The sequence below is a fragment of the Salvelinus alpinus genome, chromosome 22 (genome assembly GCF_045679555.1).
Source record: "Salvelinus alpinus chromosome 22, SLU_Salpinus.1, whole genome shotgun sequence".
NCBI classification, from domain to species: Eukaryota; Metazoa; Chordata; class Actinopteri; order Salmoniformes; family Salmonidae; genus Salvelinus; species Salvelinus alpinus.
In genome coordinates, this window is record NC_092107.1 from 47,331,534 (window position 1) to 47,402,966 (window position 71,433).

Sequence of the window (71,433 nt, forward strand, 5' to 3'; positions counted from 1 at the left end):
TCAGTAGCTGTAGTAACCTTACACTTTCAAAACATAGGGTAGCCTGCACATTCAGGGTGTGTGTTCAGGAGCTAGCCTGGCAGGCTGCCCTTCTAAACACACACACACACACACACACACACACACACACACACACACACACACACACACACACACACACACACACACACACACACACACACACACACACACACACACACACACACACACATAGAGACCCCCCGAAAGGTCACAGAACCCCCCCCAAAAAAAATATTCCTAATCCTTCAGCACCCCTCTATCTCTCTAATAGAGATGGTCTATCCTGTGCAGGGGTTAAGGTTCAAAGTTCGTCTACTGCTCTTTCCACCCCTAGAATCCTCAACGCTCCATGTCCCGGTCCAACTATTTCACGGTATTGTGACAAATAAAGTTTGATTTGATTTGATTTCTGATGTGCTGTTCCTTCTTTTTCCGTAGTGTATTTCTGTATTGTTTTAGTGATTCACCATAGTAAAAGTGTTCAGGTTTTCTGGGTCTCTATGTTTTTGGTGGATAAGTTTCTGAATTTCTTTCTTAGGTTTTTTTCATTCTTTATCAAAACATTTGTTGTTGTTGTTAATTTTCTAAGGTTGTCTGCTTGAAATTTTTAGATTTCGTAGGGAAGCTGAGAAGTAAAATATACTGTTTAGGTTTTCTACTGCCAAGTTTACACCTTCATTATTACAGTGAAACATTTTGTCCAGGAAATTGTCTAGGACTTTTGTTGCATTTGTTGTTGCCTAATAGTTTTTTGGTAGATTTCCACACTATTTTCCTTCATATTATTCAGTTCCGTTGGCTTGGATAACTCATGATTGAGTATTGCTCTGTTCAAGTAGAGTGTGATTTTGCTGTGATCCGATAGGGGTGTCAGTGGACTGACTGAACGCTCTGAGACTCTGGGTTGAGGTCAGTGATAAAGTAGTCTACAGTACTACAGTACTACTGCCAAGAGATGAGCTATAAGTGTATCTACCATAGGAGTCCCCTCGAAGCCAACCATTGACTATGTACATACCCAGCGTCCGACAGCACTGCAGGAGTTGTGACCCGTTTTTGTTGGTTATATTGTCGTAGTTGTGTCTAGGGGGGCATATGGGGAGGGAATACTTTCACCTCCAGGTAGGTGTTTGTCCCACTGTGTGCTGAAGGTGTCGGGTTCTTGTCCAGTTCTGGCATTTAGGTCGCCACAGACTAGTACATGTCCCTGAGCCTGGAAATTGGAGAATGGAGAAGCTGTCATCGTTAAAGTATTAGGATTCTATTGGGGGAATATACAGTCGGAAGTTTACATACACCTTAGCCAAATACATTTAAACTCAGTTTTTCACAATTCCTGACATTTAATCCTAGTCTTAGGTCAGTTAGGATCACCACTTTATTTTAGGAATGTGAAATGTCAGAATAATAGTAGAGAGAACGATTTATTTCGGCTTTTATTTCTTTCATCACATTCCCAGTGGGTCCCAGTGGGTCAGAAGTTTACATACACTCAATTAGTATTTGGTAGCATTGCCTTTAAATTGTTTAACTTGGGTCAAACGTTTTGGGTAGCCTTCCACAGCTTCCCACAATAAGTTGAGTGAATTTTGGCCCATTCCTCCTGACAGAGCTGGTGTAACTGAGTCAGGTTTGTAGGCCTCCTTGCTCGCACACGCTTTTTCAGTTCTGCCCACAAATTGTCTTCAGGATTGAGGTCAGGGCTTTGTGATGGCCACTCCAATACCTTGACTTTGTTGTCCTTAAGCCATTTTGCCACAACTTGGGAAGTATACTTGAGGTCATTGTCCGTTTGGAAGACCCATTTGCGACCGAGCTTTAACTTCCTGACTGATGTCTTGAGATGTTGCTTTAATATATCCACATAATTTTCCTGCCTCATGATGCCATCTATTTTGTGAAGTGCACCAGTCCCTCCTGCAGCAGAGCACCCCCACAACATGATGCTGCCACCCCCGTGCTTCATGGTTAGGATGGTGTTCTTCAGCTTGCAAGCCTCCCTCTTTTTCCTCCAAACATAACGATGGTCATTATGGCCAAACAGTTCTATTTTTGTTTCATCAGACCAGAGGACATTTCTCCAAAAAGTACGATCTTTGTCCCCATGTGCAGTTGCAAACCGTAGTCTGGCTTTTTAATGGCGGTTTTGGAGCAGTGGCTTCTTCCTTGCTTAGTGACCTTTCAGGTTATGTCGATATAGGACTCGTTTGACTGTGGATATAGATACTTTTGTACCTGTTTCCTCCAGCATCTTCACAAGGTCCTTTGCTGTTGTTCTGGGATTGATTTGCACTTTTCGCACCAATGTACGTTCATCTCTAGGAGACAGAACGTGTCTCCTTCCTGAGCGGTGTAATGGCTGCGTGGTCCCATGGTGTTTATACTTGTGTACTATTGTTTGTACAGATGAACGTGGTACCTTCAGGGATTTGGAAATTGCTCCCAAGGATGAACCAGACTTGTGGAGGTCTACAATTTCTTGGCTGATTTCTTCTGATTTTCCCATGATGTCAAGTAAAGAGGCACTGAGTTTGAAGGTAGGCCTTGAAATACATCCACAGGTACACCTCCAATTGACTCAAATTATTTCAATTAGCCTATCAGAAGCTTGCAAAGCCATGACAGCATTTTCTGGAATTTTCCCAGCAGTTTAAAGGCACAGTCAACTTAGTGTATGTAAACTTCTGACCCACTGGAATTGTGATACAGTGAATTATAAGTGAAATAATCTGTCTGTAAACAATTGTTGGAAAAATGACTTGTGTCATGAACAAAGTAGATCTCCTCACCGACTTGCCAAAAGTATAGTTTGTTAACAAGAAATTTGTGTAGTGGTTGAAAAACGAGTTTTAATGACTCCAACCTAAGTGTATGTAAACGTAATACTTCAACTGTATGTAGCACACATTAGGACATGTTTCTCTGTTGAGATAACTTACTTATTCATTTCTAGCAAGATGTAAAATGTTCCAGTTTTTTTTTATTTAACAGAGTGAGTTAGGTCTGCTCTCTCTCTCTCTCTCTCTCTCTCTCTCTGTCTCTCTATCTGACCTAAGGAAAATACTTTCACGTCTCCTCTCTCTCTCTTTATTAATTCAAGGACTTTATTGGCATGGGAAACATATGTTAACATTGCCAAAGCAAGTGATGTAGATAATAAACAAAAGTGAAATAAACAATAAAAATGAACAGTAAACATAACACTCACAACAGTTCCAACAGAATGTCATATTATGTATATACAGTGTTGTAACGATGTACAAATAGTTAAAGTACAAAAGGGAAAATAAATAAACATAAATATGGGTTGTTTATACAATGGTGTTTGTTCTGTACTGGTTGCCCTTTTCTTGTGGCAACAGGTCACACATCTTGCTGCTGTGATGGCACACTGTGGTATTTCACCCAATAGATATTGGAGTTGATCAAAATCGGGTTTGTTAATTCTTTGTGGATCTGTGTAATCTGAGGGAAATATGTGTCTCTAATATGGTCATACATTTGTCAAGAGGTTAGGAAGTGCAGCTCAGTTTCAACTTCATTTTGTGGGCAGTGTCTTCTCCTACGGCGGCCTTTCTCAATAGCTTATGCTCACTGAGTCTGTACATAGTCAAGGCTTTCCTTATGTTTGGGTCAGTCACAGTGGTCAGGTATTCTGCCACTGTTTACTCTTTGTTTAGGGCCAAATAGTATTCTAGTTTTCTCTGTTTTTTGTTAATTCTTTCCAACGTGTCAAGTAATTATCTGTCACGTTCCTGACCTGTTTTCTTTTGTCTTGTATTTATTTAGTTGGTCAGGGCGTGAGTTGGGTGGGTTTGTCTATGTGTGATTTTCTATGTTGGGATGTTTGTTTTCGGCTGGGTATGATTCTCAGAGGCAGCTGTCAATCGTTGTCCCTGATTGAGAATCATACTTAGGCAGCCTGGGTTTCACGTGTGTTTGGTGGGTGTTTGTTCCTGTGTCAGTGTTTGTGCCACACAGGACTGTTTCAGTTTTGTCACGTTTGTTGGTTGTTTTGTATTTTGAAGTGTTTGTTGACTTTCATTAAATAATGAACACTAACCACTCTGCGTTTTGGTCCTCTCCGTCTGTCAGCGAGGACAGCCGTTACATTATCTTTTTGTTTTCTCATGATTTGTTTGGGTCTAATTGTGTTGCTTTCTCTCTCTCTCTCTCCTAAAGAAAACAGACACAGACCGGGTATCCCCCTCTCTCTCTATCTCTCGCTCTGTCTCTTTTTCGCTCTGTCCTAAGGAAAGTACTTTCACATCCCCCTCTCTCTCTCTCTCTCTCTCTCCCTCCTAAGGAAAACAGATACAGACTGGGTATCCTCCTCGGCTGTGGGAGAACATACTACCTCTTTCTACCTGTTATTTTTTCCTTAACTCGTTTTATAGTTTTTATTTACATTGACTAATGAACTGCATTGTTGCTGGAGTATTGTTGATGGAGAATTGTCGAGGGAGAATTGTCGAGGGAGAATTGTCGAGGGAGTATTGTTGAGGGAGTATTGTTGAGGGAGTATTGCTGAGGGAGAATTGTCAAGGGCGAATTGTTGAGGGAGTATTGTTGAGGGAGAATTGTTGAGGGAGAATTGTTGAGGGAGGATTGTTGAGGGAGGATTGTTGAGGGAGAATAAGAGTGCTCTCACACATATCAGAATATACTGGAGATAAGTGCTCTCACACAGAATATACATAACATGTCCCATTACATCTCATGCCTAATGTATATTTGCTATCTTCTCTGGGTAAAGTTGAAGATAAGTAGGCTACCATTTCAGTCTTAGGGGAGTGAAGACTGAAGACGGGCAGGAAATAGTGGTTTTGTGAGTGTGTGTGTGTGCGTGTGTGCGTGTGAAGAAGTCCCCACAAGAATAGTGAACAAACAAACATTTGATGTTAGAATTAGTTTTAGGGTTAGGAAAAATAGGATTTTGAATGGGACTGAATTGTGTCCCCACAAGTTTAGCTGTACAAGACCGTGTGTACGGCATTCAAACATGGAGATTATTTTCGAATGAATATGACAAAAGTGTATTTTTAAACTAACCAAGACTGAATGTGTAATATCCTGGGCTCCACAGTGCATAACAGACCATTACATCTGGTGGCAGCCTTTCATTAGGATTAAAACTTTAATAGATGGAACTTTTCCAAATACACCATTCACTGTTCTGAAGGAGATTATGTCATGTCTGAGAGCCCTAACATTATGACCAGCGGGGAAGTACAGTTATGACCAGCGGGGAAGTACAGTTATGTAACTGGCACAATACATTACCCGAAAGACAGAAACATTGACTCAAGTATATCTCTTTAGGCAAGCATTTGCTCCTAGTAACAAGCCCTGTCTCAATTTCACCTTGTTTCGCCATTGTAATTCATGGACTGGAGGGATATGTAAATATTTGAAACATGAATATTGTAATGTGGAATTGTGATGTCATAAAGAACCAGAAGCAGACATTCCAGAGTCATGAGGTCATAATAGGGTGTTATTGGTATGACGTCACGGCGCTCCTTAAATCTGCCAATCTGTGATGTCGTACAGCCGCAGAGTTAAGAGGACATACAGATTTGTGAGGCCAGTGGGACAGTGATGTTTCCTTAAAGGTCTGTCTCATAAGACATCATTTTGCCATGTGTTTTTGTTATCCTTGGTCTGGTCCAGCCAATGATAAGGGGTGCTTAAAAATTGAAATAACTTGTTGAATAAACATCTTGTCACGATCATCTTCTTGTGAGAGATTGGACCAAGGCGCAGCGTGTGCAAAATACATCTCTTTATTGTGGAAGAGAGAAAAACACGAAAACGAACACTATACACAAACTAACAAAACAACAAACGACCGTGAAGCTAAATAACGTAAGTGCACAGACAAGCAACAAACGTTCAACATAGACAATTACCCACAAACACATGATGCCCATGGCTGCCTTAAATATGGCTCCCAATTAGAGACAATAAACCACAGCTGTCTCTAATTGAGAACCAATCTAGGCAGCCATCGACATACAAACACCTAGACAAGACATTTCCCCATTAAACCTACAAACCCCTAGACAACCCAAAACACATACTTCCCCATGTCACACCCTGACCTAACTAAAATAATAATGAAAACAAAGATAACTAAGGCCAGGGTGTGACATAACCCCCCCCTTAAGGTGCGAACTCCGGGCGCACCAGCATAAAGTCTAGGGGAGGGTCTGGGTGGGCGTCTGTCCACGGTGGCGACTCTGGCACTGGTCGTGGTCCCCACCCCACCATAGTCACTACCCGCTTTCGTAGCCTCCTCCAAATGACCACCCTCCAACTTAACCCCACTGGATTAAGGGGCAGCACCGGACTAAGGGGCAGCACCGGACTAAGGGGCAGCACCGGACTAAGGGGCAGCACCGGACTAAGGGGCAGCACCGGACTAAGGGGCAGCACCGGACTAAGGGGCAGCACCAGGATAAGGGGCAGCACCAGGATAAGGGGCAGCTCCGGACTGAGGGACAGCACCGGACTGGCTGGCGGATCCTGGCTGGATGGCTCCGGCGGATCCTGGCTGGATGGCTCTGGCGGATCCTGGCTGGACGGCTCTGGCGGATCCTGGCTGGGCTGCTCATGGCTGGCTGACGGATCTGGCTGCTCATGGCTGGCTGACGGAGCTGGCTGCTCATGGCTGGCTGACGGATCTGGCTGCTCATGGCTGGCTGACGGATCTGGCTGCTCATGGCTGGCTGACGGATCTGGCTGCTCATGGCTGGCTGACGGATCTGGCTGCTCATGGCTGGCTGACGGATCTGGCTGCTCATGGCTGGCTGACGGATCTGGCTGATCCTGGCTGGCTGACGGATCTGGCTGATCCTGGCTGGATGACGGATTTGGCTGATCCTGGCTGGCGGAAGGCTCTGGCTGATCCTGTCTGGCGGAAGGCTCTGGCTGATCCTGTCTGGCGGAAGGCTCTGGCTGATCCTGTCTGGCGGAAGGCTCTGGCTGATCCTGTCTGGCGGAAGGCTCTGGCTGATCCTGTCTGGCGGAAGGCTCTGGCTGATCCTGTCTGGCGGAAGGCTCTGGCTGCTCCTGTCTGGCGGTAGGCTCTAGCGGCTCCTGTCTGGCAGACGGCTCTGAAGGCAAATGGCAGACGGGCGGCTTTGCAGGCTCAGTACAGACGGGCGGCTTTGAAGACTCATGGCAGACGGACAGTTCAGACGCCGTTGGGCAGACGGGCAGTACAGGCGCCGTTGGGCAGACAGGCAGTTCAGGCGCCGTTGGGCAGACGGGCAGTTCAGGCGCCGTTGGGCAGACGGGCAGTTCAGGCGCCGTTGGGCAGACGGGCAGTTCAGGCGCCGTTGGGCAGACGGCAGACTCTGGCCGGCTGAGACGCACTGTAGGCCTGGTGCGTGGTGCCGGAACTGGAGGTACCGGGCTAAGGACACGCACCTTCAGGCTAGTGCGGGGAGAAGGAACAGGGCATGCTGGACCCTGGGGACGCACATTAGGCCTAGTGCGTGGTGCCGGAACTGGTGGTACCGGGCTGAGGACACGCATCTCAGGGCTAGTGCGGGGAGCAGCAACAGGACGCACAGGACTCTGGGGACACACAGGAGGCTTGGTGCGTGGTGTTGGCACTGGTGGTAAAGGGCTGGAGACACGCACCATAGAGCTAGTGCGTGGAGGAGGCACAGGGCTCTGAAGACGCACAGGAAGCCTGGTGCGTGGTGTAGGCACTGGTGGTACTGGGCTGGAGCGGGGAGGTGGCGCCGGAAATACCGGACCGTGCAGGCGTACTGGCTCCCTTGAGCACTGAGCCTGTCCAACCTTACCTGGTTGTATGCTCCCCGTCGCCCGACCAGTGCGGGGAGGTGGAATAACCCGCACCGGGCTATGTAGGCGAACCGGGGACACCATGCGTAAGGCTGGTGCCACGTAAACCGGCCCGAGGAGACGCACTGGTGGCCAGATACGTTGGACCAGCTTCATGACATCCGGCTCAACACTCAATCTAGCCCGGCCGATACGTGGAGCTGGAATGTACCGAACCGGGCTATGCACGCGTACAGGAGACACCATGCGCTCTACTGCGTAACACGGTGTCTGCCCGTACTTTCGCTCTCCACGGTAAGTACAGGGAGTAGGCGCAGGTCTCCTACCTGACTTCGCCACACTCCCTTTAAGGCCCCCCCCAAGAAATGTTTGGGTTGTACTCACGGGCTTCCAGCCTTGCTTCCGTGCTGCCTCCTCATATCGCCTCCTCTCGGCTTTAGCTGCCTCCAGCTCTTCACGAGGGAGGCGATATTCTCCCGGTTGTGCCCAAGGTCCCTTACCATCCAGTATCTCCTCCCATGTCCATGCATCCTGTGTAGGTGGGTCCTGTTGCCGCTTGACACGCCGCTTGGTCCTAGATTGGTGGGTAATTCTGTCACGATCGTCTTCTTGTGAGAGATTGGACCAAGGCGCAGCGTGTGCAAAATACATCTCTTTATTGTGGAAGAGAGAAAAACACGAAAACGAACACTATACACAAACTAACAAAACAACAAAACAACAAACGACCGTGAAGCTAAATAACGTAAGTGCACAGACACGCAACAAACGTTCAACATAGACAATTACCCACAAACACATGATGCCCATGGCTGCCTTAAATATGGCTCCCAATTAGAGACAATAAACCACAGCTGTCTCTAATTGAGAACCAATCTAGGCAGCCATCGACATACAAACACCTAGACAAGACATTTCCCCATTAAACCTACAAACCCCTAGACAACCCAAAACACATACTTCCCCATGTCACACCCTGACCTAACTAAAATAATAATGAAAACAAAGATAACTAAGGCCAGGGTGTGACACATCTAAAATAAAGATAAATGAAATATGGTAACGAAAACCATTCATTGTGTTCGGCATAGTAAAACACCCACACACACGCACTTGCATATGCCCAGCATGGAAACACAAATAAGGCGACTAAACAGCATTGACCATGACTAAACATACCTATATATTGATGGTCAGATTGTGCAACAGGAGAACATTCATGGGAGGATGTTGCTGTTGTGCTGTCGCGTCTACGACAGGAAACAGAAAGCAGAAGAGAGGGAGAAAGTCCCACGTGTACTCGTCAGACCAGATTGACAGATATTTAAGTAGAGAGAGGTGGATTTTCATTCATTTCACTGTCTTGAAGAAGCCCTGCATCTCAAGCAGACTGTCGAACGATTCCAATCTGCTGAGAGAGAAGAAGTCTGTCTGAATCTTCCCCTGGGGAGGGAAGCATCAGGTGGGTTCACTCAGACACATGACACAGAATTACTCAGCATCTGTCAACAGGACATGAACAAAATGGTGAACATGTCAGACAGGGAATAAGATATTAAACCTCTTATGTCATTTTGAAAGTTCAATATTGAAGCTTTGTTAATTGTAATGGCTTCATGACTGTACATGGTTAAAGTTCATCTACAGGTGCATTTTGTTAGTGTATTACATTTTTTATTCAATTAAAACAGCTTTTTTTGTATGGGAGGGCAGTTCTATTGTCTCTAAGCCAGTCATCCTGACAGTAAGCTGACTGTAGTAATGGATGAAGTTAGGAAGAACAAAGTACTGTGCAGCTTTCACCTATTCTGTTTTGCTCTACACAGCACAGCCCTCAACATGGACAGCACAACACAATTGGCCCTGACCCCTGTCAATAACAACTTCACCAACAGCAACTGTTCCCGTGACAACGTGCTGAAGACGGTGGTGTTTCCTGTTCTCTACTCCCTCCTCTTCCTGTTGGGCCTGTTGCTCAATGGCCTGGCAGTGTGGGTGTTCTTCAGCATCCCCAGCCGCTCCCACTTCATCATCTACCTCAAGAACATTGTGGTGGCCGACGTCCTCATGACCCTCACCTTCCCCTTCAAGGTGCAGTTATAATGATAATAATGATAATAATTATAATGATAATAATGATAATGATAATAATTGTAATGCTAATAATGCTAATAATTATAATGATAATAATGATAATAACGATAATGATATTAATGATAATATTGATAATAGTGATAACAATGATAATAATGATAACGATAATAATGATAATGATAATAATGACAATGATAATGATAATAATGACAATGATAATGATAATAATGATACTCATGGCAATAATGATAATATTGATAATAATGCTATTAATGATAATATTGATCATATTGATAATAATGATAATGATGATAATGATAATATTGATACTAATGATAATAATTATAATATTGATAATATTGATAATAATGAAAATAATAATGATAATATTGATACTAATGATAATATTGACAATATTGATAATAATGATAATAATTTTAATCATATTGAAAGTAATGATAATGATAATATTGATAATAATGATAGTAGTGATAATAAAGATAATATGAATAAAGTATATAACAAAAACAATGGAAAGTATTGATACGTTCTAAAGATAATAATTATAATATTGATACAACTATTTAAAAACTATATATTTTTTAAATGCAATTAAATCACTGCCTTTAATAAAAACACTAAAGATGTGTTTTTCCTTCAGGTGCTGTCTGACTCCAACATGGCGTCCGTGGGTCTGCGTGTCTTCGTCTGCCGTGTCTCCTCTGTGCTCTTCTATCTCACCATGTACATCAGCATCCTCTTCTTCGGCCTCATCAGCATCGACCGCTGCAAGAAGACCCTCCAGCCCTTCAAGGTGACCAACATGGCCCGTCTGGCCCGCAGGAAGCTGCTCTCTGTGGTTATCTGGGCATCCCTGCTGACCCTCTCCCTGCCCAACATGATCCTGACCAGCCGCAGCCCCACCTCGGCCTACTTCAAGTGCAGTGATCTTAAGACGGCGGCTGGGCTGCACTGGCATGAGGTGGTCAACTATGTGTGCCAGATTATCTTCTGGGGGACCCTGGTGACAGTGATAGTGTGTTACACCCTCATCACCAAAGAGCTGTACAGTTCATACGCCCGCACCAGGGCTTGCCGTTCTAGCGGAGCCATACACAACGCTGGTACTGATGGGGGTCATGTTGAAGGGCAGTGCCAGTCCCGGAGGAAGAGCGTGAGTTCAAACGTCTTCCTGGTGCTGGCCGTGTTCTTTGTGTGCTTCGTGCCGTTTCACTTCTCCCGCGTGCCGTACACCCTGAGCCAGACAAGGGTACACCTGTTTGACTGCAACTTCAAGCTGTTCTTCTTCCAGCTGAAGGAGAGTACACTCTGGCTGTCCTCCCTCAACTCCCTCCTGGACCCTCTCATCTACTTCTTCCTGTGTAAGTCCTTCAGAACCACCCTGTTCAAGACCCTTCGTCTCCCACCTGGGACCTGCAGCTGGCTCACTGGGAGTGGGTCCGGCCCCAACACAGGGGAGGATCAGACCACAGCACAGGAGACTCCCCTTGTAGACAAATCTATCTGTATTTAGGTAACTAAAACTCTATGTTCTATCTATGTATTGTGAAGATCTGATGAATGTTTCACAGAGGATCATACTGCCCTCTCCTGGAAGGTTGACTAAACTGAACTGTGTGTTGATTAAAATGCCTGGGCAATGGGAACAATCAATGTAAACTTCCAATGAGAAAAAATATTTTAGCCAGTGATGATTATGACAATATGCAGAGCAGGTGTTCCAGTACAGCAATAGCTCTATGTTTGTTACACCAGTCTGTTACGGCAGTCTGTTACGCCAGTCTGTTACGGCAGTCTGTTACACCAGTCTGTTACGCCAGTTTGTTACGCCAGTCTGTTATGGCAGTCTGTAACACCAGTCTGTTACGGCAGTCTGTTACGCCAGTCTGTTACGCCAGTCTGTTACGCTAGTTTGTTACGCCAGTTTGTTACGCCAGTCTGTTACGCTAGTTTGTTACGCCAGTTTGTTACGCCAGTCTGTTACGCCAGTTTGTTACGCCAGTCTGTTACGCCAGTCTGTAACACCAGTTTGTTACGCCAGTCTGTTACGCCAGTTTGTTACGCCAGTCTGTAACACCAGTCTGTTACGCCAGTCTGTAACACCAGTTTGTTACGCCAGTCTGTAACACCAGTGTGTTACATCAGTCTGTAACACCAGTCTGTTACGCCAGTCTGTAACACCAGCGTGTTACGCCGGTCTGTAACACCAGTCTGTAACAGTTAGTAGAATGTTATAACACCCACTAAATTTCATCATAGCCTCATGCCAAGGAATGCACCTCAGGTCTCCCTGTCTTTCTCATAACAGCTTAGTTCCCCTACACTGGCATTCTGCTTTGACTTCATCGTTGTTTTGGCTTAGGAACTGAAATATGAGACATACGTACTGCCCCTGTAATTATGTGTAACCGTGGCACAGTGCTTATGCCTGTAATGTACAGGACAGCGTCAGCAAAACGTTCAAAACTGCATAAAATGGTGACATCTGAATGTTTGTTTTCTCTTCTATTTAAACACTCTTCAGGATTGGTGGGTTCCCCCGCGGGACGGTTGAGCTAACGTAGGCTAATGCGATTAGCATGAGATTGTAAGTAACAAGAACGTTTCCCAGGACATTAGACATATCTGATATTAGCAGAAAGCTTAAGGATCCGCCCCTTTTTTCCAATTTCGCCTAAAATGACATACCCAAATCTAACTGCCTGTAAACTCAGGCCCTGAAAGCAAGGATATGCATATTCTTGGTACCATTTGAAAGGAAACACTTTGAAGTTTGTGGAAATGTGAAAGGAATGTAGGAGAATATAACACAACAGATCTGGTAAAAGATAATACAAAGAAATCTGTTACGCGTGTGTATGAACTGTATAGCTCTTTGGTGATGAGGGCCTCAATAGGCCGTTGGGGTCACCACGAGTCAGAACAGCTTCAATGCACCTCGGCATAGATTCTGCAAGTGTCTGCGACACCGTTCTTCCACAAGGGATTCTATAATTTGGTGTTTTGTTGATGATGGTTGAAAACGCCGCTCCAGAATCTTCCATAAGTGTTCAATTGGGTTGGGATCTGGTGACTTAGACGGCCATGGCATATGGTTTAAAAAAGTTTTCATGCTCATCAAACCATTCAGTGACCACTCGTTCCCTACGGATGATGGCATTTGTCATCCTATTGCGTCATACCCATGTTAGCCAAAATAATTGCCAAAATAATGGACCTGCCCAGCATGATTGGATACTAATTGCTTAATTAACTCAGGAACCACACCTGTGTGGAACCACCGGCTTTTAATATCATTTGTATCCCTCATGTACTTAAGTGTTTCAATCATTTAGGCAGTTACCTGTAGATTAGTATAAAAGAGAAAATGTGCAACAAACATTTATATATATTTTATTTTTATTTTTTGGGTGTGTGTCAATTTCTACCAGCACACCCAACCAAACAATTGTCCAACCAACAACAAAAATTGTCCACCCCATCTGGCATTTGCCAAAATTGCCAGATGTCCAATCCGCCCCTGCAGCAACAGGCTACACCCTCTCACCTCCCCATAGACCATCTGTTAATAGGTTGTATAACGTCTGTCTGACGTACAGAACAACTAGCTTTCAGTTAATCGTCTAAATCAGGAGATTTATCCCTTAGTATCGTATTGATGTGTTTGAAGAATGGTTTATATACATGGATCATTTAAAGAACCAGGCTCATCAAATAGGTACTAGTGCTCTGGTGAGCTGCACAGGGAGATTCCCATCTTCCATTTCTCGCACCCCTCTCCATGCAAGCCTGTTGTGGGAAGACCGGTTCAAATGTCTCCGGGTGCTCATAGACGCTGGGGCCAACGAGAGTTTTATGGCGGCTACCCTGATGTCAAAGCTGGGAATCCCCACACAACCCCTCTCCATTCCCAAGGACGTCAGAGCGTTGGATGGGCGCTCTATTGGCAGAGTCACCCACACTATGTGTCCCATTAACCTGGGAGTGTCGGGTAATCACAGCAAGTCTATGCAGTTTCTGCCCATCGAATCCCCTCATGCACCTGTGATTTTGGGGTTTTCCTGGCTCCAGAAGCACGAACCTCTGATCGACTGGGCTACAGGTTCTATCCTGGGTTGGAGCCTGTTTTGCCATGCGCATTGCCTGAAGTCGGCACTGCCTGCTCCGGGACGTCTTCCTGCGGGCTTGGGAAAAGTTCCAGACCTCTCCGCCGTTCCCGCGGAGTACCAGGAACTCCGGGAGGTTTTCAGCAAGACTCGTGTCATTTCGCTACCTCCGCATAAGCCCTATAACTGTGCCATCAACCTTCTCCTGGGCACTACACCACCTCGGGTGCGGCTTTATTCCCTGTCTGGGCCGGAGACTAAGCCGATGGATACGTATATTGAGGACTCCCTGGCTGCAGGGGGTATCCGTCCTTCTGCCTCCCCCATCCGTGTATCGACCACCGGAGCCTGAATGACATCACAGTTAAAAAAAGTTACCCGCTTCCACTCATGGCCTCGGCTTTCGAGCCTCTCCAGGGGGCCTACCATCTTCTCCAAGTTGGACCTCCGGAATGCCTCCCATCTGGTACGGATACAGGAACGGGATGCTGGTACGGATACGGGAACGGGATGAGTGGAAGAGCGTCTTTAACACGGCTAGCGGGCACTACGTATATATATCGCCCTGGTAAACTACGTTCTCCGGGACATATTGAATCGGTTCGTATTCGTCTATCTTGATGGCATCCTTGTGTTTCCCACTCGGCTCAAGAACATGTCCTCCATGTCAGACATGTCCTCCAGCATCTTCTGGAGAAACCAGCTTGTTCGTCGAAGCGTAAAAATGTGAATTCCATCGCTCCACCATCTCCTTCCTTGGGTACATCATAGCTGCAGGCAACATACAGATGGATCCTGAAAAGTGAGGGCGGTGATGGATTGGCCGCCTCCAGAATCCTGGGACCTAGAGAACCGGGTCCTTGAGGCGCAATGCGGGGCCCGGCTAACCGGATGTTTGTCCCGGACTCTGCCCGTTCCTCGGTTCTGGAATGGGCTCATTCCTCTTGACTGGCCTGCCATCCTGGCTCCCGTCAGACCCTGGCGTTTGTACGACAATGTTTTTGGTGGCCTACCTTGGATCCTGACGTCTCCGCGTTCGTCGCCGCCTGCACCATGTGTGCCCAGAATAAGACTCCTTAGCAAGCCTTGGTGGCCTCCTTCAACCACTTCCCGTCCCTCACTTCCCTGGTAACATATATCCCTGAACTTTGTCACAGGTCTCCACCCGTCTGATGGCAACATGGTTATCCTTACCGTGGTGGACCGGTTTTCCAAAGCCGCTCATTTCATTCCTCTCACCAAGCTACCCTCAGCCAAGGAGACGACCCAGCTCATGGTGCAGCACGTCTCCCGGATCCATGGACTTCCGGTGGACACAGTCTCCGACCGGGGTCCTCAGTTCTCGTCCCATTACTGGAAGACGTTCTGCATGCTCATTGGGTCGTCGGCCAGCCTGTCCTCCGTGTTCCATGCTCAGTCTAACGGCCAGTCAGGGAGCGAGCCAATCAGGACCTGGAGACGACTCTTCGCTGCCTGGTCTCCACCAATCCCACCACCTGGAGTCAGCAGCTCGTGTAGGTAGAATACACCCGCAACACCCTCCCTTGCTCAGCCACTGGTCTCTCGCCTTTTGAGTGCTCCCTGGGATATCAGCTCCTGCTCTTCCCGGAGCGGCTCTTCCTCTGCCCAGATGTTTGTCCGCCACTGTCGCCTTACCTGGAAGAGAGCCCAGTTGGCTCTTCTCAAGAACACCTCCAGGTATCAATGACATGCCGACCGCCACCGGACCCTGGCTCCCCGTTATCGTCTCAGGCAGAGGGTATGGCTGTCCACTCAGGATCTGCCCCTCTGGGTAGAGTCCCATAAACTGTCCCCCCGTTTAATTGTCCCTTGCCCCTCTGCTGTTCATCTTCTGTTGCCCCCTACCCTCCATAAACATCCCACCTTTCATGTGTCTAGGATTAAACCTATGTCTCACAGCCTTTTGTCTCATGTTTCCAGGCCCACCCCTCTTCCCCGTCTCATCGACGGCCAACCGGCGTACACGGTGAAACGCCTCCTGAAGGTTTGGCCACGGGGCAGGGGATTCCAGTACCTGGTTGACTGGGAGGGTTATGGCCCGGAGGAGAGGTGCTGGGTCCCCGCTAGGAACATCCTGGACCCAGCCCTCATCGCTGCGTTCCATCGTTGGCACCCCGGTTAACCAGGTATGCGCCCAGGTAGGACACCAGGTGGCGCCCCTAGAGGGCTCTCAAACCCTGATCTGTTTCACCTGTCTTTGTGCTCGTCTCCACCCCCATCCAGGTGTCGCCCATCTGCCCCATTATCCCCTGTGTATTTATACCTGTGTGCTCTGTTTGTCTGTTGCCAGTTCGTCTTGTCTTGTCAGGTCGTACCAGTGTTCTTTCCCGTCTTCCTGTTCCTCAAGTTCTGTTTCCTAGTTTTTCTCGGTTCTGACCATTCTGCCCTGACCATGAACCCGAGCCTGCCTGCCGTCCTGTACCTGCCTGACTCTGGCCTGATCACGAACCTCTGCCTGTCCTCGACCTGCCCTTTGCCTGCCCCGTGTTTATAATAAATTATCTGAGAACTGTACTATCCGCCTCCGGTGTCTGCATCTGGGTCATATCCTGAGTCGTGATAACATAGACATAATATGACATTTGAAATGTCTTTGTTCTTTTGGAACTTCTTTGAGTGTAATGTTTACTGTTCATTTTTATTGCTTATTTCGCTTTTGTTTATTATATACTTCACTTGCTATGGCAATGTTAACATATGTTTCCCATGCCAATAAAGTCCTTAAATTGAAATTTAGTTCCTTGGCATCCTCACATCTAATCTGATCAGGTCTGATCTTTTGAAGAAGCAAAAACAGCAACTTCCCCATGAGAATAATACAAACATACATAACCTCCCTAACATGCTGAATCCAGGGGACTGTTGGGAGAAATACTATTCCACCATTTAAAGACACACTATTCATGACAACAACAATTCTCTAACGTCATACGGCTCAGTTTTCAGAGCGTGGCTCTTGCAACATCAGGATTCTGGGTTTGATTCCGGGATCATATAAAATGTACACTACCCTTCAAAAGTTTGGGGTCACTTAGAAATGTCCTTGTTTTTGAAAGAAAAACACATTTTTTGTCCGTTAAAATAACATAAAATTGATCAGAAATACAGTGTAGACATTGTTAATGTTGTAAATTACTATTGTAGCTGGAAACGGCTGATTTTTAATGGAATATCTACATAGGCGTACAGAGGCCCATTATCGGCAACCATCACTCCTGTGTTCCAATGGCACGTTGTGTTAGCTAATCCAAGTTTATCATTTTAAAAGGCTAATTGATTATTAGAAAACCCTTTTGCAATTATGTTAGCACAGCTGCAAACTGTTGTTCTGATTAAAGAAGCAATAAAACTGTCCTTCTTTCGACTAGTTGAGTATCTGGAGCATCAGCATTTGTGGGTTTGATTACAGGCTCAAAATGGCCAGAAACAAAAACCTTTCTTCTGAAACTCGTCAGTTTATTCTTGTTCTGAGAAATGAAGGCTATTCCATGTGAGAAATTGCCAAGAAACTGAAGATCTCGTACAACGCTGTGTACTACTCCCTTCACCGAACAGCGCAAACTGGCTCTAACCAGAATAGACAGAGGTTAAGGCAGCAGCTACTCTTCCTGGGGTCTAGCAAAATTAAGGCAGTTATATATATATTTTTTAACATTACAATACATTCACAACAGATTTCACAACATATTAAGGTATGGTGAAAGCTGAAGATACTGATAACTAACACTGTGCGTTAGCTCTATTTGACCTCTTGTCCATCTCCAGGAAGTGTATGAGGTGACATAGAAAATACATTGCAGTAACGTATCTCACATGTAAGCAGAGACATTGTAGTGACTTTGCTCCATGCAAAGACAGTCTTTCACAACTTCACCGGTGAGTTTCCTTACTTCATTTATTTATATTAACACATCCTCTACTCTTTTTGTCTTAAATAATATTTTCACTGTTTTGAATTGGAAGAATGTAAATTCACTAGCTATTCTCTCATGACAAAGAATGTATGCAAATATAACAAATCTGACAAAAGCATGCCTTTGACACAGAAAGAATACGTTGTGGATTCTTTTCAGACATTTTTCTTATGAATCACAATCATAAGACTTGTGTGCTATCAATTGTATTTTGCAATAACCATAGACTATCAATTCACACAATGAAAATGAACCATATTGTGATGTCAAATAATATATTGTGGAATAAAAATAATAACATTAAATGGGGAAATCTGTGAATGGTACATCCATGTTTTGACTTATAACCCTCAAACCACGGACTGGGGCATACTTTTGATCAAATGTGGTTTATTAAATTCTTCAAAATGTTCATGATATTGTCAATCAACTTGTTCTAAACAAATCGAAATCATTGTTTAACGTTTCTGTATCGATATGGACTTAAAGTCCTCTGGGTCATTTTGACCCTGGACAAAACAGCTAATTTGATAAATAGGACCTTAATTTGTTCTAGGTTTCTCGGAAAACATAATAACCAGTTATCCGCACCACCAGAGGGTGGAGGGGATGTGTATCACTGATGTTGACAAGATAGACAGATACAGTGCATTCGGAAAGCATTCAGACGCCTTGACGATTTCCACATTTTGTTACATTACAGCCTTATTCTAAAATGGATTCAATAGTTTTTGTCCCCTCATAAATCTACACACAATACCCCATAATGACAAAACAAAAACAGGTTTTTATTAACAACTGAAATATCACATTTACATAAGTATTCAGAAACTTTGCTGTGAGACTCAACATTGAGCTGTTTCCATTGATCATCCGTGAGATGTTTCTACAACGTGATTGGAGTCCACCGGTGGTAAATTCAAGCGCCTTGATGAAACCGACTCTCATGAGGACCGCCACAGGAAAGGAAGACCCAGAGTTACCTCTGCTGCAGAGGATACGTTCGTTAGATTTACCAGACTCAGAAATTTCAGCTCAAATAAATACTTAGTAACAGACACATCTCAACATCAACTGTTCAGAAGAGACTGCGTGAATCAGGCCTTCATGGTCGAATTGCTGCAAAGAAACCACTACTAAAGGACACCAATAAGAAGAAGAGACTTGGTTGGGCCAAGAAACAAATTTGAGATTTTTGGTTCTAACCTCTGTGTCTTTGTGAGATGCAGAGTAGGTGAATGGATGATCTCCGCATGTGTGGTTCCCACCGTGAAGCATGGAGGAGGAGGTGTGATGGTGTAGGGGTGCTTTGCTGGCGACACTGTCTGTGATTTATTTAGAATTCAAGGCACACTTAACCAGCATGGCTACCACAGCATTCTGCAGCGATAGGCCATCCAATCTTGTTTGCGCTTAGTGAGACTATCATTTGTTTTTCAACAGGACAATAACCCAAAACACCTCCAGGCTGTGTAAGGGCTATTTGACCAAGAAAGAGAGTGCTGCATCAGATGACCTGTCCTCCACAATCACCCGACCTCAACCCAATTGAGATGGTTTGGGATGAGCTGGACTGCAGAGGGAAGGAAAAGCAGCCAACAAGTGCTCAGCAAATGTGGGAACTCCTTCAAGACTGTTGGAAAAGCATTCCAGGTGAAGATGGTTGAGAGAACGCCAAGAATGTGCAAAGCTGTCATCATGGCAAAGGGTGACTATTTGAATAAAACTGCACATTATAAGAAGAAGAAAAAATCATATTTTAATTTACTGAATATGCAAATTAATTGTCATTTTGCTGAAATAACACTCTGTTTTTTATTTATTTTTATATAACATTAATTACATGTATATGTTTTGATGAGAAATCATTTGATATGTTGCTCTGAGTATTGCTTTTTTCAATAGTTTCTTTTTGGGGTCTAAATGACCCCAGTTGGTAATCCATGTCAAATATGTTGGTCGTTTGAGGGTTAAATTAATGATATATAGACAATTCTCCATTGAACATATTTTGAAGACGCAGTTTTTTTTACAATTACATGGTTTACAAATGAAACAAGCTTATATTTGGGTTCCGATGGGATATGACAGTTGAAATAAGCACAGGAAGCGTTTAAATTCTTAAATTATATTCATCAAGAAACAATGACTGCATTGAATTAATTAAAATTTAAAAAATGTATGTACCGATCTCAGATTTCCCCTTTAAATGTAGAAATACATTTTTATTTGAAACATTTTTCTTGCTATCCATATTTTTCAGATTCCTCAAATCTAGTAGCCACAATGGCATCACTTTCCCCTCCACTGGACTGTGGCTTTAATGAAGACACCATAAATATGACTATAACAAGTCTCTACTTCCTGTCGTTCATCCTGGTCCTCATCATCAATGGGGTAGCAGTCTGGGTCTGCAGGCACCTTCGCTCAACGTCCACCTTCATGGTGTATCTGAAGAACCTTCTGGCCGCTGACCTTCTCATGACCCTGACCATCCCTCTCAACGCAGCCAATATCCTGCCCAGTGCTCCTCTGGCTCTGAAGGCCTTTGCCTGTCGCTACTCTGATGTTATTTTCTACCTCTTTATGTACATGAGCCTCATTCTATTGGGCCTCATCAGTCTGGATCGCTTCTTCAAGATCATCCGGCCCTGTGGCAGGTTGTTGGGTCAGAACCTGGTCTTTGGCAAAGTGCTGTCTGCCTCCATCTGGGTGGTGCTGTTGGCCACTGATGTCATTCCAACCATGATCCTGACCAATCAGGATCCCACCAACAAGACTAATGAATCCTGTGTGGAAATGAAGAGCGAAGCAGGACACGGCGGCGTGGGTTATATTCAACAGCTCAATCTTCTGGGTGGTGTGTGTTCTTATTTGTTTCTGCTACATATGCAAGGAAGGAAGGTTTTTCAATCATACAGGAAATCAGGAAGCAGCAATGACGAGGGGAGGCATAAGACCAACGTGTGCGGGTGTTTTTGGTTCTGGTGGTTTTCTTGCTGTGTATTTGGCCTCTATACGCATCCGCTACACCCAGCTTCAGGTTACCCAAACAACCAGGCTACCTTACGGATCTCTAAAAATATCACCTTGTGGATGTCAGCCATGAACGTCTGTCTGGACCCTCTCATCTACTTCTTCCTGTGTAAGTCCTTCAGAACCACCCTGTTCAAGACGCTCCGTCTCCCACCTGGGACCTGCAGCTGGCTCACTGGGAGAGGGTCCGGCCCCAACACAGGGGAGGATCAGACCACAGCACAGGAGACTCCCCTTGTAGACAAATCTATCTGTATTTAGGTAACTAAAACTCTATGTTCTATCTATGTATTGTGAAGATCTGATGAATGTTTCACAGAAGATCATACTGCCCTCTCCTGGAAGGTTAACTAAACTGAACTGTGTGTTGATTAAAATGCCTGGGAGGAAGAGTGTGAGTTCAAACGTCTTCCTGGTGCTGGCCGTGTGCTTTGTGTGCTTCGTGCCGTTTCACTTCTCCCGCGTGCCGTACACCCTGAGCCAGACAAGGGTACACCTGTTTGACTGCAACCTCAAGCTGTTCTTCTTCCAGCTGAAGGAGAGTACACTCTGGCTGTCCTCCCTCAACTCCCTCCTGGACCCTCTCATCTACTTCTTCCTGTGTAAGTCCTTCAGAACCACCCTGTTCAAGACCCTTCGTCTCCCACCTGGGACCTGCAGCTGGCTCACTGGGAGAGGGTCCGGCCCCAACACAGCGGCGGATCAGAACCAAACACAGGAGACTCCCATGGGAGACTCAAATCAAATCAATTCAAATGTTATTTGTCACATGCGCCGAATACAACAGGTGTAGACCTTACAGTGAAATGCTTACTTACAAGCCCTTAACCAACAATGAAGTTTTAAGAAAATACCCCAAAAATTCAAAATAAATGTAAGAGATAAGAATAACAAATAATTAAAGAGCAGCAGTAAATAACAATAGCGGGGTTATGTACAGGGGGCACCGGTGTCGAGGTAATTGAGGTAATATGTACATGTAGGTAGAGTTATTAAAGTGCCTATGCGTAGATAATAACAGAGAGTAGCAGCAGCGTTCCGGGGGGCGGGGGGGGCAATGCAAATAGTCTGGGTATCCATTTGATTCGCTATTCAGGAGTCTTATGGCTTGGGTGTAGCAGCTATTTAGGAGCCTCTTGGACCTAGACTTGGCGCTCCGGGTACCGCTTGCCATTTTGTGGGGAGCAATCTCAGTTCTGATGTTCAGAAGCTGGTTTCGGCACATAAGAGATGGTAGCAGCAACATTACAATATGTACAAAACAAGTTACGAACAACGGTGTCAGGATTTGGCCAGGATTGTTCAGGTTTTTGGTCACTAGATGCCCCCATTGCGCCTTTTTTGAACCTTTTGTTTTTCCCTTGTTCTAATTATTATTTCCACCTGTGTGTCATTTCCTTGTAGGTATTTAATCCCTTTGTGTTCCTCAGTTCTTTGCGCTGTGTTTGTATGTTAGCACCCAGCCCCAGCCATGCGGTGAACATATATTTCTCTTGTTGGATTTTCCAGAGGTTCTCTGGTTTTGTTCTTGTTTGTTTTTGATTAGTCTTTTGAGGTTTGTTTTTTCCCTGCTGTTCTTACCACTTTGTGGATTTTCTTTGTATTTTGGAGGATATCCATTTTTTCTCTTGGCTTTACTTTTGACGTTGTGGATTTATATTTTTGCCTGAAGATCTTTTACCTTGATTAAACCACCGTCTCTAGTACTGCTGTGTCTGCCTCATCTTCTGGGTTCTGCCGACTATTAGTGACTGTTTCTCACACCGGGTCCTGACAAACGGAATACTTTTTTTTATTTTTTTTAAAGCACGGTTGGTTAATAAGAGCCGATTAGACTCCTGTGCCTGTATAGAAAATAAAAACTCTTCTGAACTATCTACTTTATGTTGTGTGATGTTCTGTTTCACCAAGTATCATACTGGCCCCTGGTGGAAGGTTAAACTATCCTACTAGTTATATTAGAGGGTTTGGGTTATTACACTAGGTGTGATGTACTATCCTACTAGTATTATTAGAAATGAATCCACTAGGTGTGATGTACTATCCTACTAGTATTATTAGAAATGAATCCACTAGGTGTGATGTACTATCCTACTAGTTATATTAGAAATGAATCCACTAGGTGTGATGTACTATCCTACTAGTATTATTAGAAATGAATCCACTAGGTGTGATGTACTATCCTACTAGTATTATTAGAAATGAATCCACTAGGTGTGATGTACTATCCTACTAGTTATATTAGAAATGAATCCACTAGGTGTGATGTACTATCCTACTAGTATTATTAGAAATGAATCCACTAGGTGTGATGTACTATCCTACTAGTATTATTAGAAATGAATCCACTAGGTGTGATGTACTATCCTACTAGTTATATTAGAAATGAATCCACTAGGTGTGATGTACTATCATACTAGTATTATTAGAAATGAATCCACTAGGTGTGATGTACTATCCTACTAGTATTATTAGAAATGAATCCACTAGGTGTGATGTACTATCCTACTAGTATTATTAGAAATGAATCCACTAGGTGTGATGTACTATCCTACTAGTTATATTAGAAATGAATCCACTAGGTGTGATGTACTATCCTACTAGTATTATTAGAAATGAATCCACTAGGTGTGATGTACTATCCTACTAGTATTATTAGAAATGAATCCACTAGGTGTGATGTACTATCCTACTAGTATTATTAGAAATGAATCCACTAGGTGTGATGTACTATCCTACTAGTTATATTAGAAATGAATCCACTAGGTGTGATGTACTATCCTACTAGTATTATTAGAAATGAATCCACTAGGTGTGATGTACTATCCTACTAGTATTATTAGAAATGAATCCACTAGGTGTGATGTACTATCCTACTAGTTATATTAGAAATGAATCCACTAGGTGTGATGTACTATCCTACTAGTATTATTAGAAATGAATCCACTAGGTGTGATGTACTATCCTACTAGTATTATTAGAAATGAATCCACTAGGTGTGATGTACTATCCTACTAGTTATATTAGAAATGAATCCACTAGGTGTGATGTACTATCCTACTAGTATTATTAGAAATGAATCCACTAGGTGTGATGTACTATCCTACTAGTATTATTAGAAATGAATCCACTAGGTGTGATGTACTATCCTACTAGTTATATTAGAAATGAATCCACTAGGTGTGATGTACTATCCTACTAGTATTATTAGAAATGAATCCACTAGGTGTGATGTACTATCCTACTAGTATTATTAGAAATGAATCCACTAGGTGTGATGTACTATCCTACTAGTTATATTAGAAATGAATCCACTAGGTGTGATGTACTATCCTACTAGTATTATTAGAAATGAATCCACTAGGTGTGATGTACTATCCTACTAGTTATATTAGAAATGAATCCACTAGGTGTGATGTACTATCCTACTAGTATTATTAGAAATGAATCCACTAGGTGTGATGTACTATCCTACTAGTATTATTAGAAATGAATCCACTAGGTGTGATGTACTATCCTACTAGTATTATTAGAAATGAATCCACTAGGTGTGATGTACTATCCTACTAGTATTATTAGAAATGAATCCACTAGGTGTGATGTACTATCCTACTAGTTATATTAGAAATGAATCCACTAGGTGTGATGTACTATCCTACTAGTATTATTAGAAATGAATCCACTAGGTGTGATGTACTATCCTACTAGTATTATTAGAAATGAATCCACTAGGTGTGATGTACTATCCTACTAGTATTATTAGAAATGAATCCACTAGGTGTGATGTACTATCCTACTAGTATTATTAGAAATGAATCCACTAGGTGTGATGTACTATCCTACTAGTATTATTAGAAATGAATCCACTAGGTGTGATGTACTATCCTACTAGTATTATTAGAAATGAATCCACTAGGTGTGATGTACTATCCTACTAGTATTATTAGAAATGAATCCACTAGGTGTGATGTACTATCCTACTAGTATTATTAGAAATGAATCCACTAGGTGTGATGTACTATCCTACTAGTATTATTAGAAATGAATCCACTAGGTGTGATGTACTATCCTACTAGTATTATTAGAAATGAATCCACTAGGTGTGATGTACTATCCTACTAGTTATATTAGAAATGAATCCACTAGGTGTGATGTACTATCCTACTAGTTATATTAGAAATGAATCCACTAGGTGTGATGTACTATCCTACTAGTTATATTAGAAATGAATCCACTAGGTGTGATGTACTATCCTACTAGTTATATTAGAAATGAATCCACTAGGTGTGATGTACTATCCTACTAGTTATATTAGAAATGAATCCACTAGGTGTGATGTACTATCCTACTAGTTATATTAGAAATGAATCCACTAGGTGTGATGTACTATCCTACTAGTATTATTAGAAATGAATCCACTAGGTGTGATGTACTATCCTACTAGTTATATTAGAAATGAATCCACTAGGTGTGATGTACTATCCTACTAGTATTATTAGAAATGAATCCACTAGGTGTCCACTAGAGCCAGCAGCATACCACCCTGCATACCACTGTTGGCTTGCTTCTGAAGCTAAGCAGGGTCGGTCCTGGTCAGTCCCTGGATGGGAGACCAGATGCTGCTGGAAGTGGTGTTGGAGGGCCAGTAGGAGGCACTCTTTCCTCTGGTCTGAAAAATATCCCAATGCCCCAGGGCAGTGATTGGGGACACTGCCCTGTGTAGGGTGCAGTCTTTCGGATGGGACGTTAAACGGGTGTCCTGACTCTCTGAGGTCATTAAAGATCCCATGGCACTTATCGTAAGAGTAGGGGTGTTAACCCCGGTGTCCTGGCTAAATTCCCAATCTGGCCCTCAAACCATCATGGTCACCTAATAATCCCCAGTTTATAATTGGCTCATTCATCCCCCTCCTCTCCCCTGTAACTATTCCCCAGGTCGTTGCTGCAAATGAGAACGTGTTCTCAGTCAACTTACCTGGTAAAATAAAATAAATAAATAAATAAAATAGTTATGATGTACTATCCTACTAGTTATATGTACTATCCTACTAGTTATGATGTACTATCCTACTAGTTATATGTACTATCCTACTAGTTATATGTACTATCCTACTAGTTATGATGTACTATCCTACTAGTTATATGTACTATCCTACTAGTTATATGTACTATCCTACTAGTTATGATGTACTATCCTACTAGTTATGATGTACTATCCTACTAGTTATGATGTACTATCCTACTAGTTATGATGTACTATCCTACTAGTTATGATGTACTATCCTACTAGTTATATGTATACTATCCTACTAGTTATATGTACTATCCTACTAGTTATGATGTACTATCCTACTAGTTATATGTACTATCCTACTAGTTATATGTACTATCCTACTAGTTATGATGTACTATCCTACTAGTTATATGTACTATCCTACTAGTTATATGTACTATCCTACTAGTTATGATGTACTATCCTACTAGTTATGATGTACTATCCTACTAGTTATGATGTACTATCCTACTAGTTATGATGTACTATCCTACTAGTTATATGTACTATCCTACTAGTTATGATGTACTATCCTACTAGTTATATGTATACTATCCTACTAGTTATATGTATACTATCCTACTAGTTATGATGTACTATCCTACTAGTTATGATGTACTATCCTACTAGTTATATGTATACTATGGATTTGCTCATAGAAATAGTGTTGTACCACATAAAAAAAGGGGTTAAATATGTGTCAAAAAAAATCTAATAAAATTAACTCCTTGAGCTTTCTTCTATCTCCTAGAAAAAGGACAGACACTTCATCACCTTGTTCCTTCAGATTGATGTTTTCTTCTTTATGAGTGTTATTCAGTGCGTTTCTACGGGCTATAGCAGTAAAGTCCAAATTCAATATTTAATCTAATAATTTTTTAGATATTTGTTTTGATACCTACAGGGGTCCTAAAATTCTAAATCAAATAGCTAAATGATCCATGGTGTGACCGTCTTAAAACAATTCCACATGTCACCGTAGCAACCCCCTTGTTGAGGTTAGAGCTCTCCCATCTTCCAGTCACTCTTAGTTGCAGGTTATGAGGATGTTGTGGTCAGATGGCCCCCATGCTAACTATTAGCTTTCCAGTGTTTTCCATATTGTATTATTATGCTGTATTGTTTTTTGTGTGTTGGTAAGTTGAATTCACAAAATGAATTTCCATGTAAATGGATAATAAAGTATATCGTATTGTGGTGGCAGAATTTAGGGTGGAGCTGTTGTAAATTCTCAATGGGGAATATGTTCTGTGTTGGACTGTGATGTCCTGCCTTTCATAGACTCCTGGTATGTTTGCACCCTAAAACACAAGGCCATTGTGTTCTGGAACAGTTGTCAACTTATAGAATAACTGTTGTGTAACCAAAAGGGTTGTATTATCACCTCCCACTGTATAAGGGACATGGAACCATTTACTCTTTGAGTTATTCCCTGTGAAATCATTGGCAAATCTCCCCTGCAGCTGCGTGTACTCAAGACTTTTCAATTATACAATTAAATAGTCTCTACATTAATCTTTGGATCTAATTTTCCACAACAGTATTGTATACAACAAAAAAAAATTTAACATAGCAATAAAGGAATAACATGGTCCTATTAGGTTAAAGATATATTTTTGGTTGGCAGATTAGTCTACAGTATGTCAAAACGAGACTATCTGGGTTAAAATAATGCTGTGCAAATGATACACTGCATTAGAGACTCACAATAACGTAACCGTACGGTGGTGTAGTGCTGTTGCTTCAGCGGCACTCTATTTCCCTTTTCATCTGTCCGGACACGTAAAACCTTCTTGGGTCATTTCAGGGAAGGTCAAGGTGTGAGCTTTAGGACGTTAGGAGGTTAGGAGTTTAGGAGGTTAAGTGGTTAGGAGGTTAGGGGGTTATGAGGTTAGGAGGTTGGGAGGTCGGGAGGTCGGGAGGTTAGGGGTTAGGAGGTTAGGCGGTTAGGAGGTTAGGAGGTTAGGGGTTTAGGAGGTTAGGAGGTTAGGAGGTTAGGTGGTTAGGAGGTTAGGAGGTTAGGAGGTTAGGGGTTTAGGCGGTTAGGAGGTTAGGAGGTTAGGAGGTTAGGAGGTTAGGAGGTTAGGAGGTTAGGGGTTTAGGAGGTTAGGAGGTTAGGAGGTTAGGAGGTTAGGAGGTTAGGAGGTTAGGTGGTTAGGAGGTTAGGGGTTTAGGAGGTTAGGAGGTTAGGTGGTTAGGGGTTTAGGTGGTAAGGAGGTTAGGAGGTTAGGGGTTTAGGAGGTTAGGAGGTTAGGTGGTTAGGGGTTTAGGAGATTAGGAGGTTAGGGGTTTAGGAGGTTAGGAGGTTAGGGGTTTAGGAGGTCAGGAGGTTAGGAGGTTAGGAGGTTAGGGGTTAGGAGGTTAGGAGGTTAGGAGGTTAGGGGTTAGGAGGTTAGGGGTTAGGAGGTTAGGAGGTTAGGAGGTTAGGGGTTTAGGAGATTAGGAGGTTAGGAGGTTAGGATTTTAGGCGGTTAGGTGGTTAGGAGGTTCACACCTTGATTTTACAGTGGTAGAGCACTACACCACCGTACAGTCAGACCACTGATTGTCTTCTTGGGGGGACGGCAGGTAGCCTAGTGGGTAGTGCGTTGGGCCAGTGACCGAAAGGTTGCCCAGCTGACAAGGTAAAAATCTGTCATTTAACCCACTGTTCCGTGGATGTCGATTATGGCAGTCCCCCACACCTCTGTGATTCAGAGGGGTTGGGTTCAACACAGAAGACACATTTCAGTTGAATACATTCAGTTTTACAACTTCCTAGGTGTCTCCCTTCAGGTTGCTAGGTGAGTAAATGTATCAGTGGATAAAAGTCTCTCCTTTCTCTGAGCTGTTTTATGGTTCACTATAAGCTAAGCTTCCTTCCCTTGGTTCACTATAGGCTAAGCTTCCTTCCCTGGTTCACTATAGGCTAAGCTTCCTTCCCTGGTTCACTATAGGCTAAGCTTCCTTCCCTTGGGACTATAGGCTAAGCTTCCTTCTCTTGGTTCACTATAGGCTAAGCTTCCTTCCCTTGGTTCACTATAGGCTAAGCTTCCTTCCCTTGGTTCACTATAGGCTAAGCTTCCTTCTCTTGGTTCACTATAGGCTAAGCTTCCTTCCCTGGTTCACTATAGGATAAGCTTCCTTCCCTTGGTTGACTATAGGCTAAGCTTCCTTCCCTTGGTTCACTATAAGCTAAGCTTCCTTCCCTGGTTCACTATAGGCTAAGCTTCTTTCCCTTGGTTCACAATAGGCTAAGCTTCCTTCCCTTGGTTGACTATAGGCTAAGCTTCCTTCCCTTGGTTCACTATAGGCTAAGCTTCTTTCCCTTGGTTCACAATAGGCTAAGCTTCCTTCCCCTGGTTCACTATAGGCTAAGCTTCCTTCCCTTGGTTCACTATAGGCTAAGCTTCCTTCCCTTGGTTCACTATAGGCTACGCATGTTTCCCTTGGTTCCCTATAGGCTAAGCTTCCTTCCCTTGGTTCACTATAGGCTAAGCTTCCTTATTTTGGTTCACTATAAGCTAAGCTTCTTTCCCTTGATTTCCTATAGGCTAAGCTTCTTTCCCTTGGTTCACTATAGGCTAAGCTTCCTTCCCTGGTTCACTATAGGCTAAGCTTCCTTCCCTGGTTCACTATAGGCTAAGCTTCCTTCCCTGGTTCACTATAGGCTAAGCTTCCTTCCCTGGTTCACTATAGGCTAAGCTTCCTTCCCTTGGTTCACTATAGGCTAAGCTTCCTTCCCTTGGTTGACTATAGGCTAAGCTTCCTTCCCTTGGTTCACTATAGGCTAAGCTTCTTTCCCTTGGTTCACAATAGGCTAAGCTTCCTTCCCTTGGTTCACTATAGGCTACGCTTCCTTCCCTTGGTTCACTATAGGCTACGCATGTTTCCCTTGGTTCCCTATAGGCTAAGCTTCCTTCCCTTGGTTCACTATAGGCTAAGCTTCCTTCCATTGGTTCACTATAAGCTAAGCTTCCTTCCCTTGGTTCACTATAGGCTAATGCTAACAAAAGAAAACCAAAACAATGCATCGACTAATGCAAATCAGTTCAATCCTGTGAAATCATGTTAAATCATGTTAAATCATGTTAAATTATATTAAATCATGTTAAATTATGTTAAATTCTCAGTGTCTTTATTTTGCATGTTTTCATATAGACCTAGGAGAGCCCTTGAAAAAGTTTATCATTTGGCAGACAATGGATTAGACTGAGATATTTCAAAACAATGGATTATACTGAGATATTTCAAAACAATGGATTATACTGAGATATTTCAAAACAATGGATTATACTGAGATATTTCAAAACAATGGATTATACTGAGATATTTCAATACATTTTCCTCTCCCTTCTTTCAGATTCTGCAATGACACCTAACCAGACACCTAACCTGACAACCCCACTCTTCTTTTGGACTGTGGTCCTTTCAACCATTGTGACCTAGATGTGGTTAACTGACTTGCCTAGTTAAATAAAGGATACATTTAAAAAAATAAAAATCCAACCTCATCTGTTGGGTTATGAGAGTTCGCTTGTCGCTACTCCGGTATTATCTTCTACACTAGAATCCCTCTCCTGGGCCTCATCAGTCTGGATCACTTCTTCAAGATCATCAGGCCCTGTGGCAAGTTGTTGGGTCAGAACCTGGTCTTCAGTAAAGTGCTGTCTGCCTTGGTGTGGGTGACGCTGTTTGGAGTCACTGCTCTCCCTTCCATGATCCTGACTGATACTGTGCCAGTGATACTATGATACTGACTGATTACATTACATTTACATTTAAGTCATTTAGCAGACGCTCTTATCCAGAGCGACCTACAAATTGGTGCATTCACCTTATGATATCCAGTGGAACAACCACTTTACAATAGTGCATCTAACTCTTTTAAGGGGGGGGGGGGGTTAGAAGGATTACTTTATCCTATCCTACTGTGATACTGACTGATACTGTGCCAGTGATACTGTGATACTGACTGATACTGTGCCAGTGATACTGACTGATACTGTGCCAGTGATCCTGACTGATACTGTGCCAGTGATACTGTGATACTGACTGATACTGTGCCAGTGATACTGTGATACTGACTGATACTGTGCCAGTGATACTGTGATACTGACTGATACTGTGCCAGTGATACTGTGATACTGACTGATACTGTGCCAGTGATACTGTGATACTGACTGATACTGTGCCAGCAACGAGATGGTTACTTCCTGTATGTCCACGATGAACCCAGCTGGGGTCAGACTTCACACAGGTGTGGTTGTGTTCATAGATGTTCTGGGCCGTGAGCATACTGGTTGTAGTTTGCTACATGTGTATCACCAACAAGGTCCTCCAGTCCTTCAGAAACTCTGGCAGCAACAACAGCCAGGGCAAGCAAAAGACCAAGTTCCGTGTCTTCCTGGTTCTGGTCGTGTTCTCTGTGTGCTTTATTCCGCTCCCACACCGTGCAGATCCCATACACCTTTCAGCAGACCAACGATGACAAGGCCTGTTCTCAAGTCTCCATCAAGATCGCTAAAAAGGTGACGCTGTGGCTGTCCACCACCAACATCTGCCTGGACCCACTCGTCTACTCCTCTTGCTGTGCAGGGAGTTCAGAGAGAAACGGATGGGAATGTTGAATCGAGGAGGGACACCTGCATAAATAACATCAGGCACCACAGAGTACAGCTCAACATAGACAGGGAGGAGTAGAAAGAACAATTAGACAGGACATTCATTTGGACATTTCTCTAATTGAGACAAAAACATATTGTAGGCTAAATAGGGGATTTGAAAAAAACTTCCTGAGGAAAACTTAACATCTTTATCTTAAATTAGTTTTATTTTGTTCTAAACTTGTTTAAATGTTTCCACCCATCTTTGACAGAGAGACAGTTTGAGGGAAGCCGTTTTAGTGATGAAAAAATGTTTTTACTATGTCTTCCGAGTATACTTCTCGCCAATGTCCAGTCTCTAGACAACAAGGTGGATGGAATTAGGGCAAGGGTTGCCTTCCAGAGAGACATCAGAGATTCTAACATTCTCTGTTTCACGGAAACATGGCTCTCTCGGGATATGTCGTCGGAGTCGGTACAGCCACCCGGTTTCATCATACGCCACGCCGACAGAAATAAACACCTCTCTGGGAAGAAGAAGGGCGGGGGGTGTATGCTTCATGATTAACGACTCATGGTGTAATCATAACAACATACAGGAACTCAAGTCGTTCTGTTCACCTCACCTAGACTTCCTTACAATCAAATGTCGACCATATTATCTCCCAAGAGAATTCCCGTCAGTTATCGTCACAGATGTGTATATACCGCCTCAAGCTGATAGCACGACAACCATCAAGGAACTTCACTAGACTCTATGTAAACTGGAAACTATATATCCTGAGGCTGCATTTATTGTAGCTGGGGATTTTAACAAAGAAACATTTGAGAACTAGGCTACCTAAATTCTATCAGCATATTGATTGCAGAACCCGCGCGAGTAATACACTGGACCATTGCTACTCTAACTTCCGCGATGCATACAAGGCCCTCCCCTGCCCTCCCTTCGGCAAATCCGACCACGAGTCCATTTTGCTTCTACCGTCCTATAGGCAGAAACTCAAACAGGATGTACCCGTGACTAGAACCATTCAACGCTGGTCTGACATATCGGAATCCATGTTTAAAGATTGTTTTGATTACGCGGACTGGTAAATGTTCCGGGCAGCCTCAGAGAATAACATCGACCTATACGCTGACTCTGTGACTGAGTTAATCAGGAAGTGTACAGGAGATGTCGTACCCACTGTGACTATTAAAACCTACCCAAACCAGAAACCGTAGATAGATGGCAGCATTCACGCAAAACTGAAAGCGCGAACCACCACATTTAACCACGGAAAGAGGACTGGGAATATGGCCGAATATAAACAGTGTAGTTATTCCCTCAACAAGGCAATTCATTAAACAAGCAAAATGTCGGTACAGGGACAAAGTGGAGTCACAATTCAACGTCTCAGACACGAGACGTATGTGGCAGGGTCTACAGGCAATTACGGACTACAAAAAGAATACCCGCCACGTCACGGAAACCGAAGTATTGCTTACAGACAAACTATACACCTTTTTTTGCACGCTTTGAGGATAATACAGAGCAACCGACACGGCCCGCTAACAAGGACTGAAGGCTCCCCTCTCCTTCTCTATGGACTACTTGAGTAAGACGTTTAAGCGTGTTAACCATCGCAAGGCTGGTTAACAAAAAAAGATAAAGAATAGAATTAATCCAAGTGGCTCAGATAAAACTATCAATGTGTTAGATATCCTTTAAATATTGATATTTGATTGCGTTGACAGCCAAACACAATTCAATATTACTTTTGTAAAAACAGTAAATAGCAGTATAAAGTTAAGGGATATCTGACAAACTAATGTAACAATTTTTATTCAACCTTACAAAATGACTAACTCATCCATGTCCACATTTGGAGGTTCGCCTGCTGTAACTATAAATGTCTTCTTACTGTAATCATAGAAAACGTGAATGTTCAAGATAACATGCAAAGGTCGTAGGTCAGTGGAGATTGCTATAGTCACAATTGCTATAATAATCTGTACCAAATCTCAAACTGCATTGATCACTTGCATCATGTACTTCTCATGTTGTCTCAACTGCAATCCAGGTCATTTGGTTCTGCTATTAGATTAAGTACAGTAATAACACATTTAATTGTTGTATACATACACCATATCTGACATGTTATTCCCATTTGAACTTTGTTGTGGTTTTAAATAGTTAAAAATGCAGTGAAAACACATTTAGATAAGAACTAAATAAAAAAAATCAGACATGGTTTTTCCCATTGGTATTTGGTTGTGCATTCAGATGGTTGAAACACATTCGAAATTCAATGAACTTTTGGCTGTCTCTTTGAGTGAGTGACTATATATAGTTTTAATCTCATTGATCAACGTCTCAACCTATTTATCCACGTTGAAATGACACGGTGTTCCCAGTGGGCAATCACACCTGGTTTGTCTAGTTCTCCTAGTACCTGTGTATTGTGTTATGTAGGCGTAACCTCTGAACTGCACGTATCAATGTAGTCACTGGACTCCATTAAAAACAGTGAAGACTCTTGTTTTGTAGATGGCAGCACTAACAGTAATGTTATTTCATACACAACTTCTGTAAATAACCTTTAAAAATTCAGCGAACGGTCATAACGGAAGTTTGTCTGTTTGACTTTTATTTCATACAGTGGTTGAGGGAACTTTTCTCATTGTGGTTATGCGGGTTTTGCAACAAACAGTTGTATGGGTATTTTTGGAGGAAATAATTGGGTCATTCACTGTTGGTTCCCATACACAATCTGACCTAGAAAAGAAAAACATTACACAGGAAGTCAGATATTTTATCACTAATCTGTAAAGCATTAAAATAGCATTGACACGACAGTGGTAACAACCTCAAGCTTCAGCAAGCCTCTGCCTTTTATCAGCTACATCTTACATAAAGAAATGTATTTTAAATGTATATACATTATACAACTTGATCTTCTACACCCACAACGGTTGTCTCAACGAATCAGCTGCAAGAAGCACGGGATGATGCTGTGCAAAACAAACACTCCAGCTCAAAGAAACACACAAACATATAGAATAACACATTGTCCTGCACACTGTCCTGCACACTGTCCTGCACACTGTCCCTGCACACTGTCCCTGCACACTGTCCTGCACACTGTCCTGCACACTGTCCCTGCACACTGTCCGGCACACTGCCCTGCACACTGTCCTGCGCACTGCCCGGCACATTGTCATGCACACTGTCATGCACACTGTCCTGCACATTGTCATGCACACTGTCATGCACACTGCCCGGCACACTGTACTGCACATTGTCATGCACACTGTACTGCACACTGTCCTGCACATTGTCATGCACACTGTCCTGCACATTGTCATGCACACTGTCCTGCACATTGTCATGCACACTGTACTGCACACTGTCCTGCACATTGTCATGCACACTGTCCTGCACACTGTCCTGCGCACTGCCCGGCACATTGTCATGCACACTGTACTGCACATTGTCCTGCACACTGTCCTGCACACTGCCCGGCACATTGTCATGCACACTGTCCTGCACACTGTCCTGCGCACTGCCCGGCACATTGTCATGCACACTGTCCTGCACACTGCCCGGCACACTGTCCTGCACACTGCCCGGCACACTGTCCTGCACACTGTCATGCACACTGTCCTGCACACTGTCATGCACACTGTCCTGCACACTGTCCTGCACATTGTCATGCACACTGTCATGCACACTGTCATGCACACTGTCCTGCACACTGTCCTGCACATTGTCATGCACACTGTCATGCACACTGTCATGCACACTGTCCTGCACACTGTCCTGCACACTGTCATGCACACTGTCATGCACACTGCCCTGCACACTGTCCTGCACACTGTCATGCACACTGTCATGCACACTGCCATGCAATCAGCAGAGACAAATGTTTTTTTTCTTGCTCAAAACCACACTGTGTGCTCACAACCACCGCCCCTTTGCTCTTCTGGTTGCAAAGGGGGTTTGAACTCATTAAAGAGCAAGGGGTGGGCGGACTGGGCCAGGGGGAGTGGATGGGGTCCGGCCCGGGGCCCGGAGGTCTCTTAAGATATCAGTCAGGCAGTGAGTCCTGCCTGCTGCATCGCCACTCACCACCTAGTGAAACTGATGTACACTGGCACCAACCTCTCAGTGGACAATTAAACAGGAAGAGAGGAGGGACAGGCTCATTCACACAGAGTAAGACTGGCAAAGTTATTGGGATTGCGACAAGAAAACCCCACTCTAGCTTTATACAGAGAACACCCGTACAAAAGAGCATCACATGCTTACTGTACAGTACACTCAAATATACCGCTTTGTTGGTAGGTGTGGAAAGATTCTAAGGAAAACAGCTGAATTGGGATATTTCACTTCTTCATATAGAGCGAAGACTTCTGAGTTTTGTTCATCATATTGTCTGTTCCAGTGACTTTCTTCAAAATCAAAGCTTCAATTAAAGGAGGGTAAGGACATTTTCATTAATGCATTTAACGTCATTTATGTTTGGCAGTGTTTAATAACAATTCTGCATAACAATTGTCACAGGGACGAGGACACATTCAAGCATGTTTTTAAACTCAATTTACTTTTTCAATGAATGTCCTAAAGTACAGCACAGTGTGAGCTGTCCAGACTGAAACAATTCAGATTTATGTTGGGACTGAGTGTATTTTTTTTAGGGGATTTGACTCCAATCTCTCATAAAGTTGTAGAAACATGATTTGAAAGGGATTCCATCTCCTCTGAGTATCAGTCTACAAACCCCTAAATGGTTCCAACTTTGAAAACAGGCCTTGGTTACCATAGCACCTGTTACTGCACTGAATGTCATTCCAAACGGGTTTGGATTCCCTGTGTAAAGCGGCAAGGCAAGCGGATACAGAGACAGACAGACAGATGGAGGTTGTAAAGAAGTGACCGCCGCTGTGCGTGTACTGTCTATCATCGGTATATATTGTATCGCTCAGTACACAGGACTACACTGGTGTACAGTTTATTATGGGCTCACTGGAAGGTCGAGAAACAGACTTTTGTTGATGGAAAAAAAAGATGACTAAGTTACAAGTTTGACTTGAGACTTTGTTCGTCAAGTCATTCAGTCTTTTTCCTCGGCGTAGCTTACGTCAGCTCTCACTTCCCTTTCTCTAATCTTCTCCAAACTGAACCTTCCTTCTTCATTCATTTCACCAGAAAGGAAAACAACTTGACTGAGCTCTTTTAGATAAAGTGAGTGTGACAATTACATGCAGGAAAAAAATAGAATGTTGTTTGTGTGTATCGTATGGGGCGATACCGTCACGTGAGATAAAATACATTTACAATGTACATGTTGTTCAAAAGCACAGCTCATGCACACACGACACACACAGCTCATGCACACGCGACACACACAGCTCATACACACACGACACACACAGCTCATGCACACGCGACACACACAGCTCATGCACACACGACACACACAGCTCATGCACACACGACACACACAGCTCATGCACACACGACACACACAGCTCATGCACACACGACACACACAGCTCATGCACACACGACACACACAGCTCATGCACACACGACACACACAGCTCATACACACGCGACACACACAGTTCATACACACGCGACACACACAGCTCATGCACATGCGACACACACAGCTCATGCACAGGCGACACACACAGCTCTTGCACACACAACACACACAGCTCATGCACACATCTCATGCACAGCTCATGCACACATGCAAATACCAATCTGTACACAAATACTGAAGGGGAAGAATGATTGGTTTGATAACGGTTCAAAGGTATGTTTGTGGACCATCTAGTGGTGTTCATGTCCAATTACAGCAATCCAGAAATTACTCAATTTCAACAGAGCTTTACAAAATGTAGGATCTTAACTTGATCACTCTGTCACAGGAGAACTTTCTTGCAATGCATGATCATTTAAAGTTGTAGTGTATTTGAGGTTTAAAAAAAGGCTTCTGAAGTTTCTAATTTCTACTTAGAAATGTCAGACTTGATTTTTCCTTACAAAAAAATGTATCAACCGCTACAAAATTGTCCATTAATTATAATTCACATTTCCTGTTGCTGGGGGGCTGTGTGTTGGTGGCTGTGTGTTAGTGGGTGGTTGTGTGTTACCGGGTGGCTGTGTGTTACCGGGTGGCTGTGTGTTAGTGGGTGGTTGTGTGTTACCGGGTGGCTGTGTGTTAGTGGGTGGTTGTGTGTTACCGGGTGGCTGTGTGTTACCGGGTGGCTGTGTGTTGGTTGCTGTGTGTTACCGGGTGGCTGTGTGTTACCGGGTGGCTGTGTGTTACCGGGTGGCTGTGTGTTGGTGGCTGTGTGTTACCGGGTGGCTGTGTGTTACCGGGTGGCTGTGTGTTACCGGGTGGCTGTGTGTTACCGGGTGGCTGTGTGTTAGTGGGTGGTTGTGTGTTACCGGGTGGCTGTGTGTTAGTGGGTGGTTGTGTGTTACCGGGTGGCTGTGTGTTACCGGGTGGCTGTGTGTTGGTTGCTGTGTGTTACCGGGTGGCTGTGTGTTACCGGGTGGCTGTGTGTTAGTGGGTGGCTGTGTGTTGCCGGGTGGCTGTGTGTTGCCGGGTGGCTGTGTGTTGCCGGGTGGCTGTTTGTTCCCGGGTGGCTGTGTGTTAGTGGGTGGCTGTGTGTTGCCGGGTGGCTGCGTGTTGCCGGGTGGCTGTGTGTTTCCGGGTGGCTGTGTGTTGCCGGGTGGCTGTGTGTTACCGGGTGGCTGTTTGTTACCGGGTGGCTGTGTGTTAGTGGGTGGCTGTGTGTTGCCGGGTGGCTGTGTGTTTCCGGGTGGCTGTGTGTTGCGGGTGGCTGTGTGTTGCCGGGTGGCTGTGTGTTGCCGGGTGGCTGTGTGTTACTGGGTGGCTGTGTGTTACCGGGTGGCTGTGTGTTACCGGGTGGCTGTGTGTTAGTGGGTGGCTGTGTGTTGCCGGGTGGCTGTGTGTTGCCGGGTGGCTGTGTGTTGCCGGGTGGCTGTGTGTTACCGGGTGGCTGTTTGTTCCCGGGTGGCTGTGTGTTAGTGGGTGGCTGTGTGTTACCGGGTGGCTGTGTGTTGCCGGGTGGCTGTTTGTTACCGGGTGGCTGTGTGTTACCGGGTGGCTGTGTGTTACTGGGTGGCTGTTTGTTACCGGGTGGCTGTTTGTTCCCGGGTGGCTGTGTGTTACCAGTTGGCTGTTTTGCGGGGGCAGGTTGTTAATGAGCTAGTAGAGGGTGAAGATGCTGTAGGAGATCTCATCACAGGCCATGCTGGTGCCACACTCAAACAGACAGGAGAAGGCCACGTCCGACGGGCCCCAGCTTAAGGCAGCTCCAGGTAGGTCAGGTCAGAGTAGGAACTGGGGCCCTCGTAGATCACCCACGAGCCAGACCAGCTGTCCGGGTGGAGGTGTAGGGAGGCAGGGTGCAGCCAACCCACAGCTCTCTGCGTCTTCCCCCAACAGGACGGGTAGCCTATCCTAATCAGAGAGGTTATTAAAATGACACTTTCTAATTGTTTTCTATTTTTTACATTTGTCAGGAAATGCAGCTCTGTCTCAGGTTCTGATTCCGTGGAGTGGTTGTCTCTCTCTCTCTCTCTCTCTCCCTCTCTTATTGGTGAATGCATGTTGTGTTGCTATGGGGAAATAGAGGCCTTGCCGTTTACCACTCATCCAATCATTTTATTGTGTTTCTCTCCATAGTACTGCTGGGCGTGAGGATGAATGGCAGCCAATCAAACCTGTCTCTGAAGTGTGTGCGTGACACCAGTGTGACGGCGGTGGTCTTCCCCTGTCTCTACAGCGCCCTCTTCCTGTTTGCGCTGGTACTCAACTGCCTGGCTGCATGGATCTTCTTCAACATCCGTAGCACCACCACCTTCGTGGTCTACCTGAAGAACGTAGTAAGGGAACCAGCATTTATTTTCTGTGATAAACCAAATTTAAGTTCGACTGTCAAGAATAGTTTAACAATACGACTGACGACTGACGTGGACGGCCATTCTGTCAACAGGTGGTGGCAGACCTACTGATGACTCTGTCCATCCCGGTGAAGGTCCTCACGGACGCCGGCGTGGGCTCCTGGCGTCTGCGTGCGTTCTACTGTCGCTACTCTGCCGTCCTCTTCTACACCACCATGTACATCAGTATCCTGCTCCTGGGGCTCATCAGCCTGGACCGTTACCTCAAGATAGTCAGGCCCTTTGGGAAGTGCGCCCTCCAGAGGGTCGGAGTGGGACAGGCTTTGAGTGTGGCCGTCTGGGCTGTGATGGTTTCTCTGGCTCTGCCCAATGCCATTCTGAGTGACCGTACACCGACGCTCTCTGGCGGTCGGCTGAAGTGTACCTCTCTGAAGGGTCCGGCCGGTATGCTGTGGCACGAGGGCTTCAACTACTTCTGCCAGGTACGGGCTACATTCTTGTACGTCGGCATCGCTACACTGAATGGTATCCTGGCGTTAGTACGTTAACCTGGCTAACCAAGGGGCAGTATTTATAGATATTGACCCTGTTGTTCAATACATTTCTACTGATTACATGTTGCCACCCTGACGAAGGCTTTGGCTGATAAGTGTTTGGTGTATTTTAATAATGACTTAGCCCACACGTTAAACGTTATTAAACTTGCAAACCAACACGAGTGTCTAAACTTTGGATTTTTTTTTATGCCACTTTATACACCTATTTGTGGTTTAAAAAATAAATTATTGTGCCTTACTGAGTTTCCTCCTCTTCTTCCCAGGTGGTGTTCTGGGGAACACTGGCTCTGATGCTGTTTTGTTACACCTTCATCAGTCGTAAAGTCTACGAGTCCTACAAAGCCTTGCGTAGTGGCTCCAACGCGGCTAGCCGCAGGACCAAGGCCAAAGTCTTCGTGGTAGTGGTGGTGTTTTTCATTTGTTTCGCCCCTTTTCATTTCGCCAGAGTGCCCTACACTCTCACCCAGACGCGAAAAATAGCCAACCAATGCTGGGCGCAGAACGCGCTCTACGTTGCCAAGGAGACCACTCTCTGGCTCTGTGCCACTAACGTGTGTCTGGACCCGCTGATCTATGTGTTCCTGTGCAGGGTGTTCCGGAAAAGATTGACAGCCATGCTCAATCGCAAGCCCCTCCCCCAGGGTGCTTTGGAGTCGCCCACGGCAACCTCTACACATTTGGAGATGTCACAGGTGGTGAATAACAGAATGTTGGATGTCAGTACGGCCTAGAAGCACAATGGACATGATTATTTTATTTTGTTTTTCTCCCAGCCTTGTTGAATTGTAGATCTATCTTGGCCTGATGTTAACCCTTGGACAGATTGTGACCAGAGTAAATCCTTCAAAACATCTTTGGATAAGTGGCTCTGTTTACTAAGACAATGTTGCAGGTCTAATAGGCTATAAACAGCAGGGTTCCCACATCACCTCTGTGATGAGCATTCTGAAACAAACTGACTCAGGGCTTTTCCAAATATCATGTTAAAAATCATCCACAAGAGACAACCCAGGCTAATGTGTCCGTCTCTAACGTTCGTCGAGTCATTCAGTCTTTTTCCTCGGCGTAGCTTACTGTCAGCTCTCACTTCCCTTTCTCTAATCTTCTCCAAACTGGACCTTCCTTCTTCATTCATTTCACCAGAAAGGAAAACAACTTGACTGAGCGCTTTTAGATAAAGTGAGTGTGACAATTACATGCATGAAAAAAATAAAATGTTCTTTGTGTGTATCGTATGGGGCGATACCGTCACGAGTTAAAATTCATTTACAATGTACATGTTGTTCAAAAACACATTAACTCACACATCTCCTGCAAACACCAATCTGTACACAAATACTGAAGGGTAAAAATGGTTGGTTTAATAAAGATTCAAAGTTACGTTTGCGAGGATATAGTGGTGTTTATGGCCATTTACAGCAATCCAGAAATAACTGCATTTCAACAGAGCTATACAAAATGTAGGATCTTAATTTGATCACTCTGTCACAGGAGAACTTTCTTGCAATGCATGATCATTTAAAGTTGTAGTGTATTTGAGGTTTAAAAAAAGGCTTCTGAAGTTTCTCATTTCCACTTAAATCAAGTCTGACATTTCTTTCCTTACAAAAAAATGAAAATCAACCCTTAGAAAAATTGTCCATTAATTATAATCCACATAATTCCCATTTCCTGTTGCTGCAGGATTACAGTAAATTGAGGGTTAGTAGGCGTGGATGGATACATAACTAGTATTAAAACGTCAGAACAGGAATCATTCACACTGTGGACTGCGTTTAAATATGGTGTTGTTACACACAAAACTGAAAACCCAACATGAGTCATAAGCTCCAGACTTTACAAAGCAGAAGGAAACAGGCAGGAAACACTAGAATCAACAGTTAATTAGCTTTTACGAAACATTGACAAAGACCTGGTCCTCGTCCTCTTCTTCTTCCTCCCCTATGGTCTGTCTTCCCAGGGTTGTGTTGTATTGTGTGAGCTCTGTGTGTTGTTAGGTGGCTGTGTGTTGTTAGGTGGCTGTGTGTTGCCGGGTGGCTGTGTGTTGTTAGGTGGCTGTGTGTTGTTAGGTGGCTGTGTGTTGCCGGGTGGCTGTGTGTTGCCGGGTGGCTGTGTGTTGCCGGGTGGCTGTGTGTTGCCGGGTGGCTGTGTGTTGCCGGGTGGCTGTGTGTTGTCGGGTGGCTGTGTGTTGTCGGGTGGCTGTGTGTTGCCGGGTGGCTGTGTGTTACCGGGTGGCTGTGTGTTGCCGGGTGGCTGTGTGTTGCCGGGTGGCTGTGTGTTGCCGGGTGGCTGTGTGTTGTTAGGTGGCTGTGTGTTGCCGGGTGGCTGTGTGTTGCCGGGTGGCTGTGTGTTGTTAGGTGGCTGTGTGTTGCCGGGTGGCTGTGTGTTGTTAGGTGGCTGTGTGTTGCAGGGTGGCTGTGTGTTGCCGGGTGGCTGTGTGTTGCCGGGTGGCTGTGTGTTGTTAGGTGGCTGTGTGTTGTTAGGTGGCTGTGTGTTGCCGGGTGGCTGTGTGTTGTTAGGTGGCTGTGTGTTGCCGGGAGGCTGTGTGTTGCCGGGTGGCTGTGTGTTGCCGGGTGTGACAGATTCCGTCATCCAGAGTGAGCCCAGGGGGCTGCGGGCGTTACAACGCGTTGGTCCCATCGTCCTGATCCACAGCTCTCTGGTCCTGGCATAGCCTCCCCGAAACGCCACGTCCGCCCGTGGGTGACGCTGTGGAAACAGAAAGCGTGGGCCGTGGTCTGGCACATCTGACCAAAGCAGGTAGGGAGGGTAGAGACAGGGAGGGAGGGTAGAGACAGGGTAGAGACAGGGAGGGAGGGTAGAGACAGGGAGGGAGGGTAGAGACAGGGTAGAGACAGGGAGGGAGGGTAGAGACAAGGTAGAGACAGGGAGGGCGGGTAGAGACAGGGTAGAGACCGGGAGGGAGGGTAGAGACAGGGTAGAGACCGGGAGGGAGGGTAGAGACAGGGTAGAGACAGGGAGGGAGGGTAGAGACAGGGAGGGAGGGTAGAGACAGGGAGGGAGGGTAGGGACAAGGTAGAGACCGGGAGGGAGGGTAGAGACAGGGTAGAGACCGGGAGGGAGGGTAGAGACAGGGTAGAGACAAGGAGGGAGGGTAGAGACAGGGAGGGAGGGTAGAGACAGGGAGGGAGGGTAGGGACAGGGTAGAGACAAGGAGGGAGGGTAGAGACAGGGTAGAGACAGGGTAGAGACAGGGAGGGAGGGTAGAGACAGGGTAGAGACAGGGAGGGAGGGTAGAGACAGGGAGGGAGGGTAGGGACAGGATAGAGACAGGGAGGGAGGGTAGAGACAGGGTAGAGACCGGGAGGGAGGGTAGAGACAGGGTAGAGACAGGGAGGGAGGGTAGAGACAGGGAGGGAGGGTAGAGACAGGGAGGGAGGGTAGGGACAAGGTAGAGACCGGGAGGGAGGGTAGAGACAGGGTAGAGACCGGGAGGGAGGGTAGAGACAGGGTAGAGACAAGGAGGGAGGGTAGAGACAGGGAGGGAGGGTAGAGACAGGGAGGGAGGGTAGGGACAGGGTAGAGACAAGGAGGGAGGGTAGAGACAGGGTAGAGACAGGGTAGAGACAGGGAGGGAGGGTAGAGACAGGGTAGAGACAGGGAGGGAGGGTAGAGACAGGGAGGGAGGGTAGGGACAGGATAGAGACAGGGAGGGAGGGTAGAGACAGGATAGAGACAGGGAGGGAGGGTAGAGACAGGGTAGAGACCGGGAGGGAGGGTAGAGACAGGGAGGGAGGGTAGAGACAGGGTAGAGACCGGGAGGGAGGGTAGAGACCGGGAGGGAGGGTAGAGACAGGGAGGGAGGGTAGAGACAGGGTAGAGACCGGGAGGGAGGGTAGAGACAGGGAGGGAGGGTAGAGACAGGGTAGAGACCGGGAGGGAGGGTAGAGACCGGGAGGGAGGGTAGAGACAGGGAGGGAGGGTAGAGACAGGGTAGAGACAGGGAGGGAGGGTAGAGACAGGGAGGGAGGGTAGGGACAGGATAGAGACAGGGAGGGAGGGTAGAGACAGGGTAGAGACCGGGAGGGAGGGTAGAGACAGGGTAGAGACAGGGAGGGAGGGTAGAGACAGGGAGGGAGGGTAGAGACAGGGAGGGAGGGTAGGGACAAGGTAGAGACCGGGAGGGAGGGTAGAGACAGGGTAGAGACCGGGAGGGAGGGTAGAGACAGGGTAGAGACAAGGAGGGAGGGTAGAGACAGGGAGGGAGGGTAGAGACAGGGAGGGAGGGTAGGGACAGGGTAGAGACAAGGAGGGAGGGTAGAGACAGGGTAGAGACAGGGTAGAGACAGGGAGGGAGGGTAGAGACAGGGTAGAGACAGGGAGGGAGGGTAGAGACAGGGAGGGAGGGTAGGGACAGGATAGAGACAGGGAGGGAGGGTAGAGACAGGATAGAGACAGAGAGGGAGGGTAGAGACAGGGTAGAGACCGGGAGGGAGGGTAGAGACAGGGAGGGAGGGTAGAGACAGGGTAGAGACCGGGAGGGAGGGTAGAGACAGGGAGGGAGGGTAGAGACAGGGTAGAGACCGGGAGGGAGGGTAGAGACAGGGAGGGAGGGTAGAGACAGGGTAGAGACCGGGAGGGAGGGTAGAGACCGGGAGGGAGGGTAGAGACAGGGAGGGAGGGTAGAGACAGGGTAGAGACAGGGAGGGAGGGTAGAGACAGGGAGGGAGGGTAGAGACAGGGTAGAGACAGGGAGGGAGGGTAGAGACAGGGAGGGAGGGTAGAGACCGGGAGGGAGGGTAGAGACAGGGTAGAGACAGGGAGGGAGGGTAGAGACAGGGAGGGAGGGTAGGGACAAGGTAGAGACCGGGAGGGAGGGTAGAGACAGGGTAGAGACAGGGAGGGAGGGTAGAGACAGGGAGGGAGGGTAGAGACAGGGAGGGAGGGTAGAGACAGGGTAGAGACCGGGAGGGAGGGTAGAGACAGGGTAGAGACAGGGAGGGAGGGAGGGTAGGGACAGGGTAAAGGGTAGAAGTTTGAGAAAGTATTAGGACACCTGTTATAACTGTGTCCTACCCTAAGCCTGTGTCCTACCCTAACTGTGTCCTACCCTAAGCCTGTGACCTGGACTGACCTCTACATAGTTCCTGTATAAGGTGCCCTTGCGCATGACTAGTAGGTGAGCCTGGGCGTCTGAAGGGCTGAGTAGAAGGCCAGGAAGGAGTTGGAGAGGGACAGCATGGCGGGGACACGGTACATCACTCCATTGACCTCCTTATGGAACAGCATCGTGCTGGGAAATACGGCAATGATCTCATGTCTGTGTGTGGTCCCAGAGAAGCCCACCCCAGAGAGACAGTTGACAGAGTTTAGTGAAAGTGATCCAATATGCAGAAAGAGAGAGTTGTCCTTCAACATAGTTCAACAAAATGTGAGAGTATATTTTGGTCCATTCATGAAGATTAGCCCAGTCCCAAACTGTGTGTCAGAGTAATCACGTTAGCAGGGAATGAAGTCTTGCTATTCATTGATATTCCTGTAAATAAGGGGCAGGTCTCAGCCTATATTTAGACTGTATTCATTGATAGTTCTGTAAATAAGGGGCAGGTCTCAGCCGATATTTAGACTGTATTCATTGATAGTCCTGTAAATAAGGGGCAGGTCTCAGCCTATATTTAGACTGTATTCATTGATAGTCCTGTAAATAAGGGGCAGGTCTCAGCCTATATTTAGACTGTATTCATTGATAGTTCTGTAAATAAGGGGCAGGACTCCGCCTATATTTAGACTGTATTCATTGATAGTTCTGTAAATAAGGGGCAGGTCTCAGCCTATATTTAGACTGTATTCATTGATAGTTCTGTAAATAAGGGGCAGGTCTCAGCCTATATTTAAGTTGTTTTCTTTGGTGACAATGAAAACAAGTGAGATCAACAACAATATGGATAAAAACAAATCAATAACAAAATGTGTGTGCAGGTTGGAAGCCCAAGGGCTGACATGAAAACCACACCACAAAAAAACAACGATATAGAATTGTAAAACTATATACATTACATAAGAAAAAAAGTTTGTTGAAACATAATCTACTAATTATAAAATGTACAAATGAACCGATCAGCAATCACAAAAAAAAACAGTATATGTTTTGTTTCAATGTGTGTTTGGATGTGAATATGTGAGTTAGGCTATATGGAGGAGATTACTGAGTAGTTTGGTTCATCAGGCTGACCCCCAGTCTTCATGGAGGAGATTACTGAGTAGTTTGGTTCATCAGGCTGACCCCCAGTCTTCATGGAGGAGATTACTGAGTAGTTTGGTTCATCAGGCTGACCTCCAGTCTTCATGGAGGAGATTACTGAGTAGTTTGGTTCATCAGGCTGACCTCCAGTCTTCATGGAGGAGATTACTGAGTAGTTTGGTTCATCAGGCTGACCTCCAGTCTTCATGGAGGAGATTACTGAGTAGTTTAGTTCATCAGGCTGACCCCCAGTCTTCATGGAGGAGATTACTGAGTAGTTTAGTTCATCAGGCTGACCCCCAGTCTTCATGGAGGAGATTACTGGGTAGTTTGGTTCATCAGGTTGACCCCCAGTCTTCATGGAGGAGATTACTGAGTAGTTTGGTTCATCAGGTTGACCCCCAGTCTTCACTTGAAGTTATTGAGGGATGATGAGGTTTTGTCAATGTGAAGATAATAATTCCAGAGTATGGTACCTCTGTATCTGATAGAGAATTGATGGTAGAAGGTTATCGTCCTGTGTTATATAGATGGATTTCAGAATGAACCTGGAAGAATCCATTGAAGGGTTTAAGTAAACTGTCTGGAGGTATGAGTACTTGAAGATGAAAATGCATAATTGGCGTACATTAATGTGGTAAATAGACAAGATATTGAGTTTATTAAACAGAGGTGGAGATAGAGCCATGTAATTAGAGGTGGCTAGTCTTGCAAATGTATTTTGTGAGATGAGTAATTTGTGAAGGTAGGAGGCATATGTACTAGCCCAGACAATATTACAGTAAATATGATTTGAGTAAATTAAGCTATAGTAAAGAGTTAGGAAGCCTGATGAACCAAATCACTAATCTTTCTCATGATACCAACAGATTTCCTCACTTTGCTGCAGACAAATTGAATATAATCTTTCCAAGATAACTTTTCATTAATTAGAGCTTTGAGGAATCTAGTGGATGTGACTTGTTCCATTTCATTCCCACTAATTGAGTTTCTGGCTCTTTAAAAAAAATATATAATAATCTTACTAGTAAATATAATAAAGTTAGATTTTTTGTTTTGTTTTTACATTCAGAAAATTTGGCCATATCTGAGTTGGCTTCATTAATTAGTGAATCAAAATACGTGTGATAAAATCTAATTGGTATCCCCAGCAAAGAGAATGGGAAGTACGGTAGAAGACCCAGCAGCAAGGTCAATGATATAGATTAGTATGGAATGGTAGAAAACCAAGCAGCGAGGTCAATATAGATCAGTATGGAATGGTATAGATTAGTATGGAATGGTAGAAGACCCAGCAGCGAGGTCAATGATATAGATTAGTATGGTATGGTAGAAGACCAAGCTGCGAGGTCAATGATATAGATTAGTATGGAATGGTAGAAGACCAAGCTGCGAGGTCAATGATATAGATTAGTATGGTATGGTAGAAGACCAAGCTGCGAGGTCAATGATATAGATTAGTATGGAATGGTAGAAGACCAAGCTGCGAGGTCAATGATATAGATTAGTATGGTATGGTAGAAGACCCAGCAGCGAGGTCAATGATATAGATTAGTATGGTATGGTAGAAGACCAAGCTGCGAGGTCAATGATATAGATTAGTATGGAATGGTAGAAGACCCAGCAGCAGGGTCAATGATATAGATTAGTATGGAATGGTAGAAGATCCAGCAGCGAGGTCAATATAGATGAGTATGGAATGGTAGAAGACCAAGCAGCAAGGTCAATGATATAGATTAGTATGGAATGGTAGAAGACCCAGCAGCGAGGTCAATATAGATTAGTATGGAATGGTAGAAGACCCAGCAGCAAGGTCAATGATATAGATTAGTATAGAATGGTAGAAGACCCAGCAGCGAGGTCAATGATATAGATTAGTATGGAATGGTAGAAAACCAAGCAGCGAGGTCAATGATATAGATTAGTATAGAATGGTAGAAGATCCAGCAGCAAGGTCAATGATATAGATTAGTATAGAATGGTAGAAGACCCAGCAGCGAGGTCAATGATATAGATTAGTATGGAATGGTAGAAAACCAAGCAGCGAGGTCAATGATATAGATTAGTATAGAATGGTAGAAGACCCAGCAGCGAGGTCAATGATATAGATTAGTATGGAATGGTAGAAAACCAAGCAGCGAGGTCAATATAGATTAGTATGGAATGGTAGAAAACCAAGCAGCGAGGTCAATATAGATTAGTATGGAATGGTAGAAGACCCAGCTGCGAGGTCAATGATATAGATGAGGAATAACAAAAGGTCTAGTTATTGAACCCTGTGGGACGCCACAAAATATCTTGGACCTGATAGATGAACAACTATATAACCAACTATATGTTTAATCATGAAAACTGAAATAATGCCATTTAAAAAAGTAATATTTCATGACCAACCGTGTCAAATGCTTTAGATAAAACAAAACAAAAACATGCCAAGCGCGTATTCATTGTTGTTAAGGCCTGTAAATATTTTATCCACAAGTTGCAAAAGAGCCTTATCTGTGGAATATTTTTGTACCAAAACCACTGGTGCTCATGTAGAATACAGTGTTGATTTAAAATGTTTCAACATTCTCTTATACACACATTTTCCTTGGATTTTTAGAAAAACATGGTAGTACAGATATTGGCCGATCATTTGTAAAATTTGTTTGTTAAAAAGTGGGATAACTTTGGCAATTTTCAAATCCTTAGGAACAATACCAGTTGGGATTGATTTGGTGAAGATGCACGTTAGAGGCTCAGTGATCGAGGAAGACACTGATTTCACCAAAGAGGCACCAATCTCATCATGACCTGCTGTTGATATCTCTAAGTTACCAATCACCTTCTTCACCTCCATTACATCATCACCTCCATTACATTAGGAACATCAAAACTGAAGCAGAGAAGGGAAATGCCCCATAATGAAATCCAAGGGGATTTCCATCAGTTCTCTCTATTTTCTTTGACAAAGAGGAACACACATTCACAAAAAACAGTTATTCAATTGACATGAAATAACATCAGGATCACTATAGGTCTAATTTCCAACAGGACATTGAGATGGAATAGTTGTAGATGCCTTTTTCTTAGTCAACAGTTGATTGAGGATTTTCCAAATTGCCTTTATATTATTTAAGGATTCTTGGAATTTGTTAGTAAAATATATTTGGGGGGATATCCAAAATAGTCCATTTGTTCTTACACTTCTTGTAATTTGCAGAATTCAGGGAAGTGAGAAACTTTTCATACAACTTGTTTTTTTGTTAACAGAGTATATTTTGAGATCGGTTGTAAAACCAAGGTTTCCAGAACCCTTCTGCTGATCTCTTACGTGGTTTAACTAAGGGAATACAGTGGTGAAATACGAGAGAAAAGTCTGGTAAGCAGACATTGGCCTGATTATAAGTATTTCCCCATGAAATATCATCAATCAATATATTAAAAGGACTCACAATTACTTTAGTTAAATATTCTACATTTAATGCTACTAAATCATTCCCATCTGTTCATTTCCAGCTGCCAAAGAGAAGTGGAACATTGGAAAGTGGTCAGATATGGCAGTATAAAGTATACCTGTATTAGCCACATTATTCAAATAATTTGTAAAAAATATGATCAATAAGGGTGGCAGGTGAACTGGTCAGTCTTGTGGGCTAATAGATGAGAGGGTACAGATAGCTGAAGTATAAAGAACTCAAAAAGTCAGATGTCAGTGAGTGGTTCTCACTTTTAAATAAATGTATGTTGTAAATCACCCAATAGAAAACACGTGTTATCTTCAATATTAATCAAATGGAAGGTGGATGAGAGGATATCAATGAAATTACCAACGTCAGAATCGGGTGGCAGATTGACGTATCCAATTACCTTCTCTTTTTTTTTTACCAGCAAAAAAAAAAACTAACAGGAGGGAATTTCTAGAAAAAAAAAGATTCAAGAATAATGTTATAAGATTTAAGTGCGAGGTCCTCTCTTACAAAGAATTGAAAATGTTTATGAACAAAAATAGACTCATCTTCTCCCATTCTTGACGTGCTACAGTGGGTGAACAGCATTATAAAAAGGAGACGTAAAGCATCGTTGTCTCGTCAGTCAATCGCGTTTCCGAAAGGACAACAACGGAACATGACCGAGAGAAGACAGATAATGAACAAGGTGGTCGTCATTTTTATTAGGAAGACAGCGAACGTTCAAATTAAATTTTAAAAAAGAAGCTCATCTTGGAATTAGATAAATTGCTATATAGGTTGTTAAATTGCTTAACATTATAGTATATCACAAGTTTCAGGTACATTTCAGGAAATTAGAATCTATATCAACACAATCCTTATATTTATCTTTGGCTTCATTAATATCTAAAGCGTTAAAGACCATGTTATCAGAGTTGATATCCTTGGCTTCATTATTATCTAACGGGTTAAAGACCATGTTATCAGAGTTGATATCCTTGGCTTCATTAATATCTAACGGGTTAAAGACCATGTTATCAGAGTTGATATCCTTGGCTTCATTAATATCTAATGGGTTAAAGACCATGTTATCAGAGTTGATATCCTTGGCTTCATTATTATCTAACGGGTTAAAGACCATGTTATCAGAGTTGATATCCTTGGTTTCATTATTATCTAACGGGTTAAAGACCATGTTATCAGAGTTGATATCCTTGGCTTCATTATTATCTAACGGGTTAAAGACCATGTTATCAGAGTTGATATCCTTGGCTTCATTAATATCTAACGGGTTAAAGACCATGTTATCAGAGTTGATATCGTTGGCTTCATTCATATCTAACGGGTTAAAGACCATGTTATCAGAGTTGATATCGTTGGCTTCATTCATATCTAACGGGTTAAAGACCATGTTATCAGAGTTGATATCGTTGGCTTCATTCATATCTAACGGGTTAAAGACCATGTTATCAGAGTTGATATCCTTGGTTTCATTAATATCTAACGGGTTCAAGACCATGTTATCAGAGTTGATATGCTGCCCAACTAAGAGAGATACACAGTCAGAATCATCCAGAGAGTGGAAAAGAAACATAGAAGTGTACGTCTCACATATCCAATACAACCATACGTTAGTGTTAGTTTCATCTATAGAGATGCACTTCCTATAGAATGCACATTGGCACAGTCCACATAACACCACCAAAGACTTCAGAGGGTTCTGTGTATTTTTGGTCATGAGGTTAGGTGAAACACATGAACAAAGTAGAGTAAATATGTGTGTGTGTGTCAAATCAGTAGCAGAGACAACTGTGATCACATGACAGTAGCAGAGACAGCTGTGGTCACATGACAGTAGCAGAGACAACTGTGGTCACATGACAGTAGCTAGTAGCAGAGACAGCTGTGATCACATGACAGTAGCAGAGACAGCTGTGATCACATGACAGTAGCAGAGACACGGGCTTCCAAAGTAGAACACCTCCCCATCACTGTCAGCATTCTTTAAAAGACCACAGGCTTTAAGAACCATTGTGGTCTGACCTATGACGTGCATCCCCCCCCTTTGTTCTTCTCTTCCACTCATTTGTTGTCTCTTGTTTCATTGATTCTCATTTCGTTCACATCCTCCCATCTCTCTCACACCGTCTCACCCATCGCCATCTGAAGCAAAGTGGAAATGTATTGGCTTCTCTATTGGATTCTCAATATAACCTTAGTATTTCAGCTGAATCATAACATGGACATATCTTCTTAATACACTGCTCAAAAAAATAAAGGGAACACTTAAACAACACAATGTAACTCCAAGTCAATCACACTTCTGTGAAATCAAACTGTCCACTTAGGAAGCAACACTGATTGACAATACATTGCTAATGCTGTTGTGCAAATGGAATAGACAAAAGGTGGAAATTATAGGCTATTAGCAAGACACCCCCAATAAAGGAGTGCTTCTGCAGGTGGTGACCACAGACCACTTCTCAGTTCCTATGCTTCCTGGCTGATGTTTTGGTCACTTTTGAATGCTGGCGGTGCTTTCACTCTAGTGGTAGCATGAGACGGAGTCTACAACCCACACAAGTGGCTCAGGTAATGCAGCTCATCCAGGATGGCACATCAATGCGAGCTGTGGCAAGAAGGTTTGCTGTGTCTGTCAGCGTAGTGTCCAGAGCATGGAGGCGCTACCAGGAGACAGGCCAGTACATCAGGAGACGTGGAGGAGGCCGTAGGAGGGCTACAACCCAGCAGCAGGACCGCTACCTCCACCTTTGTGCAAGGAGGAGCACTGCCAGAGCCGCCCTGCAAAATGACCTCCAGCAGGCCACAAATGTGCATGTGTCAGCATATGGTCTCACAAGGGGTCTGAGGATCTCATCTCGGTACCTAATGGCAGTCAGGCTACCTCTGGCGAGCACATGGAGGGCTGTGCGGCCCCACAAAGAAATGCTACCCCACACCATGACTGACCCACCGCCAAACCGGTCATGCTGGAGGATGTTGCAGGCAGCAGAACGTTCTCCACGGCGTCTCCAGACTCTGTCACGTCTGTCACATGTGCTCATGTGCTCAGTGTGAACCTGCTTTCATCTGTGAAGAGCACAGGGCTCCAGTGGCGAATTTGCCAATCTTGGTGTTCTCTGGCAAATGCCAAACGTCCTGCACGGTGTTGAGCTGTAAGCACAACCCCCACCTGTGGACGTCGGGCCCTCATACCACCCTCATGGAGTCTGTTTCTGACCGTTTGAGCAGACACATGCACATTTGTGGCCTGCTGGAGGTCATTTTGCAGGGCTCTGGCAGTGCTCCACCTTGCACAAAGGCGGAGGTAGCGGTCCTGCTGCTGGGTTGTTGCCCTCTTACGGCCTCCTCCACGTCTCCTGATGTACTGGCCTGTCTCCTGGTAGCGCCTCCATGCTCTGGACACTACGCTGACAGACACAGCAAACCTTCTTGCCACAGCTCGCATTGATGTGCCATCCTGGATGAACTGCACTACCTGAGCCACTTGTGTGGGTTGTAGACTCCGTCTCATGCTACCACTAGAGTGAAAGCACCACCAGCATTCAAAAGTGACCAATACATCAGCCAGGAAGCATAGGAACTGAGAAGTGGTCTGTGGTCACCACCTGCAGAACCATTCCTTTACTGGGGGTGTCTTGCTAATTGCCTATAATTTCCACCTTTTGTCTATTCCATTTGCACAACAGCATGTGAAATTTATTGTCAATCAGTGTTGCTTCCGAAGTGGACAGTTTGATTTCACAGAAGTGTGATTGACTTGTAGTTACATTGTGTTGTTTAAGTGTTCCCTTTATTTTTTTGAGCAGTGTATAACAGAATATAACAATTATAATAGACTGAATTTAACTGTAGAAAAACACATCGTGTGGCCATAGGGCCCTAACACCTTATGCAAACAGAGTGATGGAGTGACCTATACGGTCCGTTCCAAAATTTGTGCAGCAAAAAAGTACACTACCGGTCAAAAGTTTTAGAACACCTACTCATTCAAAGGTTTTTCTTTATTTTGACTATTTTCTACATTGTATAATAATAATGTAGACATCAAAACTATGAAATAACACATATGGAATCATGTAGTAAACAAATCCAACTATATTTTATATTTGAGATTCTTTAAATAGCCACCCTTTGCCTTGATGACAGCTTTGCACACTCTTGGCATTCTCTCAACCAGCTTCATGAGGTAGTCACCTGGAATGCATTTCAATTAACAGGTGTGCCTTGTTAAAAGTTCATTTGTGGAATTTATTCCTTCTTAATGCGTTTGAGCCAATCAGTTGTGTTGTGACAAGGTAGGCGGGGTATACAGAAGATAGCCCTATTTGGTAAAAGACCAAGTCCATATTATGGCAAGAACAGCTCAAATAAGCAATGAGAAACGACAGTTCATCATTACTTTAAGACATGAAGGTCAGTCAATGCGAAAAACTTCAAGAACTTCAAGAGCAGTCGCAAAAACCATCAAGCACTATGACGAAACCGGAAAGAAACCACTACTAAAGAACACCAATAAGAAGAAGAGACTTGCTTGGGCCAAGAAACACGAGCAACGGTAGAAATTTGTCCTTTGGTCTGGAGTCAAAATTGGAGACTTTTGGTTCCAACCACTGTGTCTTTGTGAGACGTGGTGTGGGTGAAACGATGATCTCAGCATGTGTATTTCCCACCGTAAAGCATGGAGGAGAAGGTGTGATTGTGTGTGGATGCTTTGCTGGCGACACTGTCTGTGATTTATTTAGAATTCAAGGCACACTTAACCAGCATGGTTACCACAGCATTCTGCAGCGATACGCCATCCCATCTGGTTTGGGCTTAGTGGGATTATCATTTGTTTTTCAACAGGACAATGACCCAACACACCACAAGGCTGTGTAAGAGCTATTTGACCAAGAAGGAGAGTGATGGAGTGCTGCATCAGATGACCTGTCCTCCACAATCCCCCGACCTCAACCAAATTTAGATGATTTGGGATGAGATAGACAGCAGAGTGAAGGATAAGCAGCCAACGAGTGCTCAGCATATGTGGGAACTCCTTCAAGACTGTTGGAAAAGCATTCCAGGTGAAGCTGGTTGAGAATGCCAAGCATTTACAAAGCTGTCATCAAGGCAAAGGGTGGCTATTTGAAGAATCTCAAATTAAAAATATTTGTTTAACACTTTTTGGTTACTACATGATCCCCATGTGTGTTATTTCATAGTTTTGATGTCGTCACTATTATCCTACAATGTAGAAAACAGTAAAAAAAATAAAGAAAAACTCTTGAATGAGTAGGTGTGTCCAAACTTTTGACCGGTAGTGTATGTAGAACTACATAGAAAACTATGGTCGGTCGCTGCGTTTGCGTAAAGCGCGTAGTGGCCTTAAGCTACCATCTGAAGACAGCACAGCTGTGACCGTTAGATATTTCACACGGGTCAGCTCTTCACAACTTCAGCTGTTAGATATTGTTTCTAAACTATAGATGCATAGAGAGAGAGTAACCTGAAAACTAGAAGGAACTATACTTATGGTGAAATATTTTGACAGGGAGTGTGAGATGAGCTTTGTGAGAATCTATGTGTCAGCATATGGATGCACTTTTGGGTGAGAGCGTGTGTGTGTGGTTGCGTGTGTGGTTGCGTGTGTGTGGTTGCGTGTGTGTGTGTGCGTGTGTGTGTGTGTTATAGCCCTGGTGTCCTCTGTCTGTTCTTCCTTCAGTCTGACAGGATGGTGTTACGTTCACCGATCCAGAAATGGACCACACTCATCAGAAGTGCAGTTTTGGACGAATCAGCAGGCAGCAACCATTGTGTTCCTCATTTTCAGCCTTACCACTATAGGAAGAGACAGAGAGAGAGAGAGACAGAGAAAGACAGAGAGAGTGACAGAGATACCTATTTTAGCTCAAGTGTGCTCTCTCAAGCCCATCCCTTGGCACAACAGTTTATAGAGTTTGAATGCCCGAGTATCTCCACTGTGTCCTTAATCTGCTGTTGAAGGCAACTGAATTATTTCTGCCGAATATGCTTGTATTTAGTCTGTAGAAGTGCATTACTGTTTAGTTATCTCAGAAGAATGACAGAATTCAGTAGCACCATCCAACACAGTCTTCTTACAGTAGACCTGGACACAAAGCATGTTAGTTGATCATGAAAAACAATGAAAGACATCACTTTCTATGTACATTTAACAAAAAGAGGGAGGTTCTGTCAACTCTACCTGCATGACTTTAGGAGTTTACTATGTCACATTTCAGTTGTATAAACCTAACCTGTCAGCAAGCATAGAAATATTTACAGTCAATACTGCTATAGGCGTAATACCCATGAAACCTCATTTCATATAAATCAGTTTGAGGATGGTAATTTATTTATTAACTATATTTAACTAGGCAAGTCAGTTAAGAACAAATTCTTATTTACAATGATGGCCTACTCCGCCAAACACGGACGACGCTGGGCCAACCAATTGTTCGCCCTATGGGACTCCCAATCACGGCCGGATGTGATACTGCCTGGATTCGAACCAGGTACTATAGTGACGCCTCTTGAACTGAGATGCAGTGCTTTAGACCGAGGCGCCACTCGGGGTAATGGAGATCAAACATAAATCAAATAAAAGAATACTGTGTGGTAGAAATGATTGTTTTCCCATTGTGAAATAGGCTTTACGGCTATTTTCATGCAGATGATTGTGTCAAGTTACCTACCCTCTGATGTCATCGATGTGCGACTTTACAAGTAGTTTTCGAACAGGGGAAGCTAACGTTCGTGAGAAAGGTAAAGTGTGAAACGTCACATATGCTGAACGTTTATTTAATTTAGTGGTGCTGTGTTATGTCATATGCGTTATTAGCAAATATTTCGCCAATGACATCGAGCTAAAGTGTTTCGATAGTTGTGTTAACATGCTACCTTAACTAGCATAGCTTCAGCGTTCTGGTAAACACATGGTTAGTCCTTTGCTAGATTTGACTTCTGTCCTATTACATAAATAAAGACATCCAAATAATATCATGACTATTTATAGGCCTACCAGTTACTGTAGCTACTGTTTAACACCAGATGTGGTTTTAACAAAGATTTGTGTTATCCATTACTGGGAGTTAAGGTTAATTAGGTCGCCTGGAGACCCGACGTTGAATTCTGTCAGGTATAAATTAGCATTTGAATCAGGAAAGTTAACTCTTACGACCTCTTCAAGCCATCACGTTGAATAAAATGATATTTTAACGTACTTAACCGGTTGGCTGTGCTGGTTGGTCCTCTTGAGGTAGGAATGTGAGACAATATATCCACAGGAAAGTATAATTGCATTAAAGGTTTCAAAGCGTTGGTAACAGTAGTGCGTTCAGATATAAAATCACCTGAAGGATAAGCACGAGACGCATGCATACTTGCCGAGCTCGTGCACGTGTTTACATGGGTCTGCGCATGTCTCAGGTGATGTGTCTGGTTTCAATTTACCCTACTCTCCCCAAACTCCCAAGTCAGAGATACCAACAATCTTTGGTTAAATTACATTGTCTGGTGTAATAATCTGTAGCTACCAGTTACTTTTACTGTATCAAAACGTTCTGCAGTGTTTTTTTTTTTTTTTTACAGCTAGATATGTACAGGGTCATGTCACTGTTAGCAAAAGATACCACCTTATGTAGTATTTATTTATATGTAGTATATATATTCTGCTTCACCCCAGGTATGCCAATGTGATCATGGCCAGCAGGCAGTGGTGTGAGGGTCACTCCACCCCAGTGCTGTGTGTGGGGGCCTCTGGGGGTCCGGAGGGTCTCCTAGCCTCTGGCTCAGAGGAGGGTGAGGTAACAGTGTGGAACCAGGAGGGAAAGGTGTTAGCTAGTCTCCGTCTGCCCAGCGGGGATGATGTGACCAGCGCTGTGTTCTCACCGGCGGCTCCAGGCCTGTTGTATGTGTCCCACGGGGAGATGGTGAGCGTACTGGACCCTAGGAGCCTGAAGGGGGCGGTAGAGGAGCTGCAGGGTGCGGGAGAGGAGGAGATCAACTCTCTGGCTCTGAATGAGACAGGCTCAGCTCTGGCCGTGGCTGATGACTCAGGGGTGGTGAGGGTGCTAGAGCTGCCGGGGGGCAAAGTAAACAGGACGCTCCGCAGACACACCAACATCGTCTCATCTGTGGCTTTCCGCCCTCTCAGGCCCAACAACTTGGTCTCAGCCGGGCTCGACATGCAGGTGAGACGACTGGAGACGGAGAAAGAAAGGGCATGCTTGAGAGTACCCTGTTTGACTAAGTAAGCATGTCTTGACCCCTTCTGTCCTCAATCTCCTGCAGGTGATGTTGTGGAGCCTACAGAAGACCCGCCCCGTCTGGACCCTCAACCTGCAGGAAGTGGCTGAGGAAGAGGAGGGCCATCAGCAGAAGGCCGGTCAGCTCTTCAACCCACCTCTGGCCCACTGCGTCTCTGTAGCAACCTGCGGGAATGTTTTGGCCTGCGCCGCCGAGGACGGACGTGTGCACCTGATGCGGGTCGGCAGTGGCTCCAAACTGGACCAGCAGGGGGCCATCAAGGCCCACAGCCAGGGAGCCTCACAGGCCCACTTCCTTAGCTTCTTACCCCACCCATACTGGCTGGCAACTGGGGGCAACGACGGCATGGTGGCCCTCTGGGACCTAAGTCAGAACCCGGTAGTTACTGTTGAGGATCAGGGCAAGCCACAAGCAGCACCAGCCCACCGCAGGAGATCCAAGGCCAGGGCTAAAGCCAAACTCCAGGCCAAGTCCCAGCAGGCAAAAGAGGAGACTAAGAAGGAGAGGGAGGAGGAAGAGGTGGAGGAGGGCAGCAGAGTGGATCAGTCACCAGGCACGGAGGAGGCCCTGAAGTCAGGACCTAAACTCAGCTTCAGCCATGGGGACAAGGTGAACTGGGTGTGTCCCACTCTGCTGAGAGGAGAGCCCAGCCTTGTGGTGGCTGACCAGAGCCCTAACCTGTCTGTCTACTCTCTGGCTGGTCTATAGACGTAACCTGTCTGTCTACTCTCTGGCTGGTCTATAGACCTAACCTGTCTGTCTACTCTTTGGCTGGTCTATAGACCTAACCTGTCTGTCTACTCTCTGGCTGGTCTATAGACCTAACCTGTCTGTCTATCTGTCTGGCTGGTCTATAGAACTAACCTGTCTGTCTACTCTTTGGCTGTAGCAATATACAGACTGCCTTACCTTGTATTACTTAGTAGTTTAAGGGGCCCTCCTTCCTCTGAGTTTTGCTCACTGAGCGATAGTATCATCAGCCTGTCTGTGTAATAAGACTGGCAGACAGAACCTTCTTTAACCAGAGGCATCCACCTAAAGGAGGACTGAACAATGTCTTTATCAGCAGGGTTCTCCCCTTCAAAAAGACTGAAACACTGACCATCTGATAGGACTGCACCATGACAAACCAGAGGGGTGAAGACAGGTCCATCTGATAGGACTGCACCATGACAAACCAGGGGGGTGAAGACAGGTCCATCTGATAGGACTGCACCATGACAAACCAGAGGGGTGAAGACAGGTCCATCTGATAGGACTGCACCATGACAAACCAGGGGGGTGAAGACAGGTCCATCTGATAGGACTGCACCATGACAAACCAGGGGGGTGAAGACAGGACCATCTGATAGGACTGCACCATGACAAACCAGAGGGGTGAAGACAGATCCATCTGATAGGACTGCACCATGACAAACCAGGGGGGTGAAGACAGGTCCATCTGATAGGACTGCACCATGACAAACCAGGGGGGTGAAGACAGGACCATCTGATAGGACTGCACCATGACAAACCAGGGGGGTGAAGACAAGTCCATCTGATAGGACTGCACCATGACAAACCAGGGGGGTGAAGACAGGTCCATCTGATAGGACTGCACCATGACAAACCAGGGGGGTGAAGACAAGTCCATCTGATAGGACTGCACCATGACAAACCAGGGGGGTGAAGACAGGTCCATCTGATAGGACTGCACCATGACAAACCAGGGGGGTGAAGACAGGACCATCTGATAGGACTGCACCATGACAAACCAGGGGGGTGAAGACAGGACCATCTGATAGGACTGCACCATGACAAACCAGGGGGGTGAAGACAGGTCCATCTGATAGGACTGCACCATGACAAACCAGGGGGGTGAAGACAGGTCCATCTGATAGGACTGCACCATGACAAACCAGGGGGGTGAAGACAGGTCCATCTGATAGGACTGCACCATGACAAACCAGGGGGGTGAACACAGGTCCATCTGATAGGACTGCACCATGACAAACCAGGGGGGTGAAGACAGGTCCATCTGATAGGACTGCACCATGACAAACCAGAGGGGTGAAGATAGACGCAGATGTTTGATCAGCTCAACAATGATAAGACTGTGCCATGTCAAGATTAGGCAGATGTTACTGGTGTCACTGTGCTAGTTTATCAGCTTCCTCCCTCAACTTGCCTGACTGGACTTAACACCAATGTTTCCCAACTCCAGTCAATTACCCCCAACACTACACATTTTTATTGTAGCCCAGGACAAGCACACCCTGATACCTCTTGTCAACTAATCATCAAGCCCTCAATGAGTTGAAGGAGGTCTGTTTTTTTTCTTTCAGGGCTACAACAAAAAAACGTGTACGGCTTTAAGTACTGGAGGACCGGCCGTTGGGAAACACTGACTTATACCAAAGTCCTCTGCCTCGCAAACACACCTGACCCCTCGCTTGATAATATGTACAAACCAGATGTGCCACTGAAAAGGATATGATTCCATTTAAACAATCTCACTCCATTAGCCACTAATCTTGTTGCTGGTAAAACTATATTGGTTGGTGTGACAGGATGTTTGTCATCAGTTTTACTACAATGGAGCTTAATTACAAACGTGCTGAGTGGAGTTTTGTCTTTCCTGAATGTATATATGCATGTAGACTATATATACAGCAGTATGTGGACAGCCCTTCACATTAGTGGATTCGGCTATTTCAGCCACACCCGTTGCCGACAGGTGTATTAAATTCGAGCACGCAGCCATGCAATCTCCATAGACAAACATTGGCAGTAGAATGGCCCTTACTGAAGAGCTCGGTGACTTTCAACGTGGCGCCGTCAAAGGATGTCACCTTTCCAACAAGTCAGTTAGTTAAATTTCTGTCCTGCTAAAGATGCCATGGCTGAGCACACAAGCCTCAACCACGCGCAATGCCAAGCGTCAGCTGGAGTGGTGTAAAGCTCACCGCCATTGGACTCTGGAGTGATGAATCACGCTTCACCATCTGGCAGTCCGACGGACGAATCTGGGTTTGGAGGTTGCGCGGTAGAACGCTATGCGTAGTGCCAACTGTAAAGTTTGGTGGAGGAGGAATAATGGTCCGGGGCTGTTTTTCATGGTTCGGTCTAGACCCTTTAGTTCCCAGTGAGGGAAATCTTAATGCTACAGCATACAATGACATTCTAGACGATTCTGTGCTTCCAAATTTGTGGCAACAGTTTGGGGAAGGACCTTTACAGAAGAAGGCTTTTATAGCAACAAAGGGGGGACCGACTCCATATTGATGCCAATGATTTTGGAATGAGATGTTCGACGAGCAGGTGTCCATACTTTGTCATGTAGTGTACATACACTGAGTATACAAAACATTAAGAACACCTGCACTTTCCATGACATAGACTGACCAGGTGAAAGCTATGATCCCTTATTGATGTCACCTGTTAAATCCACTTCAATCATTGTAAATGAAGGGGAGGAGACAAGTTGAATGGGCAAGACAAAATATTTAAGTGCCTTTGAACAGGGTATGGTAGTAGGTGCCAGGCATACCGGTATGTGTCAAGAGTTACAACACTGCTGGGTTTTTCACACAACAGTTTCCTGTGTGTGTCAAGAATGGTCCACCACCCAAAGAACATCCAGACAATTTGACACAACTGTGGGAAGCATTGGAGTCAACATGGGCCAGCATCCCTGTGGAACGCTTTCAACACCTTGTAGAGTCCATGCCCCGACCAACAGGCTGTTCTGAGGGAAAACGGAGGGAGGGAGGGTATTAGGAAAGTGTTCCTCATGTTTGGTGTACTCAGAGTATTGCAAGGCATTGCAGCTTTTTAAGGCAATTTCTGATTGAGCCGACATATGTAACTTTTTACCGTGAATGGGATATCAGCAAATGCCGGAACATACCCTTTAAAAAGAGCCACAATGCCCATGACCTACAATCAGATTGAATATCACTGTATTTTTTATACAATCGAGTCAATATCAGTCAAGATGTCAGCAGCTAGGTAAGGATGTATTATTGAGTCATACCAGGTCCAAAAAAAAAAAAAGTCTTGATTTTTTTATCCAATTTAAAAAAAAGTCTTGCAGTGTGTATGACTCAACCTTGTCAGTAAGCTTTTTCTTTCACAGCGTTGATGTCACAATGATGTTGCACTCACCAATAAACCATAAAAACAGATTTTATTTACAAGCTGAACAAGACAAAAACATAAGAACATTCCTATTTGGCTAAAAGTCATACAGATTCATGGTCAACTTCCCCCTTTTAAAAAGGTGTAGGAACTACAGAATGCACTGGACCACAATACAAACGGATGGAACATTCAACTAACCCATTCCAAAAAGGAACCAAAATCTGTGTTCGGAATACTAACTGCTGTAATCTAAATGGAGAAATCCGATAGGTCGTCTGAGGTGGGTTTAGTGAAATATCCCATCACATTCACAGGATATCATGATTGATGGATTATTCAAATGCTGATGAGGGGGAAAAAACTAATAGTAGAAATAGATATTGCCATTGTTTCATAGCAGTGGGTGAGACTATCCACTATGAAGAGGACGGGTCATTTGCTAGACACAAAGTAACACCTGCTAGAGACGAGCAAAAGCAACAAAAAAATTGAAATTATCAGATCTTTTCGCAAAATTAGCATTCAATACATCAAGTACCACTGCTGACCTTGTGATGTCAGCACAACTCACTTCCATAGTGTAGTTGTGTTGAGTCTGGAGTCCTGAGGACCGACGAAGATACCTGATATGCTGAGAGACCTTAGCCTAATTCCCCATAATGCACCCCACTCAAGAGCTCTTGGCCAAAGTAGTGACCTATGGGAACTAAATGGCTCTTGGGCCAAAGTAGTGACCTATGGCAACTAAATGGCTCTTGGGCCAAAGTAGTGACCTATGGGAACTAAATGGTCAATAAAGAGACCCAGTCATCTCACAGCTTGGCCAGGCTCTTCTCGAGGCTGGCGATGTCTGCCTTCCCGTCCTCCCCCTTGCTGCCTCGGGCACTGCACTCCAGGAACTCCACCTTCATGGGCAGCTGGCTGAACTCAAAGTCCTTGCCTTTTTTCCCCAGGTGCACGGTGGCCCCCGCAGACCCATCCTGGGCACTCAGAGTCGCAGACCGTGTCACTCTCAGTGTGTTCCTGAGGGGAAACGGGAAAGGTTAGGATCAATACATTCTGTAGAATCACACTTCCATTTAAAATTATGGCTGTGACTTTAACAGTAAGAAAATATTTTTTATGGCAAAAAACAGAACGATTCGGTCCTTAAACTAGTTGTATGTAAAATATTGTGCTACAGCTTGGAAAATAAATACATGTCACTCTGGATGACAACAGTAATGTTTGTTTTCAACATTAGGACTGTTCTCCTAAAGAACTTAAATCCGCTTCGTTTTTCGTTTCCTTGCCATGGTACTAACGAGTGTCGTGACACTGGTATCATCCCGGTCCTGGTGTTGGCAGAACCGTGAACCCTGTCCAACTTTTTAGAGTACCAGACGCGCGCGGCAAATTAAAGATTCAACTCGCAAATCTAATGCCAAAGCATTTTTAGAAGCATTGCCTCTATAGCTAATACCGAACACTCATTCTTCATCGCTCAGTCTTCTAAACTACCGACTCCATTTAATGCCAAGATGTTTATATATATATCTTTTTTTTTATACTTTTGTCATGCTTTTTGTGACGTGAATCATAATTACAGTTGCAGTCTATCAGGTTGCGTGATCCTCATAATGTTACGTGGAAAATAAAACGGGACGCAGAAATAAATGTAGATCATACCTCACACAAAAATGTGACCAGTTCATTTTCGTTATTTGCATTTAATTTCTTTGACTAGTAAAATGCGAGTGAACTGTTGTCACTTTAGAGCCCTACAGAATGTCCATCTTATGTTTGCTAACATTAAAACAATTAAGTGTTTCCCTTTCCACAACACACGGAGTCCAAAAAGGGATTCATAACATGATTACTTACATCTCTTTCTCCAGCTGCTGACGAATCAGCTTAGCAGATTTTGCCATGGTGATATCTAGAGAGACGGAAAATATATGAAGTAACACTCCTTTCAAATCATTAGCACACAACGTCATTCTGGGGAGTTTTTTTTGTAGAGGGTGAGGGAGGGTTTGACAAGTGATGTGTCACCTTGCTTGTTGCAGGCCACTATCAGAGAGGGGACATTCCTGGACACTACACTGTCAGTCAACAGGAAGTACAGGAACTCAGCCACGTCTCTCACTTCCTTCTGGAAAATGGCACTGTCCACCACAAACACCATGGCTCTGCAGTCAGAGAAAGGAGAGAACAAAAGACAAAGTGAGTCTCTCAGGATGTTGATCTTAGGTCAATCACTGCATGTTATTCACATTATACACCTCACACCTGAAATATAAACACCATATTCAATATGGATCTCCATTACATCGGCCAAACTCAGACGACGCTGGGCCAATTGTGCGCCGCCCTATGGGACTCCCAATCACGGCCACTTGTGATACAGCCTGGAATTGAACCAGGGTGTCTGTAGTGACACCTCAAGCACTGAGATGTTATCACAGTCCCCGCTGTTCCATGAGGTATACTTTTACCTGTTATTTTTTTAAATCAGATTTTATTGCTTGCATGAGTTACTTGATGTAGAATAGAATTCCATGTAGTCATGGCTCTATGTAGTACTGTACACCTCCCATAGTCTGTTCTGGACTTGGAGACTATAAAGAGACCTCTGGTGGCATGTCTTGGATAAGTTATAAACCTCCCATGGATACCTTACACCTGAAATACACCTGAAATACAAGCACCATATTATAGACCCCCCCTCTATTATAGACACCTTTCATCTTCACTCACCTGGCAGCTGACTTGAACTTCTCCACATACTGAGGCCGAAGACTGTCATGTCCAGGTAAGTCAATCAGGAGCCAGCTGCTGCCCTGCACACCGTAGTACAGGGGGACGGTCAAGCCAGTGTGTGACACATTTGACAAATGCATTTGTTTTTAATAATGTAAAGTTCTAGATCCATTCCTGGACCTTCAACTCACTGCCCTCACCACATCCGTTTCCTCCCTTACCCTCTCGTTCTTGGCTTTGTAAGGGGCACTGTTGTCTGTGATGGAGGTCTGGGTTTTCTTGAACTTTCCTGACAACAACTGCAAACAATGACCATCCATCAGTGTCATACAACTTCTGCCGTCTGTAAATAGTTGGAATGGATAATGCCATATGTTGCACGGATGTACTCACTCGACTAAAGAGAAGGGTCTTTCCAGAATCGCAGAGACCAACCAGCAGCACAGCACTTTGGACAGTTTTTCTTCTTAGTACGTACTTCAACAACACTGAAATGTAAACCCAATAATAGGTTTGGTTTTAGCTACCATACAAAGCTGCCAACAAAGCAGACGAGCACCTGACAAAAAGCGTAGCTAGTACAGTAACGTTAACTAGACAGATCGCTAGTGACCACTACTAGCAAGCTAGCTAGCGAACCTTTTGATAGCAGGCTTGATAAAAGACAAGTTTGCTTGAAAATCTCATAGCATAGAAAGCCAGCAGGCTGAAGCCCGGCTGGCCAGATAACGCAGTGGTTCCAAACTCCGGTCCTCGAGTACCTCCACAGTACACGTGTTTATTGTAGCCCCGGCAAAGCACATCGGATTGAACTGGTCAACTAATCATCAGGCCATCAATGAGTTGAAGGACGTATGTTTGTTCGGGGCTAGAACAAAACGGTGTGCTTTTGGTGATACCCCTGGACTGGATATGGGCAACACTGAGTTAACGTGAGCTGGAATTAATTTAGCTAGTTACGTTAGCTTGCTAAACTTACCAAAAGTAATGACAACAACAGCCAAAGAAACAATAATTCCGATCATAAATATGGGATCTTGGTCTTCCAACACCTTCTTTAAAGCGTCTAAATAAGGTTCAAAGGGATTTTCTCCCGCTTCCACGTCTATTTTCTCCTCCATATTGATGCCGGGCTCTGTAGCAATATCTGCCTTCATATCTGAGCTGTCACTTCACTGAGGACATGCGTACAGTCTTCTTCTTCGGGATTAGGTTGGCGAATTGCGTCCAACTTCTAAGGTGCATACACTGCCACCTACTGTACTGGAGTGTGAGGCCAGTCACGGCCTACCTAAATGTAATGATCTTCATTAATCCTGTTCCTCTAAGAAAGTGAAATAGAGCCCTAGACACCACTTCCCTTTCCCCACTACACCCCCTCTAGCCTCTCTAACCCTCTAGAGCCCTAGACACCACTTCCCTCCCACCACTACACCCCCTCTAGCCTCTCTAACCCTCTAGAGCCCTAGACACCACTTCCCTTTCCTCCCCCAACTACACCCCCTCTAGCCTATCTAACCCTCTAGAGCCCTAGACACCCCCTCTAGCCTCTCTAACCCTCTAGAGCCCTAGACACCACTTCCCTTTCCCCACTACACCCCCTCTAGCCTCTCTAACCCTCTAGAGCCCTAGACATCACTTCCCTTTCCCCACTACACCCCCTCTAGCCTCTCTAACCCTCTAGAGCCCTAGACACCACTTCCCTTTCCCCACTACACCCCCTCTAGCCTCTCTAACCCTCTAGAGCCCTAGACATCACTTCCCTTTCCTCACCCAACTGCACCCCCTCTAGCCTCTCTAACCCTCTAGAGCCCTAGACACCACTTCCCTTTCCCCACTACACCCCCTCTAGCCTCTCTAACCCTCTAGAGCCCTAGACACCACTTCCCTTTCCTCCCCCAACTACACCCCCTCTAGCCTATCTAACCCTCTAGAGCCCTAGACACCCCCTCTAGCCTCTCTAACCCTCTAGAGCCCTAGACACCACTTCCCTTTCCCCACTACACCCCCTCTAGCCTCTCTAACCCTCTAGAGCCCTAGACATCACTTCCCTTTCCTCACCCAACTGCACCCCCTCTAGCCTCTCTAACCCTCTACAGCCCTAGACACCACTTCCCTCCCCCAACTGCACCCCCTCTAGCCTCTCTAACTCTCTAGAGCCCTAGACACCACTTCCATTTCCTCCCCCAACTGCACCCCCTCTAGCCTCTCTAACCCTCTAGAGCCCTAGACACCACTTCCCTTCCCCCACTACACCCCCTCTAGCCTCTCTAACCCTCTAGAGCCCTAGACACCACTTCCCTTCCCCCACTACACCCCCTCTAGCCTCTCTAACCCTCTAGAGCCCTAGACACCACTTCCCTTTCCCCACTACACCCCCTCTAGCCTCTCTAACCCTCTAGAGCCCTAGACACCACTTCCCTTCCCCCACTACACCCCCTCTAGCCTCTCTAACCCTCTAGAGCCCTAGACACCACTTCCCTTCCCCCACTACACCCCCTCTAGCCTCTCTAACCCTCTAGAGCCCTAGACACCACTTCCCTTTCCCCACTACACCCCCTCTAGCCTCTCTAACCCTCTAGAGCCCTAGACACCACTTCCCTTCCCTTCCCCAACTACACCACCCAAACCCCAACCCAGTCCAGGCTCTCTAACCCTTTCACACAATCTCTCCCCATCTACGTCATACAGTTCACAACATATCAACACATGCTCCACCGTTTCCTCCACTAAACACTCATCCAACAGACCTGTATCATGTCTCCCTATCATCCACAATGTGGCATTCAAACCTGTGTGACCAAACTGTAGTGTACCCTACACAACTTCAAACCTGTGTGACCAAATCGTAGTGTACCCTACACAACTTCAAACCTGTGTGGCCAAACCGTAGTCTACCCTACACAACTTCCTCTGCCCTACATCCCATACTCCCCACCTCTTCCTTTACTGAACGTTGCACGAGATAAAATTGCCTCCCCTTACTATTTATTTATTTATTTATTTAACCTTTATTTAAGTAGGTAAGTCAGTTAAGAACAAATTATTATTTACAATGACGGCCTACCAAAATGCCTCCTGCGGGGACGGGGGCTGGGATTAAACATTTTATAAAAAATATAGGACAAAACACACATCACGACAAGAGAGACAACACAACACTACATAAAGAGAGAGACCTAAGATAACAACATAGCAAGGCAGCAACACATGACAACACAGCATGGTAGCAACACAACATGACAACAACATGGAAGCAACACAACATGGCAGCAGCACAACATGGTAGCAGCACAAAACATGGAACAAAGATTATTGGTCACAGACAACAGCACACAGGGCAAGAAGGTAGAGACAACAATATATCACGCAAAGCAGCATCCCACCCCTTTTCCAAAGATCGAGCCCTTTTGCCCTGGTCCAGAACTTCACTTTTCTGCTGCCCAGCGGGACCTGAATATCCACCCCGTCTCTCCTCACAGCATTCTTAGCCACAACATCAGACTTCTCATTTTACCCTCCACACCCATCCTCTTCAATCCCATTAACAGCACCATCATCTCCACAAACAAGTCTGTCCTATCCGACCTGCCCGTCTTCACACTACTCAACACTGCAGCCCAATCAAAGCAGATCACCACTCTGAGTTGTTCCACCTCCTTCACCCATCTCAAACCTCCTTCACCCATCTCAAACCTCCTTCACCCATCTCAAACCTCATTCACCCATCTCAAACCTCCTTCACCCATCTCAAACCTAGAATCATGGCCATCAACTCGGCCGCATACACTGACACAATCAGTTAAATTCTTACGTACTCACTCGGCGGCAGGTAGCCTAGTGGTTAGAGTGTTGGGCCAGTAACCGTAAAGGTTGCTAGATCAAATACCTGAGCTGACAAGGTAAAAAAATTGTTGTTCTGCCCCTGAGCAAGGCAGGTAACCCACTGTTCCATGGATGTTGATTATTGTAGCCCCCTGTACCTTGTACAACTGACTAGGTCTTTCCCCTTTCACTATCATGGGTTCTCTCATCACTTCCCATTCACACCTCCCTGCCACCACTGCAGATGTCAACTCCAAGCATGACTTTATAACCCTTTCCACATTGATTCTCCTCCCCTTCCCATCATTAACACTCACTAGTCCCGTTATCTGTAAATTCTTCAACGATATTCCCATCGTTATCTTTATGCTTACGTCCCCAAAATTCATTATGGGCATTAAAATCACCAAACCATATTACTTTCCTACCCCTAAACGTCTAATCAATCCCTTCTAACTGTGCTAACAGGAGAGGTTTGTAGGGGTTATAGAAGACAGCTATTACAATGTTACCTCTATTCATACATATTTCTATCACCACACATTCTAATATCTCCATAATACTGTGTACGTACGCCATCCCCTCGTTTACCAACGTAGCACAACCCCCACCTGACCCCTCCAATCTATGACACCGTACAGAACTGAATCCCGGAATCACAAACTCCAGTTGACAATCTTCTTCTTCTTCTACTTCTTCTTCCTCTACTTCTTCTTCTTCTTCTACTTCTTCTTCTACTTCTTCTTCTTCTTCTTCTTCTACTTCTTCTTCTACTTCTTCTTCTTCTTCTTCTACTTCTACTTCTTCTACTTCTTCTTCTTCTTCTAATTCCTCTTCTACTTCTTCTTCTTCTTCTACTTCTAATTCTTCTACTTCTTCTCCTGCTTCTACTTCTTCTATTTCCTCTTCTACTTCTTGTACTTCTTCTTCTTCTTTTACTTCTTCTTCTACTTCTTCTTCTTCTACTTCTTCTTCTTCTACTTCTTCTTCTTCTACTTCTTCTTCTTCTACTTCTTCTTCTACTTCTTCTTCTTCTACTTCTTCTTCTACTTCTTCTACTTCTTCTTCTTCTTCTTGAGTTTTTATGGCAGACTACATATTGATGTATTGCTGGTATCTACTGTACGGGGATAGTGAAACAGAAATATTCCAGTGTTCCAAAAAAAAGAAAGAATTATGCTTATTTTCTCAGATTTAAACGTTACAATGTCCACCTTCTAAACATGCAACATGTCAGGATCTCTCTGTTGACAAGGAACATCATCTGGTGTCTCTAGTCCTGCTACCATTACTTCTTCAACTAGTCCTGCTACCATTACTTCTTCAACTAGTCCTGCTACCATTACTTCTTCAACTAGTCCTGCTACCATTACTTCTTCAACTAATCCTGCTACCATTACTTCTTCAACTAGTCCTGCTACCATTACTTCTTCAACTAATCCTGCTACCATTACTTCTTCAACTAGTCCTGCTACCATTACTTCTTCAACTAGTCCTGCTACCATTACTTATTCAACTAGTCCTGCTACCATTACTTCTTCAACTAGTCCTGCTACCATTACTTCAACTAGTCCTGCTACCATTACTTCTTCAACTAGTCCTGCTACCATTACTTCTTCAACTAGTCCTGCTACCATTACTTCTTCAACTAGTCCTGCTACCATTACTTCTTCAACTAGTCCTGCTACCATGACTTCTTCAACGAGTCCTGCTACCATTACTTCTTCAACTAGTCCTGTTACCATTACTTCTTCAACTAGTCCTGCTACCATGACTTCTTCAACTAGTCCTGCTACCATTACTTCTTCAACTAGTCCTGCTACCATTACTTCTTCAACTAGTCCTGCTACCATTACTTCAACTAGTCCTGTTACCATTACTTCTTCAACTAGTCCTGCTACCATTACTTCTTCAACTAGTCCTGCTACCATTACTCCTTCAACTAGTCCTGCTACCATTACTTCTTCAACTAGTCCTGCTACCACGACTTCTTCAACTAGTCCTGCTACCATTACTTCTTCAACTAACACCACTCCTTTCTTCCACTCTTCTCACCGTCTTCGGAGAGGAGACATGCTGGACAGTCCTTATTCTAACCACCTCCAGAGAGGAGACATGCTGGACAGTCCTTATTCTAACCACCTCTAGAGAGGAGACATGCTGGACAGCCCTTATTCTAACCACCTCCAGAGAGGAGACATGCTGGACAGTCCTTATTCTAACCACCTCCAGAGAGGAGACATGCTGGACAGTCCTTAATCTAACCACCTCCAGAGAGGAGACATGCTGGACAGTCCTTATTCTAACTACCTCCAGAGAGGAGACATGCTGGACAGTCCTTATTCTAACCACCTCCAGAGAGGAGACATGCTGGACAGTCCTTATTCTAACCACCTCCAGAGAGGAGACATGCTGGACAGTCCTTATTCTAACCACCTCCAGAGAGGAGACATGCTGGACAGTCCTTATTCTAACCACCTCCAGAGAGGAGACATGCTGGACAGTCCTTATTCTAACCACCACCATAGAGGAGACATGCTGGACAGTCCTTATTCTAACCACCTCCAGAGAGGAGACATGCTGGACAGTCCTTATTCTAACCACCTCCAGAGAGGAGACATGCTGGACAGTCCTTATTCTAACCACCTCCAGAGAGGAGACAT

General features: G+C 44.7%; 4 protein-coding genes and 2 pseudogenes across 8 annotated transcripts; 5 read left to right on the top strand and 1 right to left on the bottom strand.

Moving 5' to 3' along the window:
- Window positions 1-9,122: 9,122 nt before the first annotated feature.
- LOC139549561 (P2Y purinoceptor 12-like) lies at window positions 9,123-18,346 on the top strand. 2 transcript variants are annotated; one of them, XM_071360187.1, is made up of 4 exons: window positions 9,123-9,301; window positions 9,666-9,930; window positions 10,595-11,467; window positions 16,002-18,346. In XM_071360187.1, exons 2-3 carry the CDS (start codon window positions 9,679-9,681, stop codon window positions 11,465-11,467), a joined length of 1,125 nt encoding a protein of 374 aa, XP_071216288.1. In that variant the 5' UTR covers window positions 9,123-9,301; window positions 9,666-9,678; the 3' UTR covers window positions 16,002-18,346. The 2 variants fall into 2 exon arrangements, with proteins under 2 accessions (XP_071216288.1, XP_071216287.1); XM_071360186.1 differs by lacking the exon at window positions 16,002-18,346 and having other exon boundaries at window positions 9,125-9,301; window positions 9,671-9,930; window positions 10,595-15,993.
- A 950-nt stretch (window positions 18,347-19,296) lies between these two features.
- LOC139549816 (P2Y purinoceptor 13-like) lies at window positions 19,297-21,524 on the top strand (annotated as a pseudogene).
- On the top strand, window positions 21,408-31,716 carry LOC139549689 (P2Y purinoceptor 13-like; annotated as a pseudogene).
- A 4,047-nt stretch (window positions 31,717-35,763) lies between these two features.
- Window positions 35,764-41,536, top strand: LOC139549562 (P2Y purinoceptor 13-like). Its single transcript, XM_071360188.1, has 4 exons — window positions 35,764-36,133; window positions 39,382-39,581; window positions 39,692-40,081; window positions 40,420-41,536. Exons 2-4 carry the CDS (start codon window positions 39,399-39,401, stop codon window positions 40,885-40,887), a joined length of 1,041 nt encoding a protein of 346 aa, XP_071216289.1. The 5' UTR covers window positions 35,764-36,133; window positions 39,382-39,398; the 3' UTR covers window positions 40,888-41,536.
- Window positions 41,537-56,388: 14,852 nt separating this feature from the next.
- wdr53 (WD repeat domain 53) lies at window positions 56,389-62,165 on the top strand. The gene is made up of 3 exons (XM_071360189.1): window positions 56,389-56,578; window positions 57,498-58,005; window positions 58,106-62,165. Exons 2-3 carry the CDS (start codon window positions 57,514-57,516, stop codon window positions 58,787-58,789), a joined length of 1,176 nt encoding a protein of 391 aa, XP_071216290.1. The 5' UTR covers window positions 56,389-56,578; window positions 57,498-57,513; the 3' UTR covers window positions 58,790-62,165.
- Window positions 62,166-62,232: 67 nt separating this feature from the next.
- LOC139549564 (signal recognition particle receptor subunit beta-like) lies at window positions 62,233-66,164 on the bottom strand. Of its 4 annotated transcripts, XM_071360191.1 has the most exons (8): window positions 65,925-66,164; window positions 65,339-65,433; window positions 65,137-65,244; window positions 64,943-65,025; window positions 64,238-64,374; window positions 64,067-64,121; window positions 62,977-63,226; window positions 62,233-62,938 (listed from the first exon to the last, which is right to left on the bottom strand). In XM_071360191.1, the coding sequence occupies exons 1-7, from the start codon at window positions 66,100-66,102 to the stop codon at window positions 63,016-63,018; spliced, it is 867 nt and encodes a 288-aa protein (XP_071216292.1). In that variant the 5' UTR covers window positions 66,103-66,164; the 3' UTR covers window positions 62,233-62,938; window positions 62,977-63,015. The 4 variants fall into 4 exon arrangements, with proteins under 4 accessions (XP_071216292.1, XP_071216294.1, XP_071216293.1 ...); XM_071360193.1 differs by having other exon boundaries at window positions 62,233-63,226; window positions 65,167-65,244; XM_071360192.1 differs by having other exon boundaries at window positions 62,233-63,226; window positions 65,146-65,244.
- Window positions 66,165-71,433: the final 5,269 nt, after the last annotated feature.

Bases quoted from the DNA above. Each gene is read 5' to 3' on its own strand.
- LOC139549561 (XM_071360187.1), top strand. From the start codon at position 9,679: ATGGACAGCACAACACAATTGGCCCTGACCCCTGTCAATAACAACTTC. The intron at 9,931-10,594 runs GTGCAGTTATAA...TTTTTCCTTCAG, and splicing joins CCCTCACCTTCCCCTTCAAG to GTGCTGTCTGACTCCAACAT.
- LOC139549562 (XM_071360188.1), top strand. From the start codon at position 39,399: ATGAATGGCAGCCAATCAAACCTGTCTCTGAAGTGTGTGCGTGACACC. The intron at 39,582-39,691 runs GTAAGGGAACCA...TTCTGTCAACAG, and splicing joins TGGTCTACCTGAAGAACGTA to GTGGTGGCAGACCTACTGAT. The intron at 40,082-40,419 runs GTACGGGCTACA...TCTTCTTCCCAG, and splicing joins GCTTCAACTACTTCTGCCAG to GTGGTGTTCTGGGGAACACT.
- wdr53 (XM_071360189.1), top strand. From the start codon at position 57,514: ATGGCCAGCAGGCAGTGGTGTGAGGGTCACTCCACCCCAGTGCTGTGT. The intron at 58,006-58,105 runs GTGAGACGACTG...AATCTCCTGCAG, and splicing joins CAGCCGGGCTCGACATGCAG to GTGATGTTGTGGAGCCTACA.
- LOC139549564 (XM_071360191.1), bottom strand. From the start codon at position 66,102: ATGAAGGCAGATATTGCTACAGAGCCCGGCATCAATATGGAGGAGAAA. The intron at 65,026-65,136 runs GTGAGTTGAAGG...TACGGTGTGCAG, and splicing joins AAACGGATGTGGTGAGGGCA to GGCAGCAGCTGGCTCCTGAT. The intron at 64,375-64,942 runs GTGAGTGAAGAT...CTCTGACTGCAG, and splicing joins AAGTTCAAGTCAGCTGCCAG to AGCCATGGTGTTTGTGGTGG.